General features: G+C 45.8%; 2 long non-coding RNA genes across 6 annotated transcripts; one reads left to right on the top strand and one right to left on the bottom strand.

Annotated features, from left to right (window-relative positions):
• The first annotated feature begins 23,636 nt into the window (after positions 1-23,636).
• LOC140701113 (uncharacterized) lies at positions 23,637-38,747 on the top strand. 2 transcript variants are annotated; one of them, XR_012079958.1, is made up of 3 exons: positions 23,637-23,896; positions 29,398-29,697; positions 38,561-38,747. It is a non-coding gene; the product is annotated as an uncharacterized lncRNA (long non-coding RNA). The 2 variants fall into 2 exon arrangements; XR_012079957.1 differs by lacking the exon at positions 38,561-38,747 and adding an exon at positions 36,809-37,008.
• On the bottom strand, positions 26,269-45,639 carry LOC140701114 (uncharacterized). 4 transcript variants are annotated; one of them, XR_012079961.1, is made up of 3 exons: positions 45,092-45,639; positions 27,978-28,037; positions 26,269-26,600 (listed from the first exon to the last, which is right to left on the bottom strand). It is a non-coding gene; the product is annotated as an uncharacterized lncRNA (long non-coding RNA). The 4 variants fall into 4 exon arrangements; XR_012079962.1 differs by lacking the exon at positions 45,092-45,639 and adding an exon at positions 44,809-44,926; XR_012079959.1 differs by lacking the exon at positions 45,092-45,639 and adding an exon at positions 37,422-37,532.
• Between the last annotated feature and the right edge of the window lie 26,450 nt (positions 45,640-72,089).

Raw genomic sequence — 72,089 nt, forward strand, 5'->3', positions numbered from 1 at the left:
CCAAACCACGGAGAGAAAATCATTATTTTTCTCATTCTGCCACCACCAGCCACCAAAATGATTCTTCCAATTCAGTAAGGTCGCACCACAACCTCATTTGCTATGTTCTTAATTTTTCTATCCAATTGATTGACTTCTATCAGACCACAGCCCAATTTGTTTCTTTTAAAAAATAAACTCCTGATCTCTCTTTCCCTACTCTTTATTTTTTTGGTGGGGTTGGGGGATGATGGTAACTGGGTTTGTTTTTTACCTCATGTCCCACATGCTTGTTTGTTAAGTGACTTCTTGGTCTTTCTTCTGTCATTTCTATCCAGAGCTGGATGGCCTCCCCTCAGCGGGACTGGGTAAACGTACCCTCCTCCCTTTGATGAAAGCACAGAAAGGCCACGCTGCCCCTTCTCTGCCCAGGTCACTGGGGAGATGCCTGATTGTTCTGGGGGTGGGGGTCATCCAATGACCCTGGAGTTTCTAGAACTTTAAGCTGATGCATAACCCCAAGACAAGGACAAGATGACGTTTGAAGTTAAATACATTGTTTTTCATAATTGTGAACTGGAGCGAACATGAAAAGGGGATCTCGTCTGTTAAATAATAATAATTATAAGACATGCATTATTTCTTCTGAGGTAATTTCTTCCCCTTGAGCTTCCTTGGGATAAACAAGGAGACAGAAGGAGAACTGTTAGCTTCCTGAGCCTGTTTGCAGGCTTGTTCCTTGAAACTACCATCCTCCAGCACCCCCAGCTGCCTTGCATTTCTGGACTGTCACTGGGCAAAGCTCCAACCCTCAGCGCATATTTTGACCAGCCTTTCTCCGCCTGTTCTCAACTCGTTACACGAGGGAGGAAGAATATTGCCCCACCATTCAGACGTAAATTTATGGCCAGTCTTTCTCTTGTCCTTGCTCAGAATCCTTTTAGTAGAATTTCTATTTCTTCACGCTTTCCAGAAAGGTTTAACAATCCTCTGTACCCCTCGATAATAACACATGGCCTTGACTTCTACATCTTTTAAAAACCTGATGCTGTTATGGGCAAACTTTAAGCTTGTCCCCACCTACAGAAACGTTCATGCTTTGACCTCCTTTGCCTAGAGTCTCACAGAAGATGGAAAAGATGATGATTTTCTTTGTTTTGTCCCTATTTCCTTCTAGACCAACCTCTTCCCTCTTGAGCTTGTGGTATCCTGTCCACCTGCCTCCTTTTGGAGTTGGATCCGTCAATATTGTCTTTTTCTCTTGACTTTATAACTTCTTTGTCTCCCTGAGTTCTTTCCAATCAGATATAAACTTTCTTCAATGTTTCCCACTAGAAGGAAAAAAAAAATGAAGCCTCCTCTATCTCTTTTTCCCCCTTCCTTTAGCTATTTCTCTTTCTTTTTTTTTCTCACCAAAATATCTCAAAGAATCAACACCCTGTTTCTTCTTCCTCATCTCATATTCTCTTCCCCTCCCCACCTGCCTACTTGCCAAACTAGTTGGCCCCTCTCAGTCCTACTTAGTGGGCCTCATCGGGCATTTAAGATGATTGACCTCCCTCTTCTGTTCACACTGTCCACTCTCTTAATTTCCATCACCCCTTCTGTCTCTTCTTTAACCTCTCTGATCAGCCCTTCTTGGTTTTAAAGGCTGCTTTTATTCTCATGCTCCTTGGATAGTGGTGTTTCCCAGGAGTTTGTCCTTGGTTCTCTTCTTTTCTCATCCCACATTCTCTCCCTGGGCAATCTCATTCATTGCCCTGGTTCCATAATCACCCTTATGCTGGCAACATCCAAATCTGTGTTTCTAGCTGGTACCTTCTGATAAGTTTCACTGTTCTGTACTCAGTGGTCCACTGGACCGCTCCACCCAGCTGCCCATGGATTCCTCACCCTCAGCTCTTCCGAACGGTCCTAACTTTGTCTTTCTTAAGCAAGCTTCATTGACACATTCTGCATCTCAGTGGATGGATCGCTATTCATCTAGTCTCTCAGATGAGAAGCCCTGGAATGTCCTCAGTTCTTCCTTCTCCTTCACCATCTCCTGTCCCATCTACCACCTGAAGTTCTCAAATGCACCCCTTCCTTTTAATCTCTACTGTGATTTCCCAGACTGATGTAGACCCTTATCATCTCTCACCTGGACAGCTGGAATCTCACTAACAGGGCATCCTGCCTCCAGCCTTGTCCTTCTCCAGTCAGCAGACTGCACAGAGCCCCAAAGACTCTATCTACATCACAAATCAGGTCACCTTATTCCCAGGTTTAAAACCCTTTACCAATTCCCATGGGCTTGTAGAATGAAAACCAATGGTAAGGCTCGTTATCAGCACCTGTGCCTCTGGTCTCACTGCTCACCATGCCTCGTCCTCCACAGCTTTTCCAGCTACACTGAACCACTAGTGGTCTCATCATCATACTCAGCACTGTGATTATTCGGTGAGTGTCTACCACGTACTGGGCATTATGCTACTCTCTTCATAGGCTTTGTAACAAGTGGTCCTCACAGTAACTCTATCTGGTAGGTACTAATCACTATTCTCATTTATATACAGAGAAACTGAGTCAGAAAAAGGGTAAGTAACTTGCCCAAACTTGTATAGCTAGTAAGTGGCAGCGATGAAATTTCAACCCAGGTAACTGGACTTCAGAATTCACTTTCTTCATTCTATTAGTATTCTGTGGCTTTGCTCACGGTCTCCCTTCGGCCTAGAATGTCCTTTCCCTCCCTTCCTCCCCCATCTTCTATTTAATCCTTTAAGGCTGGGCTTAGACACAGCAGCTCAAGGTAACCTTCCCCAGTCCCTGGGGCTGGATCGGGTGCTTGCACCTGCCCCTCCCCGCACACCCCTTCCCATGCACTCGTCAATCCCTTTACTTCCACAGTTTGCTGTAACTATCCCTTAATTATATGTCTCCCCCATCAGACTGTGTCTTATTCACCTTAGCATCCCCAGTGCCCAGCCCGGTGCCTGACATAGACAAGCTGCTCAATACCTATTGAAGGGAGAAGAGTGAAAGCCTGGCCATCAGCAATCTCTTCCTCTGAAAAATAAAGTCATGCATTCACGTGGCAGGAAAGTAATCCAGATTAATCTCAGAGAGCTGTGACTTGAAGGACTCTTCTCTGTGGCTCAAAGCACTACTGGGCTGAACCACTCATGGTCCTGCCCCATAAGTGTACCTTCCCTGACCAGCCTACACCCCTGTCCTGCAAGTAACTGTTGAAAGACTGAGTCAAAGGCAATGGGAAGAAGTCACCGTGGCCAGTGGGAAGCTCACTATGTTTGCATATTGTTACAGGAAGTTCATTGTTTTATACTGCAGTGAACCCCTCAGCCTGTTTTCCAAGCTCCTCACATTGATCTACCTTTCTAGCTTTCCCTCCAGCTGCTCACCCCTTGGGACTCCACTTTCCCTCACTCGCCCTGCCTCCGGCTTCTCAGCCTCCGTACTCTCGCTGACGCCATCTTGCCTGCCTTCCCCACCTTCACAATTCCTGCCAGTGCTTCGAAAGCAGCTCAGATGAGTGAAGAAGCTGACTTTTTATCCACAGCCTTCTCTGTCCTCCCTCAGCCCCAATCAACAGTGACCTTCCAATCAACCATTTAGAAAGTAATTCTACACCAAAACTAATGCTATTCTGTCATGAAACATCCTACCTCATGGCTCAGACTAACCTCTAAATCAAGTCAGGTTTTTGTATATTTCTGTCTTTTTCCTCCAGGGAAAAATGGAGGTTCTTTGGAAGCAAGGACATATTTTACACTTTTCTCCCTCAATGCTCAATAAGTAAGGGAATTTTCCTCTCTTTAAACCCTTGATTCTTTCCGACCTTTCCATCACCACAATCTTCCTTTTATTGCAGGGTCAAAGAGGGGACTTCTTCGAATTTCTCATTTTACCCTAGATCCAGGTTGTCACCAAATCCATCTGATTGTTTCGCAGTGACATCTGACTGATCTACTTTATCTGCAGCTCCAGAGACCTGGACTAGCCCGTCTACACCATCCAGCGCTACCCAGAGAGGATCAGACAGAGGCACCCAGACCCCTCCTCCTTTACATTCGCCAGTTCTCCCACATCACCTGAGCCTAATTAAAAACTTGGGGGTGTCGAGGTGGAGGATAGATGGGGGCAGGGCCGTAGATGCCCCAGTCCTGCAGACAATCTGGGGAAGCTTAGCTGAAAGAGGTGGTTGGGAGAAGGGTGAACGGTGTTTGGCCTGAAAGCTCAAAGTCCTGACCCCTTGTTCTTGGGGCAAACATTGTGGAATTTCCAAATGATACTTCTAAATAATTTGCATGTGATATAAGAGAAAATAATAGATGAGCATAGCACTGTGAATGGACAAAAGGCGGGGAACACGGTGCTCATGGATTTTGCTGTGCAGTAGAACTGAGTCAGGGGAGGAATCGAGGGAGCCAAGTCCAGGGTGCAAAGCGTGGCCTCTGGAGCCTGGTGGCCTGGGTTCCTGCCCCAGCTCTACCACTGGCCACCATCCATGTGGCCTTGGGCAGGAAATGAACATCTCTGTGCTCAGCACCCAAATCTGCAAAATGGGCCGGTGGTCTTTGGGAGGTTGGGAGAAGCACACTAGTCATCATTTGTAAAGCTCTATGTCCCTCCTTAGTAAACTTTCAGTAAGGATTAGTGATCACTGTCACCTAGGAATAACGCAATGGAGCCTGCATCAGGGCAGATGTCTGCCGGAAAGGAATTGCTGAAAATCTCTCCTGATTTCAGTGCCTCTCCCGATGCTTTTCACATCACCTGGCTATCAACCTGCTTTGACCTGTTGTAGCAAAAACAGGCTATGATTGTAGGGGGTGTCCAATCCTCCTCTTTACCTTTTGTGGATGTTTAAGTATTCCCACCATAAAATGTCTTCAAAATACTAGGATTTTGTGACCGAGATGTATTATCCTTTTTTTAGAAACATATATTTTAACTCATATATTAAGGTTAATAAATTAGAAATCGAAGGTGGGAAATAAATAGGAGCCATAAGAAGCAGTTACCACCACCTCATGAAAACTCTTGCGAGTAAGACCAGCCTGGGTCCAAGTCCCAGCTGGCTCACCCGTGGGTTTGGGGCCTTTGGATAATTGACTAACTCTTCTGCTATTTGTTTCTTCTCTTCATCAAGTCAAACGATCAGTTCCTACTGCCAGGGTTGTATGAGGTTTAAATGAGATGATATATGTCATTCCCAACTAGTCACACAGCAGGCCTTCAACAAACGTCACATCTTTCCTTCCCGCAAGAGTGTAGTACAGAGATAGGGAGGAGGTGGGGGAGGAAAAAACTGCAAGGCTGAGAATATGAGTTTTGTGGATTTGGTGGTTTGCACCCTCTGCTGAAATGGGCTCAAAGCAAAACTGTGAAGCCAGTGTAAGTAGAGTCTGGGCTGCTTTTCCTCCTCGGCCGATGGTCTCAGACCCTCTCCTATGCCAGGACCTCAGAGGAAACAATGACTCTTTCCTCATGAGACAAGTGTCAGGCTATAAATAAAACTTCTAAGAAAATTTGCATTTAAGCTACTTAATCCAAAGAACAAAATCCCAATGGTTAAATTTCAGCAGGCAATGCAGAGGGGAGAGTTTGTTTCTGGGTTTTTTTTGTGGGGGAGGTAGTGAAAGGAGCAAAGGAAAGGTCTTCCTGGTGTCCCTGAAGTCACAGCGCATAAACGCCAGCATCCTTTTATTCCAGCAGAGTCTGCAGGGTGAGTGAATGGGGAAATGGGAAGCTCTCCTTCCGCAAAGCGCCCCCTTGGGAGTGACTCTGGTGACAGTAAGGGATCCGGAATTATCCCAGCCCAGTAAGAAGCAGGGCAGGAGCTTCTGCCAAATCTACAGGCGCAGGAAGCTGTGCAGAGGACAGTGGCACCAAGGACGTCAGGACGAGAGAGAGGAAGGGAAACACTCTACATTCATGCGTATCATCTCATTGAAGCCGCACTACCAATCAGAGGAAGACAGTACCACACAGTAAATGAGGCTCAGTGTGAGCCAGGCCACGTGCCCAGCAGCACACAGCTAATGGTCAGCAGTGCCAAGAATCAAACCCAAGTCTATCTGGCACCAAATGCCACGCTGGACAGCAGGTCTGGAAGCTAAGAGGAGAATGGGGTCTCCCTCTGTCTCCATGATGGCCAGATAGACCCCAGAGAACTCTAACTGGTGTGAGCGTCCTGTGTGGCCACCTGCCCTGTGAGCTCAGGCATCCACAGAAGAGCCCTTATCTGGGCTCCTTGCTCTTCCTGGTCCCCAAGTCGGGGGGGGGGCAAGGGGCCAGCATCATTACTCTTGCTGCCGTACTTCCTCTATAATTCTGTTTTCAGACAATTGGCTCTGACTGCCCCAGCAGACCTGTCACCCTGGGAGGCCGTGTTCTGGCCTGCTCGGGCTGACAGCTGGCTGGCCTCGCCAGCCGTCTGCAGGAAGACTGACGCTTCATGTCCTTCCTGCCTGCTCTCTCCTCCTCTGACCTGCCAGCACCGTGGAGTCCAGGCATGTGGCCTCCTGTGCCCGCTGGTCTATTTTCTACTTCCCCCTCCAGATCCTGGTTTGCACTCTGCATGAAAACACAGAAGGCTGCTTCGGCAGGCACTTGGAGGGCACTTGTACTGGGTGACTGTGGAGGAGGAGGAGGGGAAGGAAGGTTAGCACAGACCAAGCAGCCCAACCTAGACCTTGGGAAATACACCAGTGAGCACCGATTTCTTGTGGGGACTGCTGGGGTAAATATCGCACTGTCCTTTATCCTGGGACCTAGAGAGCCTGAATCCAAAAGTGATCAGGACAGGAGGAAAGGCCTACCTCCCCATCTTGGAGCTCTGGGGGGAAGCCTGGTAGGAGAAGGGGAAAGGCGGAGGTGAAGGGTCAAGCCACTGGGATGCAGGTTAGGAGGCAGAAATACCACCTAAACTTTTTTCTCCTCCCCATGGGAAGTGGCAGCAGCCACAGCAGTTTGGGAGTCTCCAGTCTCACCAGAAGACGGTGGGCACTGGGACCACACCCAAGTTTATGCTAGCAAGGTGACTTGCGATGGGCCACTAGATCACTTCAGGATGGAGGCTGGCCATGCCGGAAAGACCAACCATGTAACCAGAGGTTGGAGCTCTGAGCCACATAACATCAGCTCAACTTCCTGACCTCCAAGGGAAGAAGAGGCTGAAGACAGAATTCAGACGAGTGGGCAATGATTCCATCAATCAATCATGACTATAGAATGAAGCCCCAATCAAAACTCTGGACACTGAGGCTCAGATGGGCTTCCTGGTTGGTGGACACATCAGTGCACCAGGAGGATACACCCTGATTCTACAGGGGGAGGACACAAAGCAGACACAGAAGCTCTATATCTGGGATCCTCCCAGGCCTCACCCTATTGGTCTTTTCTTTTGGCTGGTCCGGATTTGCATCCTTGGTAATAAAACTATAAATACAGTGTTTCCTGAGCTCTATGAGTCATTCTAATGAATGATCACATCTGAGTGGGTGGTGGGAATCCCCGAATTTGTAGTCAGTTGTTCAAGTGTGGGTGGCCTGGGGACCCCGGAACACGGGGTTGGAAGGGAAAGGTGTCTTTGGAGGAAAGTGCCCTTTCCCTGTGAAGTCTGTGCTAACTCTGGGTGGCTAGTGTCAGAACTGTGTTGCAGCGTATTTCTGAATGACTGGATTGCCTACAGTCCAGTGAAGGAGGTAAGAGCAGGCTCTCTCCCGTCTCCTGGCCCCTGCGCTCTCCAAGAGGAAGCCAAGTGGCTTCCTGTCTGCTGTCTCTCTGCGTAAAGCAGTAACTAAAGTTCTGGTTCTGGAGGTCATTCTCCTTCAAAGCTGAAGAGAGTGTTTACAGGGTGCCACTGGCTCAACATTTTTGGAGTCAAACCAGCTATTTTGGCTGATATAATACACTGGTGCTGGGCAGTGCATTGACTACTGAATAATCAAAATTATTTGGTGTCTTTAAAATGGAGACAATTCACATAGTTCTGACACATAGTCCAATTATTCTGTTGTTAAGAAAAGTGAATTGGCTTGGCCCTTCGCAATTCGATCGGTTGCTTGGCAATCAACTTGCCGATCATTTTTGCCTCCTCATTTTTCTCTCTGATTTTAATTGTGCCATTGGAATGAAAGGATAGTCCACACATCTGCTGCCTTGGATTCTGAGGCTTAATTTAAAAAGTCAATCTTTAGTCTGATTTTTTTTTGTAATGCCCAAACTAAAGAAATCCAACTACCATTTTACATCCCTTCCTTTCTTCCTCTTCACTCTGTGTCCCTCAGTCTTCTCCAGTATATTTTCCTTTCCTTTCTTCTTCTTTTATTAAAAAATATAAAAAAACAAACTAAATGTAATAAGGATTTAGCCAATGTTGAGAAAACTATAAGAAATTCTACTTAATCTTATACATCATCATCTAACTCAACATTATCACATATATTCAGCAGTGCTTGTGTTTCATTGTGACCCCCAGATCTTTGTATTTCACACCTGCTCAGATTTCCATGACTCCCTTCTCCCTATCTTGCCCCTTCCTTACCATTTTTACATCTGTATATAATTTGCTTTACCCCCAGATTTATTATTTGCCATTGGTTCTAGCAACATTGTATTTCATCCTGTGTATAGTTCATTGAGGCCACTTCAAACTTTTCTCTGTATTTTAAGGGCCTATAACAGTATCCAACTATATGGCATTTGCCTGAGATTAGAGGAGCTTTTTAACTCTTGGCTGCTTCTCAGAAAACATGGTTAGATCAAATTTATGGTCTTTTCTAAGAGACACTGTCATACCCGTAGTCTGTGCTGAAGTGGCAGCCCTGGATATGGCCCTGGGACCCCTGTCTTCATCTGATTGGACAGAAGAAGATATTTGTCTCAGGACTGCCTGTCATGACCTATCATGAGACTTACTTTATGACCTACTGAGCTCAAACAAAGATCCGTTGGGCCAATCAGGCCCTCACTCAAAGGACTTTGAATTGGAAAATACACAATTTTAGGCTGTTTGCCTTGGGGCTGAGATTCACGAGGTAAGACCTTGAGTAGCCTTGTGCCAGCTCAAGTTAAGAACAAGCCAAAACTGTGAGGAAGTAGAAACCATGACTGAACAGATGACATAACATAGAGGGGTTAGATTAAGTCAGGAGTGGTGGGAGGAAAAGCTAAAGTATACGTACGTATACAGAAGAGCAGAAACCAAAGAGCTGGCCAAGTCACTTTGATGGCAGAGCGTGAAGTCCACCACCCCTGAGGGCCAAGGTCCCAAGAGTTAGATTGCCTCCAGCTCTACCTCCTTGTGGACTAACCCTACTGTGGCTTCTTAGGAGAGAACTTCTGCATTTCCCCTTGTTTCTTGCAGTAACCCTGGCCCCTCTGTACATGAACCAGCCATCATGGGTCGTGGTTCTTCGTAACTCAAGGTCACATATCCATTGTTCCCGCCTGTGCCTAGGTAGTAGAAAAACTGACAGGGAGCATCGCTAAGGGGCCACGTGACTTACTGGCCGCTGCCCTTCAACGTGGACCAGCCACTTGGACCAGAAGCTACTCTCCCAGGACTGGCTCTCCAACAAGAATGCCCAAAGGATTGGAGTGAAAACCAACAAATAAAAACACACTCACAGATCATGTGCGCTGCATCCCCTTGTCTCCCTGGAAGGGCCTGATTGTTCTGGCTGCGTCTGCTCACTGAGACCTTTTCATTAGGCATGAAATCCACCCTCTGCGCTGTGACTCCTGGTTTCTAAGTGATTCGGGGTGTGAGGGAGCACAGGTACTCTCCCAACTCCGTGGGAAAGTGATGCCAGAAAAGTCTGGGTGACACACTGTCCCTTCCATGATTCCTCAGCCTCTGGTTGTCCTGCAGGACAGCAAGGCTTTGGGTGCAGTAATGGGGCCATAAAATGAGAGAAGGGTGAGTGTCTATGAACTCTGCCCCACCCTGGGCATCTGCAGGGAACAGGAGGCCAATGGTTCACCCGCAGAGGACTCAGCTAAAGAGCACCTGAACTGATGCAGATGTGTATGTAGTCCATGGTGGGGCTGGGAGGCAGCCCTAACCTTGCTGAGTCATTGTCACTGCTGTCACACAGGACTGCCCCAACTCCTTCACCACAGAGGGGACTTCCAATCCTTAACCACATGCAGGGACTTAGATCCCCGACCTGTGTATCATGCTGATGAATAACCCCTATGGCTACACCCAGCAAATCTGCAGTCTTTCTAGAACTAACGCTGTAATGAATAGGCTTACGGCAATGGGGTTGCTGGTCACCCAGGACCATTTGAACCCACAATTCCCTGGCTCTCCCAGTGTCCACATGCCATGGCGGATGCCGGGAGAAGGGGCCCACCTCCATCTTTTTGACTGGAGGTGGCGATGATGTGGTTGTCCGAGTCAGGACGACTCCCTACCAGGGAGAGTGGGTCACCAGGTCAGCCTGGCGGGCTGAGGGCTCAGCTGTGCCCCTGAATCATCGCCGAGCACGTCGAGAACTCTGCCCCACAGCTCTCCGCAGGCCTGACTCATGTGGCAGCTTCCCCGGAGCACGCCCACGGCTCCAGGTACTGCTCACAGGCTGGTGGCCGCCTCCACACAGACGAGCAAACAAAGCCTGTCTCTAAGCCGGCCGAGCTCTGCTTAAAGACGCAGGGCCTTGTGCTCAGGGCTGCACACCTGTCTCCCCTGGTTTCTGGTTTCTGCCATGACAACGTACTGCAGTGAACCTGCCAAGGGTCCCTTTCACACTCATCACAGCGCTGTGAACACTGCAGCCAGGCTGAGAAAATGCAGTGCCTGCCCTGAGAGGAAAAGAGACAGGGGAGGGCAAGAGAATTACACAAAATAGCAGGCCAGACCTTGGGTTCCGGGGCCCAGCTTCAGAGATTCTGTTTCAGGGTGTCTGATGGGGGCCCATGCTACTATCTTTTTTTAAAGGCATCTCAGAGGATTTTGACAGGTTTGGGAAACATTCTTTAGGTGTGTGCGCACGCACACACACACACACACACACATGACTAGGTTACATGTAGGTACGACTACAGAGGTATAATCATGTTGTCAGTAAATACTCCGGGGTGGATAGGGTCTTGTCCAGGAAGTCACGATATCTGACGTCAGCTAATCCAATGATCACATCTCTTTCCCAAGCCTCATCTGAAAAGTAAAGAGTCTGGATTAAATTCTCTCCTAGACCTTTCCAGCTCCAAAGAACGTCAATGCTGTGGATATTATAAATGTCTCACTGCCCTTAGACTTCAATTTTCCTTTCAGATAAGTAGTTGTTATTTGAAAAGAACCATACAATTGGGCCAACCCAGAAGGATATTTTCCTTCTTCCCTCCACAGGGATGACTAATATTTAGAAGTACAGGTAAAGAGAGCAGGTATTGGGAGTGTAAATTAAAGAGGGTGAACCAGCTGAGGTGTAATTGAAACCTTCCCCATCAAATAAATATAATGAAGCTCACAGCAAACTGTAAACAGAGAAACTCCTAGTTGTGCATCGTGGGAGTTGCCGTAGGGAAGGGAGTCGACGCTGGGAGAAGTAGCTGACCAGCAAGAAGGGGCTGGGAAAACACGAGAGTTGGGAGTAGAAGCAAGATGGCGGCCACCAACGGAGGCCGCCAAGTCCTCTTCCGCTGCTGAACCCAGAAGGGGATTCAGGCATTCAGGTGCTTCAGGTAGAGGTCAAGCCAGAGAGGCAAAAATTACCCGCTGACTTCTAGATTTCAACAAACCAGGAAGCAAGAAGCCTGAGGCCACAGGAGCATGAAGAGGTGGCATTTCACATGAGTGACTCTGAAAAAAAAAAATTTTGTTGACGAAAATAATCAATAATAAGAATAGGAAAGAGTCTTGTGCAAGCCAAACTGAGGACTGCATCCTGGAAGCCAGCTTCCCTGATGACTCTGAGAAACTGCTCTGGAGAAGCAGGGTTTTCAGCACAGTTTTATACCTTGTCAGAACAAAGAATGTTGAACAAGTCAGGAATACATTTCTTCAAGGTTTAAAAAAAAAAAACAAAACACAGACCAGCACATACAAAGCAAGTCAGTATGGCCTCAGCAATTGGGAAGGGAATCTTATCATCAAAGGGGTCCTGGCATTGGCATCCCGGAAGAGAGGTATTTAATCTTGATTTTGAACATGGACATCCTTTACTCCTGGTTAAGGTGCACTTTTCTTTAATGTAAAGCAGATGTACCATGTATGTTTGATAGGCCACAAACAGGCTGTTTTAGTGAGCATAAAATTCAAGTTAACTCATGTATAAGCCAGAACGACTTTCCCCGTTCACCTCAGTATGTGAACGTTTCTTTTCTCAGTTTTCTTAGCCTCCATCAGGAGCTGGTCATGGCTGTGTGAGAAGGTCTAGTCCTAATGAATAATGAAGTCTTTACTCAAGAGCTGATCTATCTAGCCTAGGAGCTTGAAGAAGACATAAGTGGGTCCATTTGGTAAGACTCTCAGGAAGATACGAAAGCTGAACACAAACCAAGTCTATTTTAAGGTCTTGAATGAAATGAAGTTTCAGCAGGTGTGGGTTGAGGCACATGGATTTGTAAATAAAAGTCATGATTCTCAGGGATGATGTGCAGATGAGCCAAATAACATTTAATGGCTATTTCACAATGTTTTGTATAAATCACATTTTTTCATATAACTCTGAGATGCTTACTTCATATGAGATCTTCCCAAGAGCACCGAGAAAAATGACACAGGCCACAGGATAACATTTCACCAAAAAAAAGTTATCATTTGGACATTTTCTAAGAGGAAGTACTGCTATCACTTGTGAGTCAAACTTTTTGAGTTCCTCCATCTTGAAAGAAAAACAAAAATATGGACAAAATGCAACATGAACCTAACAAACCTCAGAGGAGACACAGAACCTCACTCTAGCTCTGGGAGGCTAACCTTCCCCATGAAGTAGTCAGAACTCTCCCTCCCACTTTATGTATTTCCTATAGATGTACCACCTCCTTTTAAAACAAGATCTGTTTTTCCCTTATGTCGTGGGGCTTAACGGTCTTTGTTGGAAGCTTTCAGATGTCTCTGAAGTTCTAAAGACAATATCAATGGTCATTATTTAACATTTCCAAAACTTTCATGTATCTCTTCTGCATTTTATGACTCAGTTCTTTGAATTTCCCACCCGAGCATCCTCAGCTTCTTTATCCTCTTGACATCGACTTTTGGACTCATGGAAACCATCAGTGATCCCCTCCTAACTGAATTCAATGGCACGGCTTGGTCCCCATCCTTGCCACCACTCCCTGCCACCCTGTCTTGGCTGTGTTCCTTCCTTACTTCTCTTTCTGGCCTTGGCTTATGAGACTAACTTCTGGTTCTCCTCCTCTAGCTCCCTCCTTCTGTTTCTAGCAGTGGGTCCAAGGTCCAGTGATGACAAAAGGGGTCAGACAGGCACAGAATTGATGGAGGCCGGCCAGGGATGAGCCAGGGCTGAGGGTGTGCTCAACGGAAAGGGGCTGATGGCCACTACTCAGCTCTGACCGATGCCTGCATCCAGGGAGAGGGGGCCCAGCGCTGTCAGGTGTTGTTCACAATTTTTCAGGGAATCTAGGACTCTGGATTTTTATGGGAACTCTCTTTCTTTTTAAATGAGAAATTAATTCCAAAACTTTTCTTGCAAATACATGTAAGCCGAACCAGACACGTCAAGGGGCTGGGATCAGCCTGCAAGCTGTGTCTGTGTCTGCCGCCTCTGCCCCACACGGCTTGCTCAACTCCACCGCACCGATGACTTGGGATCCTGTGGCCAAGAAGGTCATGCGTCAAGCTGGGAGTAAACCAGGACAGTGGGTAGAGTTGCTTGGTAGGAAACAGAGACATGCTCTTGTTTTGTGCTAAGGAATACCGTATAGAAGACTCCTCCAGGGTGCTGGAGAGTCGGACAGGGAATTCAGGAGAGACAAAGAGAAGCATCCTGAACTGTGAGCGTCTTTACTGAGCTTTGCTGGCTGCAAAGGAAAAAAGTGTTCCCGGGCTTCCAGCAGTATTGGCGGTGGAGCATGGGCACACTTGGCATCCAAGGCAGTTCTAGCAACCGGATAGCAACCGGCAGCAGGACCTCAGTGATCTCTCTCTGCTGTTCCTCCTTTAACAATCCTCAGTGATTAGCAGATTCCGGCCTCTCCATCGCTTCCCTTCTTGGTCACACTTCCAATTCAATTCCCTCCCAGAAGAAGTCTGTTTGGCCTAGTTAATCATTTTCTGACCTTATTTGGACGCTGCTTTTGTGCCGGGCTCCCTCACAGGCTGCAAGCCAGGTAGCAATGTAATTCCTTTGAGTCTCTGCCCTCGGGTCAATGCCCCTAACCCGAAGGCCATCTCCGGTGCTGGAGCGGGGGGTTTTGTTGGTAAGTCTAGAGCGTGGTCTGCCGGTCACAGCCTTCTTACCGGAAGTCAGGGTGAGGCAAGGGGCTAAGATACAAGAGATTCCTCTCTCGTCAGTGACCCCGGGACGGCGTGAGGAAGTTACTGAAACTCCTGGCACAACAAGTGCTCGAATAAGAGTTTCCAAGGAAGAGAAGAAACTGACAGGTTTATAGCACAATTTGTAGAAAACAAAAAGCGCTCAGACAGCGCTCAGGGGACAAGGGCATCAGTCACAGGGGGAAAAGGGAAAATTGAAGAGGCTGCCATTTTTGTGAGAGTGCTGAATTAACACCTGGCTTTTAGCATCCACAGTGCTGACTCACGGAGAAAATGAAAAGGTCAGAGAGATGGAAGTCAAAATGTGAGACTGACTGATAAAGCTAGCCCGGAGAAACGGCTCAGACCAGTGGCGGGTGGGCTTCACCCTGGAAACAGGAGTAGGTACCCATCTTATCACAAGCCAGCGGGAATCACCCGTTCCCATCAGCCCCACAAGCTTTCAGACAAGCAGGCCATGAGCAGAGCCGGGCCCACATCCAGGCAGATGTATGGACCGAGAGCTGCTTTTCTCAAACTTGCCAGAGAAATTCAGGCACTCCTCTCTCTGGGGAAGAGTGAAACGGAAACACAGATGTTTCACTTTGTGGTTGAGGTGGGAATGCAGGTGAAGGGAGCGATGGAGCCCCCTAAGAATTGTCTGGTCAGAGTTCTGTGCTTTATTTAAAAAACTCAATGAGATAATAAACATACCTGTTGAGCCAAAACTTTTTGAGCACTCACTACAGGCCAGCAGACGAGGTCCCTGTCCTCACAGAGCTTACTGGCTGTGGGAAGGCAGGTATAAAGCAGCTGACCGGAAACAGACATGCATGTAGACACTTGGGCTTTGAAGGAAAAGCATCGTACCATGAGAACAATAATAAAGATGACTTGCCCAGCATGGAGGGGAGCAGATGGTCAGAAAAAGGCTTCCTGGGAGGAGAGACATTTGTGTTGAGATCTGAAGGCAAAGGTGGGAAGGGAGACCTCCAGGTAGAGGAGCCGAGCGTGTCAAGGTTCCAGGCTGGAAAGGAGAACGGCACCTCACAGAACCAAAGGAGACGGTTTGGGTGGAGTTGTGAATGATGGGAACGTGCTGGTCCCGCGGGTCCTGACGTGTCCCCCCATCTCCTCCAGCACCAGGAGGGAAACCCACCGAGGGGAACACGGCAGCTCACAAGGACAAGATGTCAGGCAGGCTAGCAGCCAAGAAACAACAGCAATTTTGTAAAAAAAAAAAAGTTACAAAAATAGGTGCTTTGATAAAAGAAGGGAAGAACTTCCAAAGGGGGAAGTGACCCACAGCTCTAAGTACCGCTGAGGAGGCCTCTAAGGAGAAAACTGCAGACTCCAAGATGGAGAGTCAGAGTCGCCACTGGTGGTCTTGGCAAAAGACCACGTCAGTGGACTGATGGGGCTGAAGCAATGGTAGCAGCTGCTCAGCAGAGAAGAGAGGTGGGGGGTCAGCTGGAGAGAGAAGCAAAGTCAGGGGACTTTCACTTTGAGATTCACATAAAGTGCTTAGCAGTTTGGGACACATTCAAATATTCAATTAAATAACCTCTCTTCTTGCTTTGTTTTGTTTTCCTTTCTTTTTAAGAGAGTAAGATCTCTTGCATTGTAGGAATGGAGTAGACTCCGAAAAGAGATCTTGGTTTTCTGATTGCCAGTAGAGCTAAGAGAAGTCACTCTAGCCTTCGACAGTCATTTACAAAACAATTTTATAAGTGTATAATAAAAGTGTAACCAAAGACAGTGTTAGTATAAAGGGTCGTGCTATTTAACCTAGGTCCATTTTTTAACTCTTATTTTTATTGAAGTCGATTTACAATGTTAGCTTCAGGTATACAGCAAAGTGATTCAGTTACACATATACATATATTTTTTCCAGACTCTTTTCCATTACAGCTCATTACAAGAAACTGAGTATAGTTTCCTGTGCTCTACAGTAGGACCTTGTTGTTTATCTCTTTATATACAGTAACGTGGTCTTAAAGAATGAGTAGACGCTTGACTGTCTTCCAAAGGGCAAGAAAACATTCAGGACAGAGGAGCTTATGGAAAGAGTACGTTGCTCCTAATTTTTTTTTTTTTTACATGCTCCAATCTGGTACCTTCCTTGAACCTAACAACATGAATTTTTAAGAGATTTGGCCACTGAACACAGGCCAACGGGGCAACATAAATCAGAACCCCATTTCCATGCTCTCACAAGCACCCTCCTTGCAGTACTCAAGGTCAATTCTAATGCACTGAAAGAGCAAAACGAAAAATTCAAAGCGCACGACCTCCTCAAAGGTTCTCACCTTTTAAAGAGGAAACAGAAACAAAGACACAACAAACCTCCACGTGGAAGCTCACTTTACGAAAGCTTCTTACACGTTTTTAAATGCCTTGCACTGAATTTGGCGGAGGGGTGGGTGGGTTTAGGCACAGGAAGAATAAGAGCTGGGAAAGGACAAATAACTGGCTGATTAGGGCAATGAATGCTGTTGTGTCAAAGCATTTACTCCAGACAGATTCAGCCCTTAGGTGAGAACTTCTTTTTGACTCTAAGTAATTTTTCCTCACATAATAAAACTTAAACATTTAAACATAGTTAAAAAAAATCATCTCTAATGACTGAGTTACCTAGATGAGAAGTAAAATTTCCTGTATGGAAAAGCTTAGAGATTGACTCCAAAATTTGACTTCTTGAAACTATTAAGCACCAAACTCTTCTCCCAAATCTCACTCAGCTCTGCTATAGAATGTGAGTCTCTGGAGAGAGCGCTCTGGCCTCAAGGGCAAGAATGACCCCTAGACCAGGACAGGTGGAGCTGGAGAGCAATCTAAGGATGGGCATGGACCCAGGGAGGGGACCCGCCATTTCTATCACCACCTGAATGTTCTTGAATGTTCCCGGGCACCTGGGAGCATTTCCCCGGGTAGCCCAGTGTGTTCAGTGATGGGGCCACCAGCATCCTTCTTGCTGCTGGTGAGTAAATGGATCCTTGGGCTGAAACACGAAGCACCTGTCAACACCCAGGGAGGGTAATGAGATCAGAGCTTGCAAGGATCCATTACCTTGACTGCTCTCAGAAGTACAGATGTTTATTGCAGTGTGTGAATGACATCCTACCAGGGCAAGGTTCTTAACTCCTCCAAGTGCCATGGTTCTCAAACTTGAATCATCTGAAAAGCTTGTTAAAACCCAGATGACTGGTCCTCACCCCCAGAGTTTCTGATTCAGTAGCAACCAAGGATTTTACTTCTCTGACGAGTTCCCAGCAATGCTGATGTTGCTGGTCTGGGGACCCCAGTTGGAGAAGCTGGGTCCTAGCAGATCCTTGATTCTCCTGAACTTCCACGCACAATCTGAGCACATAAGCCTGTGTCATTTTGTCTTTGAATGTGCTTCACAGCTCTCATTAGAATCTCCAAGTGTATTAAACCACAAACAAACAAAAGCCAATAACTTTAAGAATATTTACTAATGCAAAATACCAGGTGAAATGCTGACCCCGAAGAGAGGAAAATATACCAGGTTCAGAGAGTGGAAACTCATCGAACAGAGCAAAGTCAGTTCCACAATAAGTGTTCAGAGTTGTTGGGTAAGAGCTGGGTAATGGTTGACAGGCACAATCGAAATAAAGAGATCTGGATAGGAATTAATATTCTCACCCTACAGGAATTTATTTTTAATTATAGATAATTACACTGAATTACAACAAGATGATTTGAAACATTACGCTAATTCAGAAGTAATAAAGAATGAATTACTGACGCAATCTTTAAAAAAAATGTAACCTATCAATCAACACTGGATCAGCAGCAGACAAAAGGCTATGATCTGACATTATTATTTTACAGTATTATAGTTAAAACTGGCCTTCAACTTACTCTTTAAGAGCCCCCAGAGAGCAACGAGATGCCAATATCTTTGGCTCCACGTGGAGCCAAGTAAAGATCTATATCCCTGCGGGCAGCCCTCCCCATTGGGTGGCTCTCAGAATCCCTTGTCTTTAGAGGTAATGGAACACAACATCTTGTGTCCAGTCAGACTTTGGTTCAAATCCCAGCTTTGACCTTTACTAGTTACAGGACTTTGAGAAAGTTACTTCCACCTCTCTGAGCCTCATCCGTCAAATGGGAATGAGAGCCTAACACACGAGGCTCTTCTGATGATTAAATGATATGATCTGTCAAAATCTCTGACATAGTGGAAATTCAACATGCAGACCAGGTCTTACGCTGGACTGATGTTGCTAGCAGAATCACATTCGGCTCTTATGCTTAGAAACTAGCACTTAGACACCCAAGGAGCCCTTCCAGATCCAGTTTTGTTTAACAGGACTTCGTGGTCTGCCTAGCTGTCGTGTAACTAACATCTCAGGAGGGTTGTGGCTCGCAGTTTAAGGACAGCTCCTGAGCCTGCAGGTCCGGTGAGACCCTTTGGTCGGTGCTGGGAGAAAGTCCTGGGCTTGCTGACTAAACATCTGCCCGACAGGTATTCTCCCTCCTGCATCTAAGAGACTCCAGACTGAAGACAACAAAGAAGAGTGGGGGAGGGGGGAGTAGATTACAGATGCCCCCCACGCAGTGGCTGCTGGTTTCTATAGCAAGAGAGCTGATGACTGGCTAGCTTACTCAAAGTGAAAACACTTCATAAAGAAGGGGGGAAAAACCCAGCATGAAGCATCATCTATGAGTCAGTTTTGCTTGCATGTTATTACATAATGCCCTTTTGAGAGGGAAAAAACAGAAAAATATTGCCCAAGTATATAGAGCCAGTAATTGGCACAGTCCAGATTCAAACTCTGATCTGTCTTACTCCAAATGTCACAGTTAAACCATACTGTCTTTACCAAAATTATTGGCTCCTGCTTCATAGCACTGCTCTTTTAAGTAGAAAGGGGTAAAAAGATGGTGGGTAGGGGCGAAAAGATGGTGGGCATAGAAGAAGAAAAATGAGAACGGACCTACAACAACTGTAAGTAGATCAAGAAAAAAGCACCTTCTCACACACAATCAGAACAAAAAATTAATGGCCAAACACACAGAATCACTTGACACACACAAAAATGATCCACCTCAGACTGTGAGAACTTCTTTATCTCATCTGGAAGCCCCAGAGGTAACCAGGCTAAATGGCCAAGTCAATGAAGCCAAAGGCCTGTTGGGGGCAGCAGAGAGTTGGCGCTTCGCAAGCACCTTTGGCTACTCAAACTTGGAGCAGAGGTGGAAGCCAACACATTACTGTATATAAAATAGATAAACAACAAGGACCTACTGCACAGCACAGAGAACTATATTCAATTTCTTATAATAACATATAATAAAAATCTGAAAACAATATGTATATCTGTAGGTATATATATATAACTGAATTGCTTTGCTATACACATGAAACTAACATTGTATCAATTACACTTCAATTTAAAAAAATAAATTAATTTTAAAAAAGGAGAGACTTTATAGAGATAACTGAGAATCGGTCTGTGTACAAAGGAGTAAGCTTAGGTTAGGGTAGACCTGGAGACCAGTCTTTGCATTTGGGTCCAGACAGGCATTTACACTTGGGTCAAGGTGGCAAGAGGCCCCGAACCAGAGAACAAACTGCCCTAGCAGGGAGTTGGAAGACCATGCATTGCTGATGGCGTCAGAGCCCTGGTGGTGTACACCTTGGGGTGTGAACACGCTCAGCTCTGAGGGACAGGCTTGGCTTAGCTTTCCCACGGTCCCTCGTGGCAAGACTATGGAGCCAGGTGGGCACAGTCCTATTTGGTTACTTGAATGGCCCTGGAAACCATGTGAGTTTGAAGCTCCTGGCTTTAAATGGACATCACTCCAGGGATAGGTTGGAACACCCATCACTGAAGTTTTAGATGTCATAGATGTGAATGGAATTCAGAGCCCACACAATGGAGTGGGCCAACAACAGAGAAAATTTGACCAAAAACAAACAAACAAACAAAAACAAAACAAAACTCAATAAAGGCAATGTCCATGTGCTCATTCAAATCGTAAATTTAAGGAGTACCCACCACGGGTCTGATCTTGTAACCATTCTAGTGAATGCAAGTATGCATTTGGCAAGAACAATGCCCTCCAAAGGGCCGTGTAGCAGGGTAATTGGGGAAATGGAATCTGGACGTAAGAAGATTTGTAATGCTGCCTTGGTATCTGTTGAATGCCAAGTAAGAGTGGAAACAATAAGGGACAGAGATATTCTGAAGTTCTCTGAGGTCTGAGATGGTTTAGGTTGACTTCACAAAGAAGTAGAACATTAACTGGATCTTGGATCGAGGTTCAGCTTAGATGGTTAAGACAATAGAAAGGAGGGTATTCCAAGAATGGGAAACTGCATGAGCTAAGGAGAGGCAGTGGGGAGGTGCGGGGTATGGTTAGGGACATTGAGCAGATCAGTCTGGCTGAAGTTGTGAATTCATGTGGAAAGAGGGACATGCATCCAGAGATTTTAAGAACAATGTCACTTTCAGATTTGTAAGACCATGTATGCTACCGCAGAGCCAGGAAAGTAAGTTTCTAATTCTATCACTGTGTCTCTATCATAGTATTCGGAGCTCGGTAGCCTCAGTGAATCAACACGATTTGTTCTCTGTACTTTGAGTCCATCTAAAATGCAGAGTTCTCCAAGGTGGGGCTCAGTGATGTGCATCTTAACAAGTTCCTGGGTGATTCTCACAGCTCTGAGTGCTAGAATCTTTGCTGTGGAGCAAAGAGGCAGCAGGCTTTGGGAGACTTGGAAGTTGAGCTAAGGAATATCTGAGTAGATTCTGATCGTAGGGCCGGGGAGGCCAGGAGAGAGAACCCCAGCTACTCTCCTGAGGCTCCTGCTGGCAGAAACACCCTGAATGTATGCGCTGAGGGGGTAATTTGCACAAGTGGGTGTTAAGAAATAGAAAATAAAGTTCCATCTGGGACACTGAGACCTGCCTCCGAGGAACCAGACAAGCAAGGTGTCACACACCAGCAGAGATGATTCCTGCTCCCAGGACAGTGTTGCTGCCTTAAGTTTGCCATGGCTCTTAGCATCCTTCCAAAAATGGACCAGCACAGCCTGGTGGTGTGTAAGAAGCTCCCCAGAGCAAGACAGAATCCCACAGGGGCAGGTCACAGCAGCCAAAGACTGGATCCTTTGGGAAGAATATATGGTTTTAATAAGCTATTTAGATTTCTATCTGAAAGTGACAAGGATCTCAGGACATGTGGTTTTTAAGATGGGAGCTGATATATTCAAAAGGACACTTGAGAAGATGAATCTGAGACACAGGTATGGATTAAGGGGTTAGAAATCATAGGCAGGGAATCTAGTAAGATCACTGCTAGGGTTTACCTATTACAGTCTGCCCTGTTCTTTTGATGGTTTTCACATCTCCTGCCAGCGTTGATTATTTCCAACTGACTCTCTAAAGTGTAGAGACTCTGTCTTATCAGTCTTTGTGTTTCCCACTATGTACAGTGCTGAACTGAACTGAGCCATCTCAATCTCCTAGTATTGAAAATATATTTGATTTTTAATTCAATGCAAATCATAGCTGTCAGCCTTTTTTATTCATTCAACAAATATCTATTGGATACATATTTTGTGCTAGACGCTGGACTCAACACTGGGAAGAGATTGGTCACCAAAAGAGTGTTACCTGCTGTGATGGGCAGTGCTATCCACAGACACAAAAGGCAGAGAGTGTGCCAGGACATCTCGGGTGAAGACAACACAAGCAGAGGAGCAGAGGCCCCAGAGAGAACTGTTTCCTCCATGGAGTTAAAGTAAGATGCACAGGAGGTGGAGGAAAAGCTCGACCCTGAATGCCCAGCAAAGGAGTTTGAAATTTAGCCTACAGACACTAGGGAGCCATTGAAGGCTTTGAAGCAGGTGAGTTCATTGACCAGATCTGGCTTTTAGAAAAAAAAATTTCTAACAAAGCACAACATGAACTGGCAAAAGTGGACTCTCGAGTCCGGTGGACTTGTACTAGGTGGAGTGATATTGCTATAGCTCAAGGGAAAGATGACGAAGACCCGCGTCGGGGGAGGGGGTGACCTGAAGAGGCCAAAAGGGCCACAGAAGAGATAAAATCTATAAGGCTAGAGGAGGACCTGAAAATGTCCCTGACCTGATGACCACCCAGACCACACAGGATGCCATTATTAAAATGTGCCACGAGGAGGAAGAGTCTGTATGAGGCAAACTGACACATTCAGTTCCAGTTCAGCCCTCACCTTGCAGTGACAGCGCCCCACAGAACTTCCTGCCTTGGCCACAGCCCTGCATTGCCCTGAGCGCTCCCGTGGACCACCCTTACTTAACCTCATTATGTACAAACTCATTACCTTCTAATCCAATCAATATCCGTCAGGCGCCTACAGACGACGACTTTGTTAAAGTTCTGGCAGTAGGTGTCATTTCAGGGAGGGGTGGATAAATGGTGAATTAAGATGTAGTGCCTGCCTTTCGGAAGCTCACAAGCTAAGAGTCATTGATGTATTCACCCTTCCTGTGAGCCATATCATGTGCTGAGCACCGGATAGACCAGATGAATAAGTTACGGTGCCAGTAAATCCATATACAGAGATGAATTAGGTGTTGACACAGCTCTTAGACTAAAACTGACCCTTCTAACTCACAAGTTCAAGTGTCAGTCGATAAGACAATTTTATTTTTCTCATTTATTCTTTTTAGAGAGGAGAAATTTATCATTTTAAACATAAAATCTCACCCCTATCTATTTTATGTGTGGAGAGTACATATAACTATTTTATTTGAAAAAAACAATTCTGATGTTCCGAAGTGACGCATAGCCTGACAGTTTAGTAACCACTGGACTAAAATGTGGAGCTTCCCGTCACCCTGGACAAAAACCGAGGGCTGATACATCACATGTTGCTATGACAGAACCACCGTACAATTCTATGACCCAACCCTAGCTTTGGACAACTTCGTCTAGACCTAATGAGAGTGCCCACAGGATGCAAACACAGCTGCTTAATTCAGTTTTAAAAATTTAATCGCCCAGATATATTTTTTTTTTCCTCTAAGACACCAGCCAAGTGTTTGGACTGATTTTTCTTCCGGAGAATTTAGTGGTTCACATCACATAGACAAGAACTCTGTGTCCAAAGAACTTGGAGTTTCAAACCATGTGATGATGCAATGAGACATTTTGACCAAATTCCATCCTGGATTTGATGATTCCACCCTAACGGAGAGGAGTGGCTGCTTCTGGTTTGAACTAGTTCTCGAGGCAATGGAGCCTAGCCTGGTACAAACATCCTTGGACCAGATATGGAAGCTGGTATTTTCGTCCTTGCTCTAACTAGCTGGGCTAACTCACACAGGTTTGCTCATCTGTTAGTGAACTCTTTGAACCAGTTGATTTCAGAGGCTCCACTCAGCTTTTGAAATGTGACAGTCCCAAGAAACATCCCTTAAGGAGTCATTCTCCAACTTTGCCATTCCAGGTAAACATGGTCTAGTCACGCTGAAATTTCCTGTTCTTGGTAATTACAATTAATTAGCAGAAATCAATGGCATAAAAAATTAATCGTAGTGCAATAAGGATTATAAAAGCTAGCCAGATGGTGATGAGATGAACGAAGAGGAGAAACTCCTTTTTCATTTCCGAAGCCCTGTTTCAAGTGTTTGCAGGCTTCTGGAACTTGGGTGCTTACCAGCAAGTCATTAGCCGTTTCTGCACGCAGGGCCCAGCCTTAGGCTCGGCCTGGCTTTGAAAGACTCCAGGCTGGTCTGAAGTTGCACTTGGAGCCTGGTCAGAGAGACGCTGTTGATGGTAATGAGATCTACCTCTTTCTGTGTTTGAAGACAAACAGCCCTCTGACAAATGGGAAGGAGGAAGGCTTCCCAACCCAGACGGAGCAAGGCGGGGCCAGGGTGTCTGTCCTGTCTGCTGTGACGCTAAGAAGGAGGACATTTTAGGGGAAAAAAAGAAAGAAAGGAAGCAAAACGTGCTGAAGCCTCCTGAGGTCTGTGCCTCGCCCCAGCTGGGCAGTAGGAGACTTCCATTAAGCTATCCCTTCTGTGTCTGCATGTCTTAGGAGTGACGTTTCAACTCGGAAACTTTGGGTTAGAATGTACTTTGTAAGCAGATCTGGGTTTTTGAAATCCTGGTGGAGTCTGGTCTCCGTCCTGCCTGTGTTTATACCTACATCCTCATTGTCCTCCCTTCTCTAATTATTTGGTGTGGATTCAGGTCAATGGCTCATTATCGAATTATTTTAAAACCTGACAATAATTTCAGAGTAAAAAGGGAAAATTCGAGGTTCCCTAAAGTTCACTTGTATGAAGAATGACACATTTTGTCCTCCAACCTATGGTTATTTGTAATTTGGGTTTACAAATTGGATTTATTTATTCTGGCCTCTCGTGCCAGCGTGCTGGCCCCCTTGGGAACAGGAGAGGGGCCTTCGATCACCAGTGGGGACCTGACCCGCACCTACATCTTCACCAAGGGTCTGGCCCAGACGAAACTGTAAGAAAAGGCCTAATAAAGCACGTGAGTGTTTAACTGAACTCCAACAAATGATTAACTACAATGCGAGGAGAAAAACAATAACAGGAACCAACAATGGTACGAACACAGATGAATCATATGTCAACCCTTGCTGATTGACGTCAGACCGGCTGCAAATGGTGTTTGACAAGTTAAGGACAGGGTGACCTCCAGGGTCATATGCTCCTGCTGCTCTGGACTATTTTCCTTTTCCAGGTACCGTCTCTGAAGGTGTTCAAATGCAGAGCAGAGGAGCTTTTAGCAAGTTAGGGTAAATTGCAGAATTGCTGCCCTAAAGAGATGTAGATTATCTGAATTTACTCTAAAGGAAAAAAAAACCTTTAACAATTTCAAGATCTCAGATGAACACATATATGCATATGCTGTCTGATCTCCTTCATAAAACGTTTTACTCTTTTTCTTTTTGCTTCTGTCACTGTCACTCTTTCCTGACTTCTGTTTTTTATTGGCACTTATGACCACCTGACATGCCATAGATCTGTCTATTGTCTGCCCCCTACCCCACTAGAATGTAAACTTTTTGAGAACCAGGACTTATTATGTCCACGGCGATACCCCCCACATCTGGATCACTGCCCAGCTCACAATGGTATCAGTGAATGAATGAAATCTAATCATTACCTATCGAAGGGCATTCAGTAAACGTTTGTCGTGGGAATTAGTAAACAAAGGGATAATTAAGTCTGAAAAGGAGGAAGCAGATTAACCGACCACCTATAACAGGATTCCAACAAATGTTAGCAAATAATAATCAGTATCGTGTTTATTACTACTTAAATTGCCTGTCTGTGATTTTAGGTGACATTCAACCCCAGACACCACATCCTGGAACCTCCCCGTGATTGTGGGACCCAGTCCCACCGTTGACTCTTTCCTACCCACACTATACACACATCTTTTCTTTATTTGGACAGTAAACGAAAAATCTGTTGAATGGGTAAGTAAAGGCAGTGATAAGAAGATAGAAGCTTTGTTAAGAGCAGGGTCCCTGAGGGCAAAGCAGTAAAAAAGTTGGTATTGCTCGATCAATTTGTTTCAGAGAACATTTTCAGATTCTAGTTTCGTTCAATAAAACACATCCATTTAAATATCAGATTTGAGATGGTTCACCAGGCATTCCATTAAGAAAAAAACAGGTCTGAAAAATGTTTGAAAGCTTTTTAAAGTGTTCAGCTCATTACTGATGCTTATTACACACTTCCGGTTCAGCTATGTCCTTAGATTTAATAAAGACAAATGAAATGATCATTTCTTTAGGGAGAAAAAAAAAAAACATTTCTTTAGGGAGATGCAATTTTATTGTATGATGGCTGCTCATAAACAAATAATCTAGCTTTACAAGTTGGGTATAAGTTTGCATGATCACTTGAGCCCCTGATCCGAGCAGACCTTAGGTGCATGGTAACAGACCCAGGTCTCATGGAGCAGTGCTGTGTAGGAAGGGGGCCTGAGATACGTGAGGACCGATGGGAATGGGGGTTCTTACGGATGCAGAGGGGTACAAGGAGCGCTTTCGCCCTGATGACCTTTGTAGCACTTGATTCTAACCTGAGGCTCCCATTTCTCCAGAAGTGGAATGCAGGCAGCTGTGGTAGTTTTTGTCTCTCTCCATTCATAGAAAGGTGACGGTGACCCTGGAGGGAATATGGAGGAGTCAGAAGTACACATTTCAGTCTGGGCTCTCAGGACAAATGGGGAGGGAACGTCGGGAACCAGATAACCCACACTCTTGGCTTTTTTAGTGTGTAACTCAAGAAACAAGAATCACATTAAGTGGTTAAGGACATTGTAAAATTCAGAATTATCTTACCAAACTGTTGGACTTTATTTAGGTTTGGGTGAGAAAAGGGAGATGCCAGAAATGCTTGGAAAATACAGCATCTACTGATTCAGGAAAAAAAGAAAAAAAGCCTAGTATCTTTCTCTTAATCGTGAAGATCCTTATGCTTAGTGAAATGATACAGGAATCCTTTTCACATTTTTAATCAAAGGATACTGGAGATAACGTATGTAATTCAAAGAGAACGTGAGTAGGACCCTCTGTCCTAGAGCTGGCCTTATCACCGCTACACCAAACACCCTTCAAGTGGGCAGATTTTCAGAGCTTCTGCTTATTTCTCTGCAAAACAAGTGAAGGACCAGATGGTTCTCATACTCCATGATGTTAGTTCTAATTTTCTGCTAAGGTAAGCTATCAGAGCAACTAAGACTTTTCTGGAAGCCTGCATAGTCAGAATAAGGGCAGGAACAGTAGCAAAAAGTATTCAAAAGAACTTGCAAAAATATACAAATATAATAGGTAAATATATAAATGCAATAAAGATAAAAATAGTAATGAAGCCATGGAGGGAGGAAAAGAGTTATAGAATGACCCAGGCAAAGACACAACTGAGCTTCTTACTAGGCAAAGAAAAAGGGCAACAGGATGATTCTAATTCTCAATAACTAATAAAAGGAAGCGTAACAGTTTACCAAAGGAGAGATTCTACAAAACAACTTCAAGGTCTAAACAGAATGTATGTTTTGGTTTGTAATGTAAAAAATGGTGAGGAAGACAAATGACAATATCCTCAAGAACAGATTTTCAAAGCTCCAAACATGTTTTTTACAAAAAAAAAAAAAACTTTCAAGAAAAGAAATTCTTTTCTTAAAGAGAGCTCAATAACAGCACCAACAATGAGAATGATAATGATGAGCCAAGGGACCTAAAGTAAACCTCATGGTGAGACTGCTGTCCTGTGATCTAATCTAGTAAAGGAATGGATCTTTGAGGACCAGTATTTCCCATAGCCAATTATTCTCAAATATGGATCTTTGCAGACTGATGTAGTATAGACATTGGGCAAGGCTTATAATACAAATAAAGAAGGAAACTATAAATGATTAGTGCTATTCCTATTGGGCCATTTCAGTCTATATGAAGCAGTCATTAGTTAGAATGACTTTTCATTCAGAGAAATGACTTGTTAGAGACTTCCACCAAATATACCATTTGTGTGGCCACAGCTTACCCAGCAGGTGGTCTGGCCTGTTCAGGAGGCAGCCAGACATTGGGGTGATCATGGATTTCTCTAGAGGAGAAAAGATGGAATGGTTAAAAAAATAATAATGAATATGGGTTATTCTTCAGAGCCACTAAGAGGTGTCAATATGCTCAGGGTTTGACCAGCAGAAATACGTTTCTACGCGCTTCTAAGGTTTTTTGAGGTTTGTCAAGTTTGAGACTGGATAGGGTCCTGTGCCTTGTGTCTCCATAAGGAAAGTACATGTTACCTGCTCCCTACATACGGCCATATAAAGCATTTATGCATGACGAAAGCTTAGATTTGCTCAACAATAATAATTCTATACAGACGAGGCCAGAATTTCACTCCATAATATAGTATTTTGGTAAGTGCTACAGGAGAGAAAATCTAATTGCCAGTTTCCTTAAACAAAATGAAAATCCTCATAGAAACATATTCTCCACTTGTGCCAAGATGTTCATCACACTGTTGTTTTATAATAGAGAAAATCTGGAAACATCTACATTAACAACAACCAAAGAAAAAGCTAAGAGGATCATGGCTGTATCAGTTAGTTATTGCTGCATAACAAAGTGCCAGAAGACTCTGGCTTAAAACAATAAGCCTTTGTTTTTACATACAAGTCTACAGGTCAGCTGGGGATTTCTTCTGGTTTTAGATGGACTCCTTCATGCAGCTCTGACCAGCCGGCAGGTCAGTCAGCATCTGCTGGTCTAGAAGGGGTTAGCTGTGATGGCTGGGATGACCGGTCCCCACTCTACATGGTGTCTTAGTCTCTAGTAGGCTAGCTCGGGACTTTTCCCATGACAGTAGTCTATAGCAGGGTTCCAAGAAGGCAAGGAGAAGTACAGGGCCCCTTGTGCTCTTGAGGCATGGGCTTGGAATCAGCGCACCATCACTTTTGCTACATTCGGGTGATCAGAGGAAGTCACAAGGCGAGCCCACTTCATCCCCTGATGGAAGGAGCTACAAAATCACAACGCAAAGGATGCAGAAACAGAATTAGAAGTGGTTTTGCCATCTGCCACAATGGTACGTACATTCATTTGACAGATTCTTCTCCACTCATTAAAAATGAAGCCTATGTAGCAAGTGTATAGAGTTAAAAGGCCAAATGAAAAATTATGTGTTAACTTATATTACAACCATATAAATATACATACAAAGGGTTAGTGGAAAATCTACAAATATGGTATTTGCATAAGGATGAAAGACTTTGTGTTTTTAACTATTTTTAAACAAATATTCTGACAGTTTTAGGAGAGTTTCAAACCTCACATCCCATCTGCATGCAGTGTAAGCCACATTTCATTCCTTCAATAGGATTTGGCTGAAGGACCCAGTGAACGAACAAAAGAATTATGGAGAGAAAAAGCAAATGACCTATTTTTTTTTTCCTTTTTAGACAAAACGATTCAACCCCCAAATTTCATGCCAGACAATTCAGCTGACAGAAGGAACTGAACGTGACATAGGATGCTTGCTATTTCTGGGGAGATGGAGTTCGAGCCTTTAGAGTACAAAGCCGAAAGCCTTGGCCTGTTAAAGTGTTTTGCACAGGAGTGAAACCTTGCATTGTGTGACTAAATCAATGGAGATTATCTCCTTGGTCGGAATTTCCTCTGGTCTGCACGTGTACTCTGCTGGCACCTGTCCCTGCATTTGTTTCAGTAGCTGAGTTCTCAAGCGAATGACTCGATTCAAGGTAAAGCTGAATATTGTACTGAGGTTACTATGTAGATACTGATTTCATGGCCTTTGACTCTTTCTGAGGTCAGTCATTGACCGGCACAGCTCACTCGATCCCCTGGGTTGACGTTAGCCACTGACGGCGCGGTCCTCACTAGCTTTGATTTTGTGATGCTGTGGTTCTAATACAAACCGGCTCCAGAGTGCACTTTCTTCAGGGTTGCTTTCCACAGGACTCACCTGTGACCCGACTGGCAAACCAACCGGGGTATATCATGGGAAGCTGAACACAGGTTTACACTGGAGATGAAACCTCACGCGTGCCCAGAAGGCACAGTTCTTACGGGACAGCCAAGAAAACACAAGTGTAGAAAGTCAGGGCTGGGAGGCAGTTTAGCATCTGAGAAACAGAGGTCCAGGGGCAGCATGCTTATTTATATGTGTTTCTGTCCCAAAATGAGTTGCAGTGAGGTTGCTCCAAGCCTCCTCTCCGCTGTTCTATTGCCCTTGGGGATTCTTTGTCCTGCGGAGAGTAGAGGGCTGGGAGCACTGATGCCCCAGGAGAAACAGGCAGGAAGCGAATCGCTCTATAGAGAAAGGGCTGTGTCCCTCCCCATTTTGCCTGCCTCCTGCTGCCTTTCAGAACCACTGGTCCAGGGAGGTTTGTGAGCGCTGTCAAGCCCACTCCCACACCCACCCTTCCTAGATTCTCAGTTTAATCCGCTAGCCCAGGCTAGAATCTTTGTGTCCCCAAACTCTCTCCTCTTTGTTCATAGCAAGTCGTGCACTCAGAGCCTTCTGCAAAGTGATGTATAACTTATTTAAATCTCATGGTCATGGTCACAGGGAACTCTGAAAGGTTAGACTTCATGAACCCATGGAAGGGGCTCAGATAAATGCTTAGGAAGGTCTGGTGGGCAACCTGAAGGAGTGAAGCAAGCCAGGGGGCAGGAGGGAGGTCCTCCCAGACACTCCTTTGCAACAAGGGTCTCAAGGTGGTGACTGGTCGTGTGTCAGTTCGAAGAGGTTCGGGGAGACAGAGTCGCGGCACTGCCCTTTTCACATCTTGGGAGGGCTTTTCACCTTCTGGTCTAAGAACTGGGTCATCCTTCCCAGGGAAATTCTGGTGATATTTTCTTCTTTGTTCATTTTTCAAAAGAAGCTGGCAATCTGGGTTTTATGTGAAATCTTCTGGTTTTTAAATGCTGGGAACCAACTCCAATGGCGGAGATTCTCTTGGAGGAGGACACAAATAACGTCATCTGCGGGCTGACTCTGACCTTCAGGATGCCCTTTAGTGATCTCTTCTCATTTGGAGAAGGGTGGGAGGAGGTGCGACAGAGCGTCACTCCCCAAATCACAAAGTGGAGGAGGCTTCTTTGAATTGAGGACATGTAGGATTTTTGTTTTATGTTTCTCGAAGGGAGCCATGATTTTTAAAGGCCCTGTGACCCTTCCTTAGTGAATGGCCACCCACATGTGGCCACCCACGTAGGACCATATGAGCCACAGACAGAGCAGTCAGGCGGCATGAGGTGGAAAGCCACAGATATGGGGTCACTGCGCTGCCCACCCTCTGACCTTGTCCTGGCTGGGGAGCAGGAAGCAGACTTACAGAGATGGCCGGCAGTGTAGACTCATGGCCTCTCAGTGCTCTAAACAGCCTTAACAGACATCGGTTCAACCCTGTCATTTTACACAGATAAACGGAGCGCAGAGAAGGAGGGACGGCTTGCTCTCAGCTTCACACAGCTGGTTTACGGCTGACTCCAACTCAGGCCCCTGCCTCCCAGCACGGAGCTTGTCCTGAACACCTTCCCTGTCCCTCACCCCCATCCTTGCTCCAAAAGGAGCTGAACTAAAGGTTATCTGTGAAATAAAAAAAAGACAGGCGGCTTCCTTTTGGTAAATTTGTAAGACTTTTCATATGAAAATTTCACAAGCCAGGGAAAAATCCTTTCTCAAGTCATGCACCCCAGTTTAGGGCTCAGGAAAGAGAGGCACCAAATCATAATGCTTTGCTTCATTATGACGACCATCTTGGGAAGTGTACGTGCATGACGCCCTCCCAGGCATTTTATACACCCTGCTGCTGTCAATCTTCATTACGATCTCCGTGTTACAGCTGGAGGAACTGAGGCTTTAAGAAGCTGAGAAGTCTGTCCAAAGGCTCACAATTAGTAAGGGACAGAGCGTGGATCTGAACCCACGTGTCGTCTGACCCAGAGCCCTAACGTAATAAATATGCCTGAGCCTCACCTCTCACTCAACTTCCAAGAGATGTTAGCTTTCAAAGTACAGTTCCCAGAACACCTACCACCATCCTGGCATCTAGGGAGCTGTCCCAGTCTCTTCTGCAAAACACTGCTCTGTGACCACTCCATCACATTTTTTTGGTCAGGCTCCAGAAATGTGGTACTCTTTCACTGGGCCAATTAGCCAGAAACAATGGTTGTCTACCCATTAGTTAACCATTCACCATTTATGGGAGAAAATCCTGGAAGGTTTATTTCACTTATGAAAAGTGTCAGCCCAAAGGAAAATTATTTTACTAATTCTCAGGCGGATGGGGATGGGGAAGCGTTCTAGAGGGAGACTTTCTGCAACTTTAACCAAAATGTCATGGAATGTGTACACTATAATGGCAGAATGCGTTGATCCCAGAAGAATACACACAAACAGAGGAGGTAATTGGATGCATCACTTTGACACCTGAAAGGATGACAAGAAACCTTTAACCCACCCCTAATCAGTGGAGTGCACTGTCACTATGTATCACTCAACCAGGCTCTGGGATATCACATTAGCAAGCTGGCTGGCCTATTAGAGGCATGTAATTCTTTCATACACTTAGCACAGAAGTGGATAGGATTCAAAACAGTTTCCTTGTCTCTGACACGCATCCAAATTTTTAATAGCCGCTAAGTACTTTACTAAGCAATTGAACAAAATAATGCATTCAAGCCCCAGAAAACCTTTTCAAGACCTCCTTTTATCTCTACGTTTTACTGATGGAAAATGGATTGTAATTCACATTCATAGACTGGGCACGTGTCATGCAATAGATTTTTTTTTTCCTTTGTGAAACTCAAGCATTCCAAACGATTCAAGGAGTTAAGCAATTTTGATCATTTTGAAACTAGCTGTCAGATTTAATCTGTGCTAAACAGACAGAGGGCAAATGTATTCTAAGACTTGTTATATAATTTACAGATTATTTTTGCAATTTATATTCCGTCAAATGGGGTATATTAGGCTCTCAGAAACCATGTAATGATCAATTAATTTCAGCAGAGCAATCCCGGTGGCACTTATGGGACAGACATGATTAGACCCTTTTCAAGCTGAGTCCCAAGGTCAAGTCATCAAATATGACTGATTACATTTTCTAATGGTTTCTCCATGCCCATTAAAGAGCACTCAACTATTCAGACTCTCCTCTGATCGTGACATTCGAAATTTGCTCAGATGGCTCCTGACAAGCAAAAATGTATTCTCTAATCTTTAACCACATAAACAATAGCTAACCACTTGTAATTGAGTTTAAATTGATTTCAGGTGGCTTCAGAGAAAAGCAATTTATACAACAGATTAACCTCTTAATTAAAGTATATTAAGAATACTGTCAGGTGTAGAAATTCTGCTACAGCAGAAAATTATACCTCATTGACATTCATCTATGAAAGAATTACTGCTCTGTTCCCAGGTAACAGGTTACTTATTTGTGGTCCTTGCTCCACTAGGTCAACTCAAGCCTGGCTCACTCCTTAGAATATCCTTCTTCTGTAAGGGACATGTGTGGGCAGGAGGAGGGTGATGCTGTCCTTGTCCTTGTCTGCAGAAAGTTACTTTTCTCAAGGAATCGGACCCTCCAGCAAAACCAATAGACTCCCTTAAATGATCTGAGGAATGAGGAAAAGCATGTGTCAATTTCCACAACCATTAGACCAAACCGGTGTCTGCCAGGTGTTCTTCAACGCCTTTAAGTAGCCATCAGCCCTGTCTCCCTGTCCACCACGCTCTTGCTGCTCGAGTGGTCCTCAGATCAGCCTCATTGAAGGACTGTTCGAAATGCAGTCTCGGGCCCCTCAGGCCCTTCAGGCCCCATCCCAGATCTACTGGATGAGAGTCACCATTTTAACAAGATTCCCCACGGAAGTCATTTGCAGTAATAAAGAGTAAGGAGTACACTCAATCCTCCATATCTGGGGGTTCTGCAGCCATTGAATTCAACCAATCACAGATCGAAAATATTTGGGAAAAAAGAAGTTCCAGAAAGTTCCAAAAAGCAAAATAAATTCGCCATGTTCCAGCAACTATTTACATAGCATTTCCATTGTATTACATATTATAAGTAATCCAGAGATGATTTAAAGTATATGAAGGAATGTGCATAAGTTATTTGCAAATATAAGGGGCTTGAACAACAGAGAATATAGCTATTATCTTATAATAACTTTAAACAGAGTATAATCTATAAAAACATTGAATCACTATGTTGCACACCTGAAACTAATATATTATTGTAGATCAACCAGACTTTAATTTTTACAAAAGACAAAAAAACAGAAAAAAATTAAAGGATTTGCACATCTGTAGGTTTTGGTATCCCTGGGGGTCCTGGAGCAAATCCCCGGCAGATACTGAGGGATGACGGTGGTGTCCTCAGAGAGCACTGTGTTTGGGTTCCCATCATCTCGGGCTATATCAATATATCAGACACACTTGGTCCGTCTGATGAAAACAATGGAGCTGGTTGCTGAGTATGACATAGACCAAACAATCCTCTGCACTTTTTATTCTTTTTACGCCCTCCTAGGTTCCCGTATTTCCTATCCTGTCTGTGAACACCCAGGTGAGTTCAGTCCTACTCCCCCAGTTCTGGCTCGGGACACAGGACATATGGACTTCCTGACTTGGGCTGCCATTGGTTCTGGAATTAATCTTTATCCCTGTGCTGCCTCCAGGGGCCTGGGCTAACCCGCCCTCGGGAGTGTGCTCTCTTGGTGCTGAACTTTGGCTCATATTCCTGAATTGGTCCCAGCCTCTGTCATCCTCAGCCTGGGGTTTTTTTTTGTTTTTTTTTTTTTTGCCCTCTCTCTCAACTTGCATTTTGACCTTGCCTACTTGGTCTCAAGATACCTACTTCCTTCTCTTGCCTGTCTATAAACTTAGGTGGTGGGGCTGACTTCTAAACTACCCCATAGGTGGCAGCCTCCAACCCACCTCAGCGTGGCTTGTGGTTGTTAAAAGGAAGTCACACAAAAGTGCAGCTGTGCTCAGCACCCAGGTGTTGTTACGAGAAACCGGTTTACAACAGCGAATCTCCGGCTTGACTACACATTAGAAGTCCCTGAAGAGACTGACATTTTCTCATGCCGTGGGTCCCATCCCAGATGAACTTCAATCAGAATCTCACGTCCTGAGCATAAATGATTATAAAAGGCTACCAGATGAGTCTAACAGGTGGCCAGAGTTAGGAAGCATTTGTTGAGAGAAAGGGCCCTGTCCCAGCCATGCCCACCACCACTCCATTCTCTACGCTTGAGTAACACTCTGCTTCTCTTTATAGTCTACTTGGTCTCTCTCCCCACCACCCGAGCATTTAGAAAACAGTGAATGAACAGTGTGGAGCTTCTATGCTTCTTAATGGGGGGAAGGAGAGGAAGGAAGAAGAGGTGGGGGGGAGGGGAGAACCTCCCTGAATTACCAATCCCATGGCTAAGACTGTGCAAAGAAGTTTATCCAAAATGGATAGTAAACTGGCCACCCAAACGTCCCCGAGCTTAAGATGCACAACTAATTCAGAAGAATCAAAGAAAGTGAGAAAACGTAACCCGTTTATCACAGCCGCTCTCCAGCCTCGAGGAAAGTAGACAAAGCACCAGGGAAGAGATTGAGCATGATGCAGCAGATGCTCTTCTGCTTGCAAATATTCCAAAAACAGAAAAGGAACCCCTACACTGTTTGTGTCCACAAGTAGCAGTTCTAACCTGTCCTGAGCATCCCTAAGTCTTGGAGGTAAAGCGGAGGGGGAACCAGGTGCTCTGGCAAAAGGTCTGTCCACATCTGATATGAACACGCGATGGAGGAGGCGGTATCAGCGCCGCCCACGCCAGGGCTCCGAGCCGAGTGTCCACCCCTGGGTGGGGCTGAGCCCGAAATGCAACCAGGTTAGAACACCTGCTGCAGGGAGGAGGAAGCCAGGGCGCCCCTGACATCCTCCCTCTGCTCACCTTCCCTTTCACGGGTCAAGAATTCATAACAACTGCCACTGTGTGCTTGGGTCTCTAAGTGCCACCCCCAGCCCAGCAGAGGAGCTGCACCTGGAAACTAGATAGACATGCAAATTCTCTAGGGGAGAGCCCCGCCCAGAACCACTGAATCAGAAATTTTATAGTGGGGCCTGGCAAGCTGTGTTTTAAGACACCCTCCAGGTGACTCAGATACATGCTCCAGTTTGAAAACACAACCTTATTTATCCTTACCTAGAGTTTTCTTAGGTGTCTCCTCTGCTGTCATTTGGACCCGGCCTGGTAAGGGGAGGTGACAGGGAGACGCCGGTTACCCACTCAGACAGCTGCGCCCTGGTGCCTGCGGGGTCACTGGCCGGCTGTCAGCAGTCCCCCTTTCTGAACTTGTCAGCCTCTGTTTTTCAGGCTCCGGGGTTCCTGGACATGACTTTCACCTGTTGCACATGAGGGGACCGCCTTATCCTTCCTGCCTCTGTTTCTCTCCCGGGCCCCAGACCCTGCTCCTCCATCTTGTTCCTCCCACGCTGCTTCCTCCTCTCCGAGCAGCTGAGGCCCAGTCTCATCCTCGAGACAGCAAAGACCCCAGGGGACGCCAGCTCTGTCTGCCCTTCGTATTTGATCACCCTCCCCTGGCCACATTTAGTTAGCGACCAAGATGCTGCTACTGGCAAATTCTTTTAAGTGAAAGAATTGAGCTCTTTTGGTTTCCCAAGTCCTTCTACCTGTACAATCTCATCAGATCACTGTGACAGTCAAATAAGGAGCTCAAGCAAGATCCCTCAGTAACCGTCAGTGACACGGAGACCAATCCAGGTTATGGTCCAGTTAATTAAATTGAAATTTTAATTTCAATTAATTTCAATTTAATTTCAGAGCCAAGACTGGAATCTGGCGCTCTCCCCACTGAGCTGCGTTTTCTGCGCTCTCAGTTCGTCTCTTCAACGGCATTTTCCACTCTCCCTACTGGCACACTGCTGACGTTTTATGTAAGGCCTGGATTTGTAACCCACGTTCAGCTACAGCAAGTACTGGCTGAAACTGGACAAAGTGCTAAGAATGTATCTGACCTTGTCACACAGGTGCACACCAAAGATTTAGTAAAAGATAAGAGGAGGGATGTGTGGGCCACACAGAGACGTCACCTGCAGCCACAGTGATTGGTTCCTGGGCTCAAAGGAGGCTGAACAGAGTTGATTAACAACACCTGCTTTGGTTGAGAAATCCAAAGATTTTCAACTTGAACCTCTTATTAGTTTACATCTACTTCTCATTTCTTAGGATAATCGGGAATAAATTGGGGCATTTGAGAGCTAATGGTATTCCCTATAGGACCCCCCAGCTGCAAGCTCCATTTCCTGAAGGCTAGAGCTCTGCCTGGAAGGGGAGCACTTATCTGCTAGCCTGGGCCTGCCCAGAGGTTAGGGGCTGAAGGCCCTGAGCTGGGTCACCCTCAGTGTCTGGTGGGGAGTTTGGGTGGACCACTTACCTAGATTCCCCGATTCCCCAATTCTGAACTCATGTCTCAGCCTCTCCATGCATGTCCTGTGTCCAGATGCTCAGATTGCAGTGTTGAAACCAGACAGGCACCTGTTGCCTCAGCCTCCATGACTGAAGCCTTGACCTCTGGACATCCAGCTCACCGCCTCTCTGCCTGCGCATGCCCCCTGCGGGACCTCTGTGTTCTAACCTCGTCCAGCCTGTGGGGAAACCAGACTCAGGCTATGCGTTCTGGTTTGGCCAGCTAACTTGGTCTCTGATCGCAGCTCTGCCTTTGAGATGCACATGAACCTCAGTCCCATTTCTCACATCACCCCGGCCCTCTGTGTGTGGTCGCAAGATGACCCACCCCAAGTCCAACCTGCCTTCTAGTGCAAGGTCTTCCTGCTCATTTCTGATCCAGGGTTCCTGTGACTCGGCACCCAGCCTTTCCAGCTCAGCAGAGGGTTGGGTATGCACTGGTCGAGCTGCCTGGGGTTCAAATCTAGGTCATGACTGGGGCTTAACAAATGATGGGAAAGAAATGAATACATGCAGAATGGATGGATGAATGGATGGATTGCACTTGGAGAAAGTGGAGAACAGGCTTAATCAGAATGGCCTCTGCTTTCAAATATGGAGCTAGAGGAAACCCATCACCCCTTCCCCACGAAGATGACCCTGAATTCCACAGGTGTTTCTATGCCTCCTTACAAGTGGTCGACATCCTCAGTTCTTGTGAGATGACCCTGAACTTCCCTGAGCAAATGACAACCAAGAGGATGAAATAAAAGGGAACAGAAGGAAATGAGCAATAGGAAATCCCTTTTAATAAGCACTTACTCTGCACCAGGCATTGTGCTAGACACAGAGCACACAGTAGTGCACTAAACGCCTGCAACAATCTTATATTACAGTAACATTTCCCCAATATATGGGTGATAAACCTGTGGTGAAGCCAGAATGTGGTTCCAAATCTGTGCTCCTGACCACCTTGTGAAGCTCCTTTTCCCACAGGCACTGGATTCTCTGCTCTTAGGCTCAGTTCACGCTTTCATTTTGGTCTCAAGGGACAGCTTGGTTGGGCAACACCTAATGTCACCATATCTGATGTTTTTACCAACAATCCTCTTTCTGGTTAAATTATAGCATCACTAGAATCCCTTAAAAGGTTGAAAAATGAAGTTGACCAACCACATCAAGTAACTTCAGCTCATGTGCCCTGGGAAGAGGACTGGGTTTGGATCGTGTCCCCTGCCTTGACCATGTGACCTTGAAAACCACTGGCCACCTCTGAGTCTGCCATCTACCATTCTGTGCCTCCCCTCGGTGTTGTTCAAAAATCAAAAGAGCTATTGATACAGGAGCACTCTGCAAACTGGAAGGCATCACCAGAAATAAAAATTATGATTATGTCCAAAGAGCAGCTCAATTCTTTTTTTTTTTTCCTGCTAAATTGACTAACTACCTAAGAGTCCGGAAGGGAGACAAGATCTTTTATGGCTGGGTTCTTTCCAACAACAGTACTTTCCACAAACGTCCATGAAGGTCCTGACATGAGCCAGGCACTTTTATAGATATTGGCTCTTTTCTGAGACAAGACATTTATGACCAAGTTACTTCTGCATCTTCTCATCTTTTGGCGGATGTTACACCTGCTGAGGAGTAAACACGGGGAGCTGGACCTGGATCGGTCGGTTCATTAGGATTCGGACACCATGGTTTGACACCACAAACGCCCAATTGTCCTCATCTTGCCTTGGCTTTTTGCCACACACGCATCTGTGTGGCCCACGGGGCGGGGCCAGGTTGCTGTTTCAGGGAGACCATTTGGTCACGTGGATTCCCCACAAGAGACTGAGGATGAATCACAGCAGATCTGTCCATCGCCCTGTAACAAACAGCTCCAGACGCACGCCCTGCTGAGCGTGAATCAAGCCAAGTGCAGACTTCTAGGCAGTCGCCTTCTCAGCTTTCCACATTTTTCCACCTAGCTTCTCTTCCTGGGTTTTTTTGCCTTTAGGTTTTCTTTTCTTTTCTTTTTCCCAACTTTACACCTAGTTTTTGATACTTTCCTCTAAGAACCTTGGCTAAAGAAGCAGCAGCACATTTTTGTTTGTTTATTACAGTGTAGTCAGTTTACAATGCTGTGTCAGTTTCTGGTGTACAGCATAATGTTTCAGTTGTACATGTACATCATATATTTTTTTCATTTTCTTTTTCATTGTAGGTTCCTACAAGATAGCACATTTTTTTTTTTTTGGAGAAACGCAGTGAATATAAACACCCCTGACCATGGCGTTTCTCAATTTCTTCTCACTAAACATACACCGTAAACTGTTTTTAACAGAAATTTTATTGAGCTATAATTCCAATACTTTACAATTCATCTCCCTAGAGTATACAATTCGATGGTTTTCAGCGTGTTCACAGGGTCGCACAACCATCAGCATCATCAGTATTAGAACATTTTTATCATCCCTCAAAGCGAAACTCCAGACCCATAAGAGGTCACTCTTCACTTCCCCCTAAGCCTCTCAGCCCAAGGCAACCAGTGAAATACTTTGTGTAGGTTTGCCTATTCCAGACACTTCATGTAAATCACCCAAGATGTGGCCTTTTGTGATTGGCTTCTTTCATTCAGCATGATGTTGCAAGGTCCACCCATGCTGTGGTTCCCAGGAATGTTTCTATCTCTTCGGTTTGGAACTCAGACTCATGGTTTCTCATGGAATTTTGTATTGTCTTTGCTCCTCTTGGAATAATAATAATAAATAACAATAAAAGCACCCTTTAGTAGGTGCCTACATACATATTGTCTCATTCTCATAACAACCTATAAGGGTTATTATGGTCACTATTTCCCAAGGTAAGAAACCAAGAAAGGTGATGGTGCTTGTGTGTGATGAAGCTGCTATTCTAACTTAGGTTCTGAGTCTAAATCTGTTTGTCAACTTTGCCGCACATAGTAGGTCTGTCTTGGAAGATGAGTCACAGTTGTCACCAGGAGCATCATAAATACCCTGAACATAGAATTTTTTAAAACTTTTTTTTTTAATTCTTGGGGGGCAGGTTGAGTTTTCTTTTTGTTTTGAAGGGGAGGTAATTACCTTTATTTATTTTTAGTGGAGGTACTGGGGATTGAACCCAGGACCTCAAGCGTGCTAGGCATGTGCTCTACCCCTGAGCTATGCCCTCCCCCCTGAACAAAGGCTTTTGACTCTGATCCCCAGCACTGGCCCATGGCCATGGCTTGGACTTGTACCAGAGGAACAGAGAAGACATTCCTTCAATGTGAAACACCCTCGGATGCAGCCTAGGCAGGAAAAGAGGCAGGATGCACCAAGGTCAAGTCTGGGGGACGCGGAGTCCAAAGCAGACCTGGCTTCAAATCCCAGCTCTTCCACCTTTTAGTTGAGAGTTGTTGTCTTGTTCTTGATTTTCCCACATGTAAAATGAGGAGAAGGTTTCCTATTGTGTGGGGTTGTTACAGGAATGAAGTTAAAAGATGTAGGTTTAGCATGAGGCGAATGCTAGAGACTATCCACCATGATTGATTATTATCACTGCATTAGACAAAGATGTAACAGCATTTCATCAGCCACCCCGGAAGCCCACACCCATAGCCTCTGCACACACACGCATACACACCAGGGCACTCTGGGAGGTGAACTCCTCATTGGCCTTCTATTATCATATCTGATCATATGATATCATATCATATCATATCATACCTTGTTATAAGGGGGAAGGGTTTAAATACAAGAAGGAATAAAGAAGAGGCAAAGTCTACAACACCAGGCGAGGACCTGACCTTGGGATCCCAGAACAAATGACCTCCAGGAGCCCAGAACTTCAGGGAAGACAGGAAGGAGTCAAGGGGGACAGAGGCAGCCATGCTGTCATGGTTTTGCCACAGTGAATTGCTGATGGAGAGACAGCCTTTACAAGTTCACTGACTCTTGCAAAAACATGACTATGGTAGTAGGAAAGTTTGCCAAATTATGCAATTTGGAGCAAAACACTCTTTCCATCCCTACTGTGATGTTCAGCTTTTGGCTAAACCAAAAGCAGTTACTGGCAAGAAAATCATTATTTTTTTTTTTTTTTTGGCAAATGGCAAAAGGCAGGGAAATAGAAAAAGAACCCCTCAGAGGAGTTTTTCCCTAAACTTTTATTAGAGTTTCTGGATTTGGCAAAATGGCATGAATCAAAACATAATTTATACTGAAACTCATTTCAAAGCTTTAACTTTGTGAAAGTTTTGGATGAAGAATCTATCCCGCAGATAAATGCTTCTATGCACACAGAGGTGCATAAGAATGTCAGTGCAATATTTTCTAATAATTCTGAGAAATAACTGAAAAGTCCAGAAAGAGACACATTAACCTGTTTGTCCTCCTGCCCATGGAGGGGGGCCTGGGTTGAGTCTGGGTGTCAAGAACGTCCACTCTTGACCAGCTGTGCTTCTCCACTTTATATTTTGATGACACATCTGCATGCTGCCCTGTGGTCCCTCCCTCCCGCTGGCAGGACCTGCTCCCTCATCCCTCTCTAGGGACTCAGCTCACCTCTCAGCTGGCCTGGTCATTTCCTAAATCATGACCACCACCTCCCTCTCCAACACGCTCTACCTCCCTCCCCAGATTTTCTCTCTTCCTTAGCACGTATCATCCACCGCATAGCATTTATATATTTCATTCATGTGTCTTCTTTATTCGGTCCCCATTCCCTGCCAGAAAAATGGAAACTCTGAGAACAGAGATTTTTGTCTGTTTTGTCCACTTCTGTATTCCTCCTGCCTAAAGTACTGTCTGGCACCTTGTAGAGACTCAAAAATCTATCATTTGAATGAGTGGACATTTGCAAAATACTTTTGTAATAAATACTTAAATACGTGTGTGTGTGTGTGTGTGTATGCATATGTGTATATATGCATATGCTTGCGGGTGTGTACATGTAATAGCTGTTGAAATTGTGACAGTCAAAAGCAGACATAAAGATACTGATGCTTTAAGACCAAAGTTGGCCCTCCTGTTCGGAGCATTCTTCCTGTGACTTCTTTATCCCCATCCTTTCATCTTTCATTTGGGGTAAATTTTCTTCCACTTTTTTTTCTACATTAGTGGTACTTCACTGGCGCTCCAGTAGATATAAATGCAAAAAGTCAGTTAATACAAGGAACAAGGCTACTTCACTATTTCAAGCTAGAGGTGATGGAGGGCATTTACTGTCATATATCAGCTTCAGAACCCCTTATATTTCTGGTTGAGCCAGATGAAGAAAATTTCCATCTGTACAGCTATTTAAAATTATAACTTTTTAAGTAAACAGGTCATCACATGGGCTCAGAAGATGGTCCAGTTCAGCCAAGATAGTGAGAGAAGATTCACCCCAAAGTTCTTATAACTTAAACAGACATAACAGCACAAAATGATGAGTGAATGCTGTCTCCTGTGGATAAACTTTTGATAGAAAAGAAATTTATGCCAGGGTTGTTAATTATAACTTTTTAATGGAAAAAAACACTTCTTAAATAACGTTTGGATGAAATGGTTGCAGTTTATCAAAGCCATGGCAGAGACCTGCAGAAAATATGACAAGCTTTGTTCCAAAGGGGCATTTAGGTGAAATTGCAAACAGGGACATGTGTCAACAGGTCACCTAAATGACACATGTCCCTGTTTGCAACTTCACTACCTCTTAGCCAAAGCTGACATCTCAAAGGTGCCCAATGTCATATGTGAATCTTACAATGAAAACAAGGCGGGGCCTAGCCTGGTATACAGTTTCCTGTTCCCTGCACACCTGCCCCCACAACCACAATTTCTTGGAGAATATGATGCTGCCAGGCTAAAAAGTGTTGGTAGCAATTTCTATCCTCAGGATGGTTGCATGGGTTTGACTTGATGTGAACATTTCAGATGACCATGGCCATCTCTCTGCAGCCCCCTTGAACACTGCAAAAAGCATAGGGAACTTCTGCCTCTGAATTCAGCTCCTACACTTATGGAAGTCTCCATCCTAGAAGCATACTCCTGGGATCTCTCGAAGCAATCACTTTTTATTAATCCATCCTAACCAAGATAAAGCTCACGTAATAGGGTTCAACACAGGATGCTCTTAGAATAAAATCCAAACACCTTGTTTTGGTCTCCAAGATTGGGCTCCCGTCCCCCATCCTGTCTCCTGTCTCATCTCATACCTCACTCCCTCTTGGAGCCTCCAGACGTTTTTCCCCACCACTTGGCCTTTGCTCATGCTGTTCCTACCTTTTGGAGTGTGTCTTCCCCAGCGATTTTTATCATTTATATTCTTTTTTTAAATGACAGCTCCCCTACCCTACCTCATCTGCCCGCGGTCAGATTCTGTCTTACCACGTCAGTGTTTTTTTTCCCTCTTCCTGGTACATCTCAAACTCTTTAAATATCTTGCCCATTGATTTCCTGACTTGGGTATCATTGGTTTTCCTTCACTAAAACTTCAGCTTCGTGATGGCAGAAACTTTATCTTGTTCGCCACTAGACTCTCAGTGCCTAGCACATAGTAGGTGTTCAGTCACTATCTCCTGACTGAATGAACGAACGAATGAAAACTATCCCCAATGCTGACATAATTTAGAGAGCACAAAGCGCTGGGCTGAGAACTAATAATTTAGAGCATAGGGTTTACGCAGTTGTAAATGAGAGGAAACTTCCAAGAGACGGCGAAGCAATTTCGGGAACCATAAATAATTAGAAGCAGGACTTTTTTTTTTTTTTCAGAGGATACTGAAAGAAGTAGCCTCTCTGAGCAAACAGTGGATCAATTTAGAAGCGATCTGCAGCAGGAAAGTCTTTCAGCACATGGCCGGTCCCCAGCCATTGAGCTAAAGTTCCAGAAAAGGTCTCAAAAGTTCAGAGAAAGATTTAAAACTAGGCAGGTCACTGTTCTCAGAGCCTGTCTGTGAGTTTGTGGGGACCAGACAAAAGTCTCTGTGCGGAAAAGACCAAGCAGAATCCAGGCTTAAACCAGAGCACCCTTGTTTCGGCCCCTCCTGTCTAAGATACGAAGGTCAATGCCTGGTGCTAAGAATCAAGCTGGGTGGAGCCTGTGGGCATAGGTCGGGGTGAGAGGTCAGCCTCACGTAGGGAGGAGCTGAAAAACAGTCAGGGATCAAAGGAGGGGAGGAGACATTCGTCATCACAACGATGTCCAAAAGGGCATCTGAGAGTAGGAGATACTGTCTCCCAAGAGCACGTGGTGAGATGGGTTCCCATCCCACCGGGAAGCATGTTCTGGCCCACACACACACACCCCTGTCCACACCTGCGCGTCGGCCGTCTCCTGTTCCTGGGGATGCCTTCTCCCACTTTGTATCCGGCCAACTCTTGCTCACCATTCAGAAGCCAGCTCACCTGTCAGCTCCACTGCGGGCCCACACAGCTATGCTTCCCACAGGTGCCTGGAAGCGAGTCGCACCCCGTGGCGTCGAGGTCTGCACGTCAACCCGGCATACCCTGCTCTGCCCCTGAGCCCTGGCCTTCAGTGAGCCCTCACGTGCAGGGGCAGCAGGACCGTCGTGCCCAGGTTCACACTCTGGGCAAACAGGTTGGCACAGTGAGAAGCCAGAGCCGTCAGCCCCGGGCTGTGCTGACGCCTGAGTCACTGACCTTCATGGTCAGAAGGGACAATACTCACCGCCTGATGTGGGTCCGGGCCAGGCCCTCAACATGTGACCGTCATTTCCATTCCCGGCTCACACGGCCCGTCAGCTGGTCTGTGGGAGCTGCCAACGTCTGCCGAGTCTGCTTCTCTCCTTTCCTGCCTCTGGGGTTCATGGCTCACCATTGCCTCAACTCCAGAACAATCCTCTCCAGTCTCGGTTCGGTGGCAGCCAGGAATCTCTGAATTCTGTGCTTTCACCTCCGAACATTCCAGAGGTTTCTGTGTCCCCGGGAGTTCTCTCCAATCCCAGATTGCCTACCTCTGTCTTGGGCAGGACAGTCCTGAGGTCCAGTTCTCCCCAGAATCGAAAGAAATGTCCTGTCTGCTTCCCACCTCTGCAGAGCTCACTCCACTCTTCTTTGAGTTTCCCTCCGCCAGGCCGTCCCAGCCCCTCCTCGGCCCCTTTCCGTCGGAGGTGTGCGGAGCGCAGGGCCACCGATGGGCACCTACCCGGAGGCAGAGCAGTGTGGACAGGTGTTAGGAACTGACTCCAGTGGAGCCTGTAAACACCTGTGGTTGGAGGGTGGGGTCACCATCCCAGCATCCCATCAAAATGTCCCTCCTGGGCATGTCCATCGATTGCATATAGGTTGAATTTGCATATAGTTTCCTCCTGAACAAAACTGGATAGATGTCCAAGTTGACCTTCTCTCTCATCTTTGGAGATGGGCTGAGCCCAGGTTTTGCAGGCAGGCCCAGTTTGTGGCGGCGTCTAGGAAAGCTGGGCATGCTCTCGGGGAGGCCCATGGCTCGGTGAGCTGACCCAGCCTCTTCTTCTAACCTGGTACCACACAGGGGACCCTGGGAGCCCAGCACAGTGGTGACCATGTGACCACAGATGGCCTTGGGCTACCCCAGGATGAAACCCTGGGCTGTGCCCACTCTGAGCAGGTCAGAAGAGAAGCATCGTTGGCAGCACCATTACAAAACAGGCATCTCTCTCTCTGTGTATGTGTTTCAGCGTAAGCAAAGCTGCAAGACTGGGCCTGCGGCTTGCCAGAATGCATTGCTAACTGGGGCAGTGTGGGTGCCTTTGCTTGACTGAAATGCCAGCTGTGGCTGTGGTCAAATTTCACCCCAGTTTGGAGTCCTGGCTCAAGGAAATCCATCGCAGGCCTACCCGGGTAAGTCTAGACTGCCCACTTTCCCTGCCACGGCCCTCAGGGCAGAGCACAACTTAGACGTTTACCACTGCCTGCAGGTGAAGGGGAGACGGGTACAAACGACCTGCCCAGTGGTCCAGAGAGAAGAGCAGAACTTACCCACAAACCCTAGGGAAAGAGTTTTAGTTACTCATCTTTTGCTGACTGACTTACAGTTATTTGGGGAGAGAGGGAGGAACTCTGGGAGTCTTAGATGCGTTCCCTGCCCACCTCTCCAACCCTGTCTCGCCTCCCCTCCCCACGCTGAGGACATCCAGCCACACTGGCCTTTATCCTGTACCTCGAACTCCCCAATTCTTCCCTGCCTCTGGGCCTCGGCACTTGTCAGCTCTTCTTTCTAGAATATTCTTTCCTTACCTTAGCTTCATGGCCACATTTCCAAAAAGACTTTCCTTGGCCACCGTATACAAAGTAACGCTCACTTCCCTGGCCCTGTCTCTATCCCATGCCCTCGCTTCACCCCTTTAGTCTGAAGTTAGCTTGCACATTTATGTGTGTGTTTGTTGTCTGTCTTCTGCCCAGAACATCAGCCCCGTGAAGGTGGAAACCTTGTCGGTTCTCTGTCCCAGTGCCTTGCACACTGAAGGTGCTCAATAAATATTAAATGAGCGAATGATATTATCACAGTCTTTCAAGATTCTTACTGTGGAGAAAAAAAAATTTCTCTGAATTCCAAGTAGGGCGAGAAGAGGAAATAAAGCTGAAAATGGAAGAATTGTTAACTGAGACAACCAGAAATGCGAAAATCTGAATGCTTCGTTATAAACTGTGAGCAAAGGCAGTCTCCACATAGGAACAGGATTATGTCCTCAGGAAGCAGATGGATTACAAAATGCCAAGGATGGCTACTTCACACCCCCGCAAGACCTGTGCCCACTTCCTTGCCGGAAGGACGGCGTGATTTTTCAGCCCACCCCCAGAACCCTTCAACCAAAAATACTTCAAATGAAAGTGCAAAAGAGTCAGAGAGGCCTTGCCGTGGACAGCATCTGGGGCAGAAATAAGAGCATCTGTTCTCAGCATGAACCCTGTTAGCTTTATCATGTGGCTTTCCATGAAAAAAAAAATGTACAGTTACGATACATGGGAGTAACTGGTGGCAAGGTAGCCAGTGGCGCCCTGCAGCGGGCTGCGTGCTCCGGGCGGATGCGGCTGCCGGGGAGGTGTGGCCAGGGACCAGGGGACAGGGACACACTGGCAGCTACAGCTCAGGTACCTGGAGTCTGCCAGCCAAGCCACCTGGGGACTGGAGGAAAGACAGTGAGGCAAAGGAGGGAGAGGACGGAGGAAGAGGGATGAAGGAGAGAAAAGAGGAGAGAGAGGAGAGAAGGAGAGATGGGGGGCACGGAGACAGATCAGGTCACCCTGCCCGGCAGATAACAGGACCATGCCCAACGTCCCCGGTGCAAAAGCAAGCCCGCCAGGGTTCGCACCCACAGCACCACCACCGCCCAGGCGCATAACCCCAGGCAAGCTGCCTAACCATTTTGTGCCTTGGTTCCTCCAGCGACGAGAGGCGAAAGTCACGGCGCCTGCCGCAGAGGGTCAGCATGTGACGGCGGTCAGCGTGGGGCACCTGGCCGGAGCGAGCCCTGAGAAAGCGTCAGGGGCCGCTAGCGTTCTGTTTCTAAGACTGTATTTACTCCTCAGAGCAGCACCAGCTAATATGTGCAGGTGTCATCCCCAAGGCAGGAAGGGCCCGGCCTCAGGCCCCTCTGTCTCAAGAACCCGGACTCCTTACCAACAGTTACTCAGAGCCTCCCAAAGTTTAGTCCTTGAGCTCATCGCTGGTCTAGTGAAAACCAGCCAGAAGGCAGAAGCCATGCAGACTAAAGCTATGTCTTCATTTGTCGCACGGAAGGCCAGGAGCAGACTCCTTCCCTAGGCCTAATTATTACAGATGGCCCCGCCTGCACCTAAGGAAACAGGATTGAAATTAGACAGACACGGTTCAAATCCCAGCTCCGCACTCACGAGCAGCGGGCATAGCCTGATGGCTGAGCCTCCGTGCTCTCTGCAGGGAACGGAGACAAAGCCACCCCTCGGAGGGGGCAGGGATTCCACAAGACCACGTGGAGACCTCACGGTGTCAGGCACTCAGCACACAGTAGCTCTCTGCATCATTACAGGACAAAAAGCTCCCGGCAAAAGCCCAGGAGCAAATGGGCAAAGCAGCCAGGAAGATAAAAGTGGAGAAGAGGGGAGGAAGCGTTTGGCAGACGGCAGAGCTGGAGCCGGGACCAGGGGTGGTGGAGCGGGGACAGAGGCCGCCCGCAGAGGCAGAGCGGGGCCAGCTCCAGAGAAAAGAGAACAGCTGGGTTGTCTCGGAGCCAGAGACCCCATTCCTCTCGGCACCCCGACAACCTCTCAGAATGACAGTACTGATGTTCCTGATCGCCAAACGAAGCTTCAATAAGAGGTTAAATGATGTGCAAACAATCTATATAAGAGGTCAGAAGTTTATGGAATATCTTTTAAAACGATTTCTTACCAAATTGTTAAAATCTTTATAGAAGGCATGTAAAGGGAGATCTGTTTCTAATATCCCCCAAAATAGACTATGCAGCAGGGTTCATACTCACTGGAATCTGATAGAATGAGGCATTGCTGCTTATATTTATGAAAGGGCCTTCCTCTTAGGTGTTCTCCTGATGTTTGCCACCTGGCTGTTGCCATATGAAATGCTGTTTAATCTTGGGCAAGTGGCCTAACCTCTCTGAGCCTCAATCTTTTCATCTGCAAAATAAGCATTATAGTAGAACCTACCTTGTAGATGGGTGTAAAAACTAAATGAGATGATACAGCTGAGGGGGTCAGCACGATGCCCAGCACATGGAGAGAACTCAGTGTGACCTAATATCATTATTGCTATTTGCATTATTATTTGATAACCACAATAGACGGAGCTGCAATGTGGCTTAAGAGCCACACAAACGTGATTTCTGGAAATGATTCAAGGAAGATAATCCTGAACATCAACTCCTTCCCCTGCCTCTCACCCTAAAGGCACCAGTTACCAAGTCCTCTTGTTTTTTTTATGATTTTTTTTAAAGTGGTACTGATTTTATTTATTTACTGTTTAGGATTTCGTTTTGTTTTGTTTTTTGGAGGGGTGAGGTAATTAGGTTTGTTTTTTTGGTTGGTTGTTTGAACAGAGGTACTGGGGATTCCTGAAACTTCCCAGAGCCGCTCCGTAACTAGTACATGGTAGGATTTAGTTGATGGTTGTGGACCTGAACCACAGGTGTAAAGAAAATGCCTAAAGAAAAAGGCCAGGGATTAGTGTGCAATAACTGGCAAATTAGGAGGGTAAGATTATGGTTGTTTTTTTTTTTTTCCTCAGTTTCCCAAGTAGAGGGACAAATATTTTCTCTGATTGTGATCCCTGAAAACCGTTAAGATCCAAAGGAAAGGTGCATAGATAGCACTGTTGCCAAGACACTACACGGCAGAACATCCTTGGGTTGCTACCTGTGAGTGTTACTTGCAAAGCCCATCGCTGTTTTTGATCAGTGTGTCTTCTGGGAAAGAACAGGTGCCCAAGGTCTGACAGATCACGTGCCACCCAAGCGTACAACGTGAAAGAACAGCGACATCTGAGGTCAGAAGGAAATTCAACCACACCCACTCGCACCAAGCGGAGGGGCATTCACGCAGGGACGCGGGCTGCCCTGCAGCCTCTGCCCACCCCCAACCAACCGTGCATCTCAGGGGTTGCGCGCCTCCTCCGCGGTAACAAGGCACTAAGGCCGCCACTCCTGGCTCACTCAAAGCAGCGGACTGCCTCGTCAGTGATTCTCCAGCCGTTTCCAAATGTAAAATGATACTCCCGGGATTGGCTGCCAAGAAGCGGGTTTATCCTGTATCCCTTCTCACCCCCGGGTGAGGAAAGAGAGCCTCAGATTTGTGGGTCCACTGTTGCAAGCAGTGATTTATTTGCTCTTAGCAACTGTGGCTTCAGCTTGGCTCAGGGACATCTGTAAGCCGAACATTCTCATCAAGTGCGTGTTTTATTCAACCGCTTGCCCTCGGGGTGCTGCAGGCTTGGTTGACATCCTGCTGGAAGCTGACAGCTCACTCGACACCCTCGACCAAGAGCGCCTCAGTGTCAGCTCCTCACAGGCACACGGGGTACAGCCGTTCTACAGCTGGCTTTGGTAGCTCATCACCAGGTAACAGCCTCTCCTAAACCTCTTAGTCATCACTCTCCTCGCAGCCCCACTGCCTAAAGGAAGATGCTTTTCCTTTTCTTGAAAGCACCTTTTTCCTTTTTTTTTTTTTTACAGTTTTGTTTCCTGTTTGCAGTTTAAGAGCCAACGAGGCAGATGGATGAGGGAGGCAGCCTGGCAGAGGGAGCCAACCCATCTGAAGCTTTGTAGAACCTGCCGTGGGGAGGGGTGATGTGCAGAAGACTGTGGGCATCCTTGGCCTCAGCCAGAGAACCTGACCCCTTGGTTCCTGCGGGGAAGCCCAGATCCGAGCTACTAGGAGTCATGACTCTGAACGTGAGAGGTGCAGGAATCTTCCTGAGTTCCACTGGATCCTTTTCTCAATCCCTAGACATAAGGTGCTTCTTCAAGTTTCAACAACAAACGTGTAATACCAATCAAAAAAAAAAAAAAGATTATGATGATTGAGGGAGAAGGCACTGGAGCTGAATAGATAGACATGGATTTATAACCCAGTTACTGCTCTAACTAGCTGAGGGGTCCCGAGCAGGTCACTTGACCTCTCTGAGGTTTAGTTTTTTCATCTGAAAAAAATAATGTAAAGAATTGACAAAACTCATACAGTCTATGAAAAAGACTAAATAAAAACAAGATGAAAAGACAACCTACAGGCTGAGAGAAAATATCTGCAAATGAGGAGGCTGACAAGGGCTTAACTTCCAGGATATACAGATCATACAGCTCATACAGCTCACCAACAAAAGAACAACCCAGCCAAAAATGGGCGGAAGACCTACACAGACATTTCTCCAATGAAGACATACAGATGGCCAAGAGGCACATGAAAAGATGCTCAATATCGCTAATTATCAGAGAACTGCAAATCAAACCTACAATGAGGTATCACCTCACACCAGTCAGAATGGCCATCATTCAAAAGTCCACAAATGATAAGTGCTGGAGAGGGTATGGAGAAAAGGGACCCTCCTACACTGTTGGTGGGAATGTAGTTTGATACAGCTACTATGGAAAACAGAATGGGGATTCCTTAAAAAACTAAAAACAGACTTTCCCTATGATCCAGCAATCCCACTCCTGGGCATATATCTGGAGGGAACTATAATTCAAAAAAAAAAAAAAAAAGGACTCCAATGTTCATAGCAACACTGTTTACACAGCCAAGACATGGAAGCAACCTAAATGTCCAGAAGATTGGATAAAGAAGTTGTGAGATTGATGGACTGATTGATTTATAAAGTGGAATACTACTCAGCCATAAAAAATGAAATAATGCCAATTGCAGCAACAGGGATGAACCTGGAGATTATCGCATTAAGTGAAGTAAGTCAGACAAAGTCAAATATCATATGATATCATTTACATGTGGAATCTAACAAAAAATGCCACAAATGAATTTATCTGCAGAACAGAAATACACTCACAGACACAAAAAACAAACTTATGCTTATTAAAGGGAAAAGGTGGGGAGGGATAAATTAGGAGTTTGGGATTAGCAGATATAAACTATCATATACAAAATAGATAGACAAGGTCCTGCTGCATGGCACAAGGAATTATATTCAGTAGCTTGTAATAACCTATAATGAATATATACATGTATGGCTGAATCACTATGCTGTACACCAGAAATGAACACAACATTGGGAATCAACTATACTTAAGTAAAAATAAATAAATAAAGTAGTGCTGAACAATAATGAAAAAAAAAAGACTAAATGAGATAATTCAGGATAACTTGTGTAAACTCACAGCATAACAGCTGACGCTTAGTAAGTGCTTAGTAAATGTTATGTGTCCTCAGTGTTTGTTTCAAAATTATCAGTCAAGAAATGCACAAGGATGGGAGAGATGTCAGATGATTTCGGTCATCTCCCCACTTTCGGTTCATGTAAACACTTGCATGAAAAGAGCCCTCTGCCTTCCCTCCTCCCTGCCTGACTCCCACCCCAACGTGCCTGTTCTCACCCTTTCTCCCTGCGGCTCTCTGTGCCGATCCTACAGCCGGGTACACCCCTGCCCTTGATTCTTCCTTAGACAGTTCCTCAAGGGCACGGCCTCTGCTTCCCGGTGCAGGAGCCTTTTTAGTGTCTGGGACGCTGTTTCCCTCATACGAGGTCCTCCACACTATGCTTGCTGAGCAGAATTCTTGCCTTAACTCACAACTTGAAAAATGAACTATTGATTTCATGGGCTGAGATCTTTGAAGATGTTCAAAGTCTCAGAACCACTTCCCAGTCAGACAAGTTCAAAGAACGAATTCATCGACTGGCTCATTCTGCTCTCAAAAGTCATTTACACTTCAGTCAGGAGAGGCCAGGAGAAGGGCTGTTCACTGGGGAGCTTTTGCCTCTTCACAAACTGTCTGATATTGGAAGAAAGAAACTTCCTGTGGTCTGCACTTCAGAACACATGAACACCAGGAGCATAAAACTAGCCCTTCCTAGGGGTCCAGAGTGAGACCAATTCTTGCTTCCTATAGCAAGGGACTGTGTGGCATCCGAACATGGGACCATGTGCACCTCCGGGCTGTGAGGGGATGCCTGGGGCCACATCCCTGTTTGGGATACTGGTATCAAGAGGCTGAAGCATGCAGAGCTTAAGCCAACATCTCCAGGGAGGTCTTGTTCCCTGTGCTGCTCATCCTTCCAGATTCTCTCCCTTCCTTATGTAACTAGTCATAATTTACCCTCAGGTTTTTAAGGTGGATTTGTTGTTACCTGAATGTCAAGTAACATTATTCATGCCAATTAATGACGGTGCAAAATCCTAACACTTACACAAAACAAAACACAGAACAAATAAAAGTTAAGAAAATTCCGTCTACAGCATATTAATTAAGCCATGTTATGTAAAGACTTTTTGAAAGAAGCCATTTTTCTATGCTGACCTGGAATTTCAGAGCCTGTTCAGGGCTTCCTAATAGGACCATGGTTTACTGCTCTGCTGAACCAGCCAGAAGATGGGGAGGTAAGAGAGCCAAGGGTCGGAACCCACAGAAACAGGAATGGAAAACTCCTGATGTAAAGATGGGAAAATTCTTGACCAGTTTTCCTGCGACTCACATAAAAATGATCAAGTGACAGTATAAAAATAAATGCTTGCAGATCTCATAAACAACCTAGAAGGTGGCCTCGTGGCTGCTGAGAAATCAGGCATGTGGGCAAAGCTGGGAGCCGGGGACCTGTGCAGGCGCGGGTCAGACCCTGGTGCTGGAAATAAACAACTTGCCGCAGGAACTCACCACTGGGAGAGACCTAAGTTCCCAGAAAGGGCAGCTCTGCCCCCGCCGAACAGTCCAGGCAGTTTGCTCTCAATTATCCGCCCCGTGTGTAATTTCAGGGAAACTTATTCTGCAAATTGCAGAGTTTTTGACACTTAACTCAGAAAAAAATGAGTTGTCCAACAGTGATTTCATGCCCAAGTAAACCTGTCATCTTGACTCTTACTTAGCCTTGTCTCTCCCTTCTTACAGAGAAAAAGGATCCCGACATTTTCCAAGAGAAAATAAACTCCCAAAGCTGAAAGATTTGCGTTCTCAACTTTGCTTAGGATGCTCAGCCTCAGAGGGGGCTTTTGAATTGGCAAAGCGCTTCCCTCCCACATCCCCACTAAATCACCACCCGCTCCAAGGCTCTGACTCAGTGAATGTGTAAACCGGAGCCTCGTCTCGTAAACACAGCGCTTCCATGCCCTATGTTCTAGATTCCTTGTGAGCTCAGTGCAGCGCGCGGTCAGGGCAAATAAGGTAAGGAGACCATTCCAGTTCAACTTCTGACGCTGTTTGGTTGTTTTTGTTTTTGTTTTTGTTTTTTCTTTCTCTGTCTCTCTGCTGAAGTTTAGGTAGAGGCCAAAAGGGCTGTTTTCACTATTGTCTCAAACCAAACTGCTGACAAGTAAGAAGTATGAACACTTGGCAGAATTTCAAACTCCAACAATAAGCCAACTGCACGAGGAGATTGTTTTGTGTTGCTTTTCTCTTGCTCTTCTTTTTCTACCTTGTGATATTTCAGAAAGCTATGGGCGCTTTCTCTGTGCCCAAGCCCAGGACTTCAGTGGCCCTCACACTCAGGCACAAGGATTTAGGACCCCTCTGCGGGGGGGGCAGTGAGCGCCCCAGGCTCTCAGGTAGATAAAGATGCAAGGGAGGAGATTTGAGCATAAACAGGTCCAGCCACAGCCACAGCCACAAGATGGGGCTGGACCTGGACGAGCTAAAAATCTTGAAATTCCAGGAGCCCATGAGTCTCAGTTTCTCCATTTGTAAAAGGACGAGAAAACTTGAGAAAGACTTCTCAAAGGAGGGGTGATGCAAAACCGAGGTGCAGGGAGGGAGGGGTCTGGGACAATAGCCTGAAGCAGCCACCAAAACTTGGAATGCCTTTGGTGTCAACATTTTATCTTAAAATTTAATGCAAATTGTATATCCACTCCCTATTATCTTGATGGTGGTTTTAATATAAAAATGTTTCAAATGGAAGAAAACCAGAGACGCTGGCTGTGGGGGAGCACTGGCAGCCCAGGGACACGTGCAGCAACAGATGTCCTCTGTCTGTAGCGTGAGTCCACTGCTAGCCCACCTGCTGCAGGACTTGTGATTGGAACACATTATTAAGACTGCCGTGAGAGCCGAGGGTGACTAAGAATGGCTGGGTGAGTGAGAGGCACTCAGCAGGTTTCAGAAAGGTCATCTCACTTCTCCTCTTTAGCCCCTACTTCTCTCCTGACATCTAGGATTGACAGGGTTTGCTCCCACCTGCATTCACTCATTCACACAACATCACACTGTCCTCCCACGCCTCTCTGGTCTGTGTCCACCATGATCCAGATCTTTCCTGGTCCCCATCTTCCATCAAACCCCCTAGTTGTGTGTACCATTTCCTTTGGGCTCTGTCATCACTCAATGGAAGCTGAGTTATCTGATAAAATAACTTCTGCTAATGTACCGAGTCTCCCAGGAAATATAGACGTTTATCAGTTTGTTTGTTTGTTTGTTTGTTTTGGAGAAGATGTGTTAGCGCAAAAAGTGATTTTTCAGTATGGAAGACCAGGGACTGGTATTTTGAGGGGGCGTGAATTGGTCACACGCCTGTCAGTAACAAGCAGCAGAAAGCCAGCTGAAATGAATTTGAACAAAAGAAGGCGTTAATTGGATTATGGGATGGGGAAGGGCAGGCGTGGAGTTGGCCTCCAGCACAGATGGAAAGGAACTTGTCAGGACCTGCATTGGCTCCCATCACAGCTCTTGCCTGTGTGTTTGCCCAGTTCTTATCAGCTTCTCCAGCTGGCAGGGGCTATGCCCCTGGCAGGGCTGAGACTAGACATCTTTATAGCTCCCACCAGGAGAAAAGGCTTCTCCTTCTTAGAGTCTCAGGGGAAGGATTCTGATTGGCTCAACTCACATCACATGCCCATCTCTGGGCCAATCACTGTGGCCAGGTACTTGGCCATTGTTTTCACTGTCTATTGCCACACTGGGTGGCTTAAAACAGACCACATTTATTATCTCATGGTTCTCAAGGTTGGAAGTCCAGGAGAGGTCTCACTAGACAAAAATCAAGGTGTTGGGAGGATATAGTCCTTTCTATAGGCTTGAGGGGAGAATCCAATTCCTTGCTCAGTTTGCTGGCAGAATTCATTCTTTGTGTTCATAAGACTGAGGTCCCTGTTTCCCATTTCCTTCCCCATCTGTGGGCCATTCTCAGCGTCTAGAGACCACCCACATTCCCTGGCCCACAGCCCCTTTTTCCATCTCCAAAACCAGCAATGATGGGTCAGGTCTTTCTCATGCTTCAAATTTCTCCTGCTTATTATTTTTTTCTTTTTTCTTGTTATCACATTCTCTGACCCTTCTGTTTTCCTCTTCCACTTTTAAGGACTCATGTGATTACACTGGGTCCACCTAGACAATCCAGGATAATCTCCCCATCGTAAAGTCCACAACCTTAATTCTATTTGCAAAGACCCTTTGGCCATGTGACAGCAGGGTACATTAAATAGCATCCTCACATGTAAATGGCAATGGATATATAAAATATATTCACTGGTTCTGACAATAAAGCATTACCATCTTTGGGGGGGGAGGTGGCATTACTGGACTATCACAGGCAGGTTTTGGTTGCATATTTACCTGTGTCGCCAGGGCATGGGCTAGTGGTGTGACTGACAGCTCCGAGAGAACTAGAGGAAGGATGAATAAGTTCCCTAATGAAGGAAAAGACACTGTTAGCAGAGAGGGAAAAAAAAGAAGACTGTGCACTACAAGGTAGAATGAGCCTTATTGTGCATTTAAGTCCCTGCAAAAAGATGAAATTTTAATATTCCCAATGGCAAATGCCTACAACATTTTAAATAAACAAGTGAGAGGGAAGGCAGATCAGAGACAAGAACTGATCTGTTACCAAGTCTATCCATCCCAGAGTGCTAGAACTTTGTTGGACTTAATGATGAGAAACACAGAGGAAACAGAAACTACTCATAGGAATTTGGCCGGAAGAATCATGCTCACATATGGCAACAGAAGACAGCCAAGAAGGAGGGGGGCTGGGGTCTGGCTCAAGACTCATGTGCTCGAGTCGATCAGGAACTGGAACAGAGGAGGTTAGCCAGAGAGGCTAACTACAGCATCTGTGGGATGCAGGAGTCTGGACCGCTAGTTGGGACATACTGGCTATGGTTCAGACTCCTGTAACCAGCCACACAAGCCTGGGTAGGTTTGACCTTGAGCCAGCTTCAACTGCAGTAAAAGAAGAGACGAGGACTGTCAAGAGTGTCGATGAAGTGGCTGCTACCAGTCCCCTTCCCACACCCACGCCGCACATCCATAATCAACCACACCACTCCTTCCCACTGAATCCCGGCCATCCTCAGAATCCTCAAGGCAGCTCTCCAAAAGCTGATCCAAGTTGTAGCATGTGTTAAACCCACCCCAGTCATTCTAGAGTTAGATAATTTCTAACGTGCTTTGACATTTAATATTCTAATATAAGAGCAACTACTTAGGACCAAAGGAGACCTAGACTCCCCATTTCACCGGGGGACAAAGCCACCTGGTGAGAAAGGCAGAGAGAGCTAGAAGAACCTGCATGACTTAGCCCCAGCGCTCAACATCAGTTTCCATAGGAATTCAAATCAGAGATAAAATAAATCTCCTGGCTCACCCGAAGTCACGAAATGCCACCTGAGTGCTACGCTAAAGGTCAACTATAATCCTTTATGTGCAGGTAATTGCCTTGAGATTACATGGATAAGCAATGTGGGTTTGGGGCAGGAAGAGATAGAGCAGATAAATCGGGAAATGTTGCAAGTCAGTTTCCTAGACTCTCTGCAACAGAGATAAGCAAACAGGAAGTTATTAGGGTGTGATCTCCAGATTCATACCTGCGGGGGAGGGAAGGGATCAGGATTGACCGGAGGGTAAAATTGGACTGTGGACTTTCAAAGGTCTCAGCTGATGGCACAGGTAGTTCCGGAGCTGGGCTGGCCTTTCTGAGATGTCCCCAGTTGGGACAAGGGGATCAGACCTTTATTGGCCTCCATTGACTGGTCATCGGATTCAGGTTACCCCCCAAAAGGGGGCAGTCCTTGGGTCAAGGGGCTGTCTTCATAGAGGACAGAGTTCCCAGAGTACCCAGAGAGGGCTGAAGGTGGAGGGCTGTCAGCCAGACGCTGAGTGAATAGTTCTTTCAATCCTGAAGGAAGAGCTGGGTGGAGCCGTATACAGAGGAAAAGCAGCAGATGAGACCTCCCACCTGATCATCTGTCTGCCTGGATTACTTCTTACTGTTTGCTGGCACTGCAGAGTCCATCCCCGGTATAGTCTGTAGCTTCTTCAGGTGTTGATCCATGGCCAGTTTTCTGGTGGTGCTCAGCAAATGAAATCACCAAGAGCAGGAGATACAGCTGGTATGGAAGTTTCATTCTGATGGACAAACGTCATGTCATGAGTTATTTTTTGTTAATATTATAGCAAAAATATAGGTGGACAAATTTTATTATCCACATAATATATGTAAAGATGGTCTATTATTCATCTGCTAGAGCTGCCATAACAAAACGCCACAGATGGGGTGATGGAAGCAACAGAAGCTCATTCTCAGTTCTGCGGGCTGGAAGTCCAGGATCAAGGTGTTGGCAGGTTAGGTTTCTCCAGAGGTCTCTCTCCTTGGCTCGCAGATGGCCACCTTCCTACTGTGCCCTCACGTGGCTTTTCTCTGTGCACACACATCCCTGATGTCTCTTCCTCTTCTTACAAGGACACCAGTCCTATTGGATTAGGACCCCACCCTTATGACCTCATTTAACCTTAATTACTTCTTTAAAAGACTCATCTCAAATTATAGTCACAATAGGGGTTAGGACTTCGACATGTGAATTTGAGGGGAAACACAACTCAGTCCGTACATATAATTGTTTTAATACACTCTGCCCATTAGTCTATGGATGAATGAATGGTAGAATGTAAAATTTGTATATGGAGGTCATTAAAATTTTTATTTTGAGATTTTTTTTCATCTCGCATGGTTTTTGCTTTATTGTAGAGGTTTTATTGCTTAGATTAGAATTTGGAAAACAGAAAAATTCAAAGAAAAAAATGAAAATCACACATATCTTTACCTCCCATTTTTTAAAAAGCAATATTAACATTTGATTCTTTTTTCTCTCCTGCATATGAATTTCTTTTATGGATTGGATCATGTGCATATTGCATCTACAGCTTTTTAGTACATATTATCATCTGTCATTGCTCCATTTTAAAAGGAAGACAATATAACCACAACTTAATTGTCTGACATTTTATTTTGTGAACGACTTCACCCAATATTTGCAGTAAACATTTTCTTGAATGTCTTCCCACTTTTTTTGTTTCTTCATACCATTTCCTTTCTCCTTTCTTGCTATCCAAATTCTCCACATCATTTTAGAACCAGTTCAAGTCCTATCTCCTTAAGTAGAGGCTGCCCTAGTATTTCTTTAGACTTCCATAATGGATGTTCTTTATTATTTGCTTAGTCCCACCTTTCTTGTGATATATCCGGAACCACTGTCACACTGTATTTTCGTTTTAAGCCTTTACTCCCCAAAGGACTGTAAACCTCTTGAGTACAAAGATGACACCTACTCCTCACCTGCGGTGGACAATTGCTCCTCGCTTGATTGGTTGGGTGGATTGATTAGTCTGCTGGCTGGTTTCCTGTTTTCTGAAAATGCAGAGTCAATCCCCAGTTGTCGGTGGAAATAACTTTGTCCCCCTCCTGATCCTTCAGAGGGCACTGGTTTGTGACATTTCCGCAGCAGGGCTAAATTGGATGCATTGTGTTCCTTTGTGTTACCCTGATTTCCCGGCTCATGTGCCTTGACAGCGGGATGGTTCTATTATGTTATGTCCTATTGTGTTTTTATAATGGCTTAATTACTGTGTGTGGGCTTCTGAGAACTGGGGAGAGGGTAAATCCCATAATTCAAACGTGTCATGGGTGACATTAATAAGCTGCCAGATTTAGTTGTGTCTCCATTGCTCAGGTTTATATGAAATTTCAAAGTGTTGCCAAATATATGCTACAGGTAAAGAGTATATTTTGGATTCCTTTAGAGGGTGAATTAAGCTTCAGTCAAAACACGTTCCAGAAAGAGGAACTCTGATGTTCTGATGTGCCCTGTACCGCATGGCAATCCAACCCACCATGTTTTCTTCATGCAGTGGCCTGGCCAACGCCTAGAGACATCCGGAAGAAGACATTTTTCTTTGTGCCAAATCTGGCCAAGTAAAACCTTAAATTATCATCACTGAACCAAATTGATCAGTATTTAAAATGTGTACAAGACTGTGTCTGGTTCATTAGGATGCGCATAATACGTTGCTGTAAATGGCTAACAGGCCAACCTCAAATGTCATCCAACATTGGGAATGAAGGGAGGAGGAAAGAGAGTGGGAAGGGAGGAAGGAAAGGAGGAAGGAAGGCAGGGAGCCTACATGTGCACATATCCGTAATACCAGGGAAATCTGCCATTTGGTCGCCTTCTCTTTTGAAGCATTAGTAACGTTACATTTCAGGTTAAATGAACAACCGTAATAACAGGTAGAGGTTGAGAGCCTACAGTCAGCAAAGTGGTGGTGGTGGAGGGGCCTGATGTTTGGACGTTGCCGCTTTGATACAATTATTTTGATGAGAGAATATTTTGTCATGTTAAACAAAACTCAGCTATTATTTTTTTAAATGAACGGGGAAGCAAATAACCTCAGCCCTTCCAAAAGCTCCACCATCCCGTACACCACCCTTGAACTCAGACCCCCCACTGCCACTCAAAGGGATGAGGAGGTTCAGGAAGGGGACAGACTGCAGGTCTGGGCTGTGCCCTGGGGGGGCCTGGGCCAGGCTGTTAGGTTTACCCCGCGGAGACCCTAGCCTCCCTCCACAAGTGGGTTATTTATTTAACGAACACTAATCTAGGGCTTACTACTTGTCAGGCAGTGTCCGCAGTGCTCTGCAAATACTGGCTCATTTTAATCCTTGTAACCAGGCTGTGAGGAAGGTGCTATTATTATCTGTATCTTATAGATGAGGAGACTGAGCTAGGTTAGATCATGTATTGCCCAGATGCACCCAGCCAGTAAAATGGTGAGGCTGGGATTCAGACTCAAGCTCACAGCCACTGGGCTCCGGGGGAGGCTGCCTGGCACCACAGAGGAGCGGAGGAGCAGGGCACAGAGCAGGGAGGGATGGAGGAGGAGGGGTCCGGCGCTCGGGCACACCTGTGTGGGCATGGCCAGGGCGGGGGTCCACCTAGATGCCCCGGGAGGACTTCGGAGCTGCTGTCCCCCTCCCTACAGCCCATGGGTCTGCCCCCACTCAACCCACCGCCTTCTCGCGTGCCTGCTTAAGTCGTGGGACAGAGGGTCAAGGTCACTGCGGCAGGCCGCAAACCCTGCCCAGGGATGAGAATCCCTTCCTCTGTATTGCTAAGACTGAGTCTTCTGAGTGACCAAGACCTCTGGTTGTGGCGTGAGATTGAGATGAGGGTGGTGCATAGGTGTGGGTAGGGCTGCCAGAAAAAAGACAAAACGTCCAGTTAAGTTTGAATTTCAGATAAACAAGAAATTTTTTTTTAGTACAAGTTATGTTCCATGCACTATTTCAGACATACTGACACTAAAATAATTATTCATTGCTTAAATTCTAATTTAACTGGGCATCCTGAATTTTTATTTTCTAAATCTGGCAACCCTAAAGGTGGGCTTCTGCAGATCTCTAAAATGCTGGGTGGGGACGCAATCGGGAGAGCAGGCGGGCTCTGCACCGCGGGCCAGGTGGGGGCCCTGTGGGGAAGCACGAGCGCTGACTCCTGTGCTCCATGAGGCAGTTTCCCTCGGCTGGACAGAGGCAGTCCCATGACTGTGGCTGAGACAGGAGAAAACCAACATGAGACCCCATGCCCCAAGGTGCTGTTCCACAGGCTCACGTCCCACACTCCGCGTGCAATCCTCTTACCCCGCAAGTTTTTATTTGAAAAAGTGTCAGACCTGCCGAAAAGCTGCAATAATAGTACAATGAATACTCTTTGTGTCACAACTATTTCTTCTTTCTCGATGTGCATGGGTGTGCATAAGATGCAGGTGTGTATTCATTTGTGCATAAGATGCAGGTGTGTATTCACTTGTTAGCTGAGCCATTTGAGAGTTTGCAGCAGACGTTGGAATACTTCGTCCCTAAATACATCCCTAAGTAGGAGCACGTGTCTCCCAGGAACAAGAGCATTCTCCTCCATGGTCACAATACCATGGTCACCCTCGGGAAATGTGGCATTAGTACCGTACTCTTTGCTAATACAAAGTCCGTATTCAAATTCTTCACATATATATAATTCATGTCACATTAACATATATTGTACAATATATTATAACATATATTATGTCACCAATACGTAGGTATATATACACAAATATACATTATTGGGACAATTGGAAGAATTTGAATGTGGACTATGTATACATACATACATACAAACACACATTATTATAATATATATTATTAATTTAGTATAATTAAATTATCACTTTAAAATTTTAATCCAAGATTCAACCAAGGATTTCAAATGCATTTAATTGTCCTGTTTCTTAAATCTCCTTTAATCCAAAATCACTTTTTCAGAGTGCCTACTGCATGCTAGGCCCGGCATCCCTTATCTAATTTCATCCTTGTAAGATAAAGGTTATCGCCTTTTGCAAATAAGGAAACAGAAGCTTACTGAAGTTACGTAACTTACCCAGGGTCACATGGCTAGTGAACGGCATGGCCAGTATTTGAACCCAACCCAGACTCCAAAGTCTGCCCCCTTTCCTTTACACTGTGCTGTCTGAACTGTCTTCTAGAGATGATACTGAAAGGGTAATACTGAGGTTGGAACCTGAGAATCATTCCAGGAGGTGAGAGAAAGTTCCATGGAAACAGAGGATTTTAAGAGAGGAGCTGATGGGGTTAGCTCAGAGGCAGTGGAGTGCCAAGTTAGAAGTAAAGTCTTGGAGTCACCTGGGTTCCAGTTTGGATCCCTCTGTTTCCCAGCTATGTTCCCTTCACATCTAGAATCTTCACTTCCCCACCTGTAACATGAGAGCAAGGACAGTGACTCACCGATTACTATGGGACGCTATTAAATATTCACACTAAGTTCTCAGCATGCAGCTGAGCGGCACCTGCCAGGCATTCAGTAAGCAAAAGTACTTCTGTTACCAGTGATGGGAGCAGTCGCCTGACAGGAGCCGCAGTGAAGAGCTGCTGGCCAGGAGTTGTCCCTCTGAATGGCAGCAGGGTTCGCTGCTTTTAACATTCACACATGTGGGCTCCACAAGAGAGGAGGGGCGGCCATGGGGAACTTGGGGATTCTGTTTGCATCGCTGGAGACCAGTGAGGTAGCCCCCTTCCTGACTGGAGCTCCCTTTGAGAGGAGCGGAGGGAAAGGAGGCCCAGGTGGGGAGACCTTGCCGTGGGGGCACTGCGGTCCTCGCCCACCAGACAGGCTCCATCTCCACGTTTCCAGGGTGATCAATGATTCCCTGGGTTTGGGGGAGTGCAGTATCTTAAGGGAAGGTGAGAGTAGGCTTCAGACAGCTGAAACAGAAGCTGTTACGGGCTTCATTCTGTCCCTGTCAAAATTCATATGTTGAAGTCCTAACCCCTAGCATGCGGGTTATGTGACAGTATTTGGAGATGGGGTCCTTAAAGTGGTGATGAAGTTAAAATGAGCCCATGAGTCTGGGCCTTCTTCCAATCTGATTGTTGTCCTTAAAAGAAGAGATTATTGTCACAGAAACTCCAGGCTTGGGCACACACCAATGGAAGACCTTGTGAAGACACAGGGAGAAGACAGCCACCTGCCAGCCAAGGGCAGGGGCCTCGGAAGAAACCAAACCTGCCAGCACCTTGATCTTGGACTTCCAGCCTCCAGAATTGTGAACACAGGTCCTCACATCCTCAGAGGTGGGGTGGCCTCGTGAGTTAAAGAAAGAGGCAGCAGCAGAGAGATCGGGCCTGGCCTTCAGGGAGCAATGCACAGGGCTTCCACTCCACAGAGCGGGCAGGGCCCAGCAGCAGGTCCCCGAGCCGAGGCTCAAGAGCCCTGGGTTATTCCCACCCATCGGACCGAGGCCGGGATACAGACTGCCCGTAGCCAAGTCGTGAGCCTGGGTAATGTCTTATCTTGGAAACGAGAGCATGAGGACTGGCTGATTCAGGTTCCAGTCCCTTCCTCCCAGGATTCCTGCAGCAGTAGAAGAGTAGGCTGGTTGAAAGTGTGGGCTGAGCTGAACGTCCTGTTGACAAAGAAGGCAGTTCAGTGGTTTGAATGAGCCATCATTTCTGTGGAGAATCTGGCAGGAGATGCATTAGAGTCAATGAACCAAAAACCAGAGCCAGGCCCTGCATGTGCTGTCAATCAGCTTTTTCTTTCCCTGTGGAGGAGGTGGCTTGACAAGTCAGGGTGGCACCTGGGCTGACTCGGGGTGACTGTTTTCCTGGATGCTGGGATGATTGAACTGTGTGATCTTGGCGGTGTGGAGTGACCTCTTCTTTGTTACAGAGAGCTGTGTGGCCTCAGGGGACGCTGGGAGTCTGGCCTCCCCAGGGACGCTGCCAGGCCACACAGGAAGCCGGCAAGTTGAGAAGCAGCTAGGAGACCAGGGCAGCCAGCAACCAGCTCCAGCCCCACGCACTGGCTGCAGAGACCAGTTCCTGACGCCCCTTGAGCGGGCAGCAAAGTTCTGGGGGCCCAGCCTCCTGCTCACCCCAGCTTCCCCAGGATGAAGGAGGCCCTCCCTCCACCCATGACCACTCAGCAACTCGGTCCTGGACGACAGGCTCAGAGCTGTCTGGGGCAGCAGTGTCAGAACAGCTTTTCTGCAATTCTCTTAAAAGTAATGAACCGAGTCAGCTGTCACGCTTCCAAAGATGCATGAAATCACACACGTGGAAGCCCATCCTTCTGAACTCCGGTTCACTCTTAAGCATTTATTCCTCTCACTCCCCTGATCATCCCGTGGCAAGACGATGTGACCTTCGATTACTCTCCACAGAAGGTCAGGGAATTGAGTCACTGAGAAGAACCAGGGTTAATCCAGTGACACAGGGCGTGACAGAGCCTGAGTAGGACTCAAATGGCATCTCCAGGTCCCTGAATCACGGTTTCATCTCCTGAGAGATACACACCTGCTTGGCCCATTTTCTCCTGAATTTTTTATTATATTATTTAATTATTTGTAATTTCATCATTCAACTTTATTATATTTAATATTAAATCATTTATTATATTTTATATTAAATTAACATAATACTAAATAAGACACACTATATTTAACATATGTTAATAAGATAAATACATTATATTTTATAAAATTATCAGATCTATTTATATTATTTTTCATTATTTTATTATCCAAAACATGCTACCTGTTCCAAATAAAATTTAAATGTTCAAATAATTGAGAAATTGTTTGTCATTTTTACTGGTGCATTTGCTGTACATCTGGACTGGTGGCACTGGTCACGCTGAAAACAAGGAGAAATAAACAGCTCTGAGATGTGACAGCATGTGTATTTGGTCAAGAGTGAATGGCAAAGATCTGCATTTCATTTTTACTGTATCCCATCAGACATATGGGCACCACGTACGTGATTTTTAGTTAAAAAGTCAGTCGTGCCCAGTGCAAAACTCGCAGACAGACGTGGACCATCAGACATTCTGCTCTCCGTGGGATCAAGGGCGTTCTCCTTCCTGGGGATGTCATTACCGCTACTGGAAGAGGGAGCTGAGGTTTCCAGAGGGATTGCCGATTTCTGACACGAAACTCAGACGAGCCTGGATAAACCCAAGGCTCCGGCCGCCTGTTTGATACCCGACCTTCAGAGCTCGGGGCTGCGGGTAAAACAATCCCATCCCGGGCTGAGAGCCCCAGGCCGCCCTTCCACTCCCCTCACCTCCTTATCATAATCCATCTCTACCAGGGAAGCCAAGCGTGGGCGCCCCAGGTGGATAATTGATGATTTCAGCATCTTTCCCAGCTCTTCATTTTTCCTTTTGGTTTCCTGATTAGGCCTCAGATAAGTATATTTGCCGGCGGGGCTGCAGAAGTGTCTGCGGCAAGTGTGGGAAGCACAGCCCAGAGATGACAGGCACCTCCTCCCGCGCCGGCAGCCCCCAAGGCTGGGAGAGGCAGCCCAGCTCAGAACAGCGCGGTGCCCCACACGTGCACCTAACTCAGGTGAGTCAAGCCGCCTGCCCTCAGCTAAGAGAGAGACGAGACAGAGGCAGGGAAGAGGGGGGCAGCAAACTGACTTTGCATAAAACCCTTTATCATACACTCTACGCTATCAAATGTGTGACATTACCCAGCGTACGTGGGTATTGCTGTACGGCAAGCCCCATCTGCCACCATCTGCCTTGGGACGACATAAGGGGCTTGCCATAGTAATTTGGAGGGTACTTGGTCTTTGCCTCACATGCTGACTTCAGAACCCAACTCCCCAAAAGATGCAGTTTTGCAAGTTTTAAATATAAAAGGTAGCTTAACAATGCTAATTACTGAAACTGCTAACTCAAAAATTATTAAACTGGAGGACCCAGGGTTCAGCTGAATAATGGATGTCAGGTACCCAAGGGTCTGAGTTGCAGACATTAACCAAAGAGGAAAAAGACAGAAGAGTAAGGGGAGGTTGTGAACGGGTCCTGGCCCCCTCACGGGTCAGGCGTACACTCTTCGAGTCTGACTGGGACAGAACTGGGGGTGCGTGTTACAACAGCAGCCACCCTGTCCCCCCTTCCGAGGGAGCTGCAGGTGGGTCGCAGTTAAGCTGGAAAGGAAGTGTGGGTGTGGCAGCGCAGTAGACTAACATGACGGGGGTGGGGGATGTTAGTCAGTTTACAGGAGTGTCCACGACTAAGGGATTTCTAGGATACCTTCCGAAATGAGCGACTGATACTCTCCCCCTTCTCAGTAATAACAGCTAATATGGGCTGACTTATTCCTAAGGACCAGTATCCATGCTGTTCAATCTTCCCATGTGTAAGTACTAAAAGGCGTTACCGCACTTAACCCTTACAATCTATGAGTACTATTGTCATCCCCAATTTACAGATAAGGAAACTGAGGCTCAGAGAGGCTAATGAACTTACCCAGAGGTACAGTCAGGAAGTGAGAGCAGGGACATAAACCCAGAGGACCTGTGTGCTTTTTAATATCCTTTTACCTGGCCTATTTTCTCTGAGGGCTGAAATACAGGGGAATAAAATTAACTTCACAGTTTCCTACAGTATACACTAAAAAGTTTCTAAGAGACAATTTAGTCATTTATAGTCTAGGTTCTCAAATACTCCATGCCACAAAGTTTTTTTAAATAATGTTTAACCTAAATTTGCAGAAGGCATTTAAACCTTAGATGGTCAATATCAAAAAAAAAAAAAAAAAAAACGGTTACCTGAACATCTCATGTGTGCAGACACCTGACCAGGTGCAGAGGATACAGAAGGGTGAAAGGGCCTGAATCCTGACCACTATACACATCCCTTCAGGCACAGAAATCATTGGGTTCCCTGCCTGCCCTCATTTCTGCAAGAGAAATCACTGCAGCTCCTTCAGTCTTGCCTTCCAACCGTTTAATCATTTTCATTTGCCTTCTCTGGATTTGCTTCTCCATCACTTTGTCTTACTAAAAAAGTGAGGGCAGGAAGAATTCTAAGAGAGGCCTGACAGAGGCTGGCCAGGGTGGGAGGATCAGCTCAAAGTTCCCTCATACTGGGCGCTTGTTTGTGAATTCCAAGGCTACGATTCCCTTTTCCTTAATAAGAGCAAAACACAGCCGACTTAAGGTTTAGCTGGCATACCACTATGGCCCCTGGCTCTTTTTCTTCCATACTTGTACACTGTCAGCTCCTTCCTGGCCCATTTTTATGGTCTTATTTTCATTCCCACATAAATTTCCCAGTGCTGTCTCCATTATACAGCATCCTGTTTTATATCATTTACCTCCACCGAAACACTTTCAATTTTAATTCTCTGTTTTATGGCTTTCTTTTTCTTTTTTCTTACCATGGACTCTTTATACTTTGAAGGATTTTTAGAAATTAATTCCACCTAGTCTTGCCTTAGTTGGAACTCATGGTTGCTCATTTTATCCTTAAAAAGTAGTGAGAATGGAGTGATGACAATTGCTTCGAATGGGGTTTATGGACAGTTTTTTGGAGAAGGGGCTCTGTAATGTACCAAGCACTGGATTCATGTACTTTAAGGACATTTTCTTATTCTTGAAATAATTTCTTGAAACATCCTGGAGATATGGGCTTTAACATTATTGTTCTGCCGGTGAGGAAGCTAAAGATCAGAAAGATGGAAGTCACTTGTCTAACAAGAAGTAGAGTGGGAATTTAAACCTGGTTCTGGCAGCTTCCAAAGTCCATGTTCTTTGAATCTTTCCCTACATTTATTCTTTCTCACTGTCAGAACATTTCTCTTTGCCAGACTTAGGTGTTTTATCCTAGCTCTGTCATCAACATGTCAGCACAAGAGTCAGCTAAATCGTTCCACCGTCTTGCATTTATTTTCTCATCTTGAAACTAGGAGTGATGATACTCATTTTACCTGCCTTGCAGGTAAGGATCAGTGTAAAAGTACTTTGGGAAATATACAGCCTAAAAAAGTATAGGTTCTTATTACAGTTATTACTAGCCTTGAGCATTGTCCTGTGGGGTTTAGAAGACCCCCCTCCCAAGGACCTGAGGCTCCACGTACTGGCAAAGAAATGGATTTGTCATAAAAGATAGAATTCTCCTAAGAAAGTACTGTATCAGTTAGGATGTTTTTCAACTGCCAGTAACAGAACCCTGACTCAACACATAGTAAGAAGTGTCAAAGCAGGGCAGCTCCAAGGTTAGTTAATTCGTGGGCTCCTTGACATCAGTCGCGAGCAAAGTTCCTCCCGCCTTTCAGCACTGTCCCTCAACAGGCTGGCTGGGATGCAGGTTAACACATTTCATGGATGCAAGATGCAGACTCGGGTACCACAGGTAAGCACCAGCATCCAACAGAGCCTGAAGGTGACTGCCTCGTTCTGCTTCCATCCCCCAGCAAATGTTCCTTCACATCTCACTGCACAAAATGGTGCCACAGGCTCTTGCCAAAACCAGTGCCTGGAAGGGACGTGGGGATGACTGTCTTACTGAGACACGTGACTGTGGGAGCGAGAGTGGATTATTCAAATAAAACCAGGGTTCTGTTAATAAGGATGAAAGGGAGAATAGCTGTTGGTAAGCAACCAGCAATATCTGCTCTAGAAAAATGAATTAAGTCGATTAGCTATGATGGATTATCATCCCTTCACGTCTCAGACAGTCTCTGAAAGAGAAGTGGGCACAGTGTCCCACCCGCCCCCCCCCCGTCCCCACTCGCTGCTGCCATTTAATTTCAACCCAGTTCTACTTTAAAGGATTCAATTTCATTCCACACTCACAGACTTCAAGATCCTTCTGCCTCCCTGGATCTCTCACTTTCTCTTTATTTTGGATACAGCTTGTACGAACTGGTGCCAGAATGCTGAAGGGCCGCTTAACATTTTCTTTTCTGGGCTTTCCCAAGTGAAACAGAGAGAAGGACTCCAGGCTGGAAAGGCTCTTCAAGGAGCCTTCCTTAAAATAAGCCGCGAGTTTCCCTGCGTCTCCTTTCCAGATCCCATCACCCTCTGCGAGACAAGTATCTACAACGCTGCTCAGTGTCTTATTGCCTTCCCAGCTGATTTAGTCTCGAAAGAGCACTATCCTTCCTGTATTTCAGAAAGAAAGGATAAGACCCTTGTTCTGAACGAGAGGCGGGGGCTCCTCCATGTGCGGGCATTCCTGGGTCTAGTCCAGTGTGAATCACAGTGGCGGGTACCTTCCAGGAGAGAAGCGCGAGCCGTCCAGAGAACCTCAAGGGTAATTATATAAGCACAGGTAATCACTATTCAGAAGTAATTATCAGCTTGTTTCCCCATAGACGCAGAGACGCAATGCAAGGATATTTTTAGCTTTGGAGTCCACTGGCTTTTTCTGTCTTTCTTTCCCTCTGTTTACCCTAAAATTAACATTAATCAACATCTGGCCCCAAGCACACTGTGCTTCCATCACCGTGTCATTATAACACATTTCCTAATTTTGTTTTTTAAAGTTTGACCCCAGCTTCTATCTCTGAGTCAAGATCCACATTTGCAGCAGTGAGTGAATGAGGCTCTGGGGCCCAGGGATGCTTAAAGTGCCCGCCCCCACCCCATCCTAGGTGGTGACAACACAGAGACTGCCACCGCCTGCACTTGTAGCAACATTCTTCCCCTGGAGCTGAGGGGAATATATTTAGGCTTTGTGTTATGGGGAAATTATGTGGCACAAGAGCAATAAATAATATTTAAACGTATTGCCACTTAGAGACCACCACGAGAGTTACAAGCAGAGACAGACAAGCTTGGATATCCAGTTGTTTTCTAAACATTTCAGAAACCACACGAAAACCTCAAGCTGGATCTGATTCCTTGGCTTTCTGATGCTAATTCTTGGGACCATGGTTAAGAGAGTCTTAAAACACTGGTAAGGAAATTTCTTCTCCTCACTCTGATCAAGAGGAGGAAATGGCGGTGTTAAGTCATCTCTGCCACTGGGGACACACCACCCTCCTTTGCACCAAGAGAGAAATCCAGTCATGGAATTGGCTCCACAGGTGCACGGGGTTAAGAAAAGAACAATGAAGCTGTTTATTTGTAATCAAAACTCGGAACCGGTGGAGCGAGTCTGCAGGGTTTAGCACTGTTCAGAATCTGCTAAGCCTCTGGGCTTTATTATCATTATTATTATTTGTTTAATTTGTTAAAAAAAAAAGATACAGATCACTAACAATACTATTTGCAAACTTCCCTCTCTTGTATATTTTCTATTTTTATTTTTCTAGTTTTATTGAGATAGAATTGACATATAACATTGTATAAGTTTTAGGTGTAGAACACAATGGTTTGATATGTGTGTGCACTGTGTTTAGTTAACAAGCATCACTCACATAGTTAAAATTTTTTTTCTTGTGACGAGAACTTCGAAGATCGACTTTCTTAGCAACTTTCAAATAGAAAAGACAGTATTGTTAACTACAGCTTCCATGCCATATGTGACATTCCCAGGACTTACTTTAAAACTGGAAGCTTGTACCTTTTAACCCCCTTTACCTGTTTCACCCACCTTTGGGCTTTTTCCATTTGGAAATAACCTGGAGGTTTGTAAGTGATTCCTTATTTTCAAAACACTTTCCACATTTATGACCTCATTTGAGCCTCACATCCTGTCATAGAGGACAGGTTTGTTTTTTTTAATTAGTTTAAAATCGATAAAACTGAGGTAAGAGGCTAAGTGACTTACCCAAGACTCAAGTGGAGGTGCTATATCTACTAGTTTGCACAGGACAGTCCTGTTTCCACATGTTGTTCCATAGCAACTATTAAAGGTCTCCTTAAACTCTCAAAAGTGTCCTGGCTTGAATGATAAGGTATATTGTCACCCTAACCGTAGGTCAAGGTCAGAACCCAGTCTTGAACTCTCAGTCCTAGGCTACTGCAGCCACATCTCCAACACGGTTACTCAAACAGCAGGCCAACAGAACAGAGTTTCCCCTCCTCTGGCTCACCAGGGACCACAGCCAGCAATGAATCAAGTGAAACTCACCAGGGACAAAGAAACTTTTCCTGGTGATGGAGGCACCTTCAAAGGTGACTCTTTCTCCTGACTCAGAGAGGATTTACTCAGTGTGACTTCGGCCACCCAGACTGGCCCAAAGTTCCAAATGTCAAATACTACTTAAAAACACCCAGTGCTCCTAACTTGTGGCCACACTGCCCTACCCAGAACGAACACTCTCCCCTTTGACTCCCCTGCCCTCAGGCCAGTCATTCATGTTAGCGCTAAATTTACCTCCTGCTCACAACCAAACTTGTAGTATGAGTGAAAAATTGTATATATATTAGACAAAAAAAAAGAGCAAACTCTTGTGAATCACACAGTCCAGGTATAGAAGCACTTGTTTCAGGAGGTGAAAGTCGTATTTTAAGATCCTTATTTTAAGATGTAATT

The sequence above is a fragment of the Vicugna pacos genome, chromosome 14 (genome assembly GCF_048564905.1).
Source record: "Vicugna pacos chromosome 14, VicPac4, whole genome shotgun sequence".
Taxonomy (NCBI): Eukaryota; Metazoa; Chordata; class Mammalia; order Artiodactyla; family Camelidae; genus Vicugna; species Vicugna pacos.